Source organism: Engystomops pustulosus, chromosome 10, assembly GCF_040894005.1.
Source record: "Engystomops pustulosus chromosome 10, aEngPut4.maternal, whole genome shotgun sequence".
Classification (NCBI taxonomy): domain Eukaryota; kingdom Metazoa; phylum Chordata; class Amphibia; order Anura; family Leptodactylidae; genus Engystomops; species Engystomops pustulosus.
This window is the reverse complement of record NC_092420.1, coordinates 58,064,896-58,136,984: the sequence shown is the minus strand read 5'-3', so window position 1 is coordinate 58,136,984 and position 72,089 is coordinate 58,064,896. Positions and strand designations below refer to the sequence as shown.

The 72,089-nt window shown below is 41.5% G+C and overlaps 2 protein-coding genes across 3 annotated transcripts; one reads left to right on the top strand and one right to left on the bottom strand.

Annotated features, from left to right (window-relative positions):
- Positions 1 to 21,725: 21,725 nt before the first annotated feature.
- EXTL2 (exostosin like glycosyltransferase 2) lies at positions 21,726 to 37,257 on the bottom strand. Of its 2 annotated transcripts, none has more exons than XM_072127608.1 (5): positions 37,061 to 37,257; positions 30,684 to 30,736; positions 26,472 to 26,881; positions 26,144 to 26,214; positions 21,726 to 23,523 (listed from the first exon to the last, which is right to left on the bottom strand). In XM_072127608.1, exons 2-5 carry the CDS (start codon positions 30,686 to 30,688, stop codon positions 23,032 to 23,034), a joined length of 978 nt encoding a protein of 325 aa, XP_071983709.1. In that variant the 5' UTR covers positions 30,689 to 30,736; positions 37,061 to 37,257; the 3' UTR covers positions 21,726 to 23,031. The 2 variants fall into 2 exon arrangements, with proteins under 2 accessions (XP_071983709.1, XP_071983708.1); XM_072127607.1 differs by having other exon boundaries at positions 21,727 to 23,523; positions 37,074 to 37,256.
- A 1,990-nt stretch (positions 37,258 to 39,247) lies between these two features.
- SLC30A7 (solute carrier family 30 member 7) lies at positions 39,248 to 58,326 on the top strand. The gene is made up of 11 exons (XM_072128830.1): positions 39,248 to 39,668; positions 40,686 to 40,787; positions 42,949 to 43,062; positions 44,287 to 44,374; positions 46,513 to 46,642; positions 46,898 to 47,113; positions 49,170 to 49,217; positions 51,220 to 51,355; positions 54,833 to 54,923; positions 55,145 to 55,294; positions 56,055 to 58,326. Exons 1-11 carry the CDS (start codon positions 39,589 to 39,591, stop codon positions 56,100 to 56,102), a joined length of 1,203 nt encoding a protein of 400 aa, XP_071984931.1. The 5' UTR covers positions 39,248 to 39,588; the 3' UTR covers positions 56,103 to 58,326.
- Positions 58,327 to 72,089: the final 13,763 nt, after the last annotated feature.

Sequence of the window (72,089 nt, the reverse complement as noted above, 5' to 3'; positions counted from 1 at the left end):
TAAAATAATAATTAGTGAAATATATCAATACATTACCTATTAATATATATTAAAACACTATCTTAAAATATTTTAATTAGATTAGATTATTGTCTGCCATTTCATTTTTGTGTAGCATAAGATCATTTTCAGCATCAAAGTCTATGTAGTTTATGTAATAGAGAGCATAAGTCCTTGCAGGTGCACATAGTGTACTCAATGTCACTGTACACAAAGTCTTCTAAACCACAAATGTCATACTTACAAGGTTATCAAGTCAAAATCAGATAGAGGAAGACAGAAGTTTTCCTTGGTTACCCAAGCTAAACACAGACAGAAGGTTCACCATCCTCTCCACTTTTGTGGTTATGATGTGACGTAAGAAGTTATGTTTACAAACGTGGTTCTATGTGCTCTGTATGAAGAGAGAACATAGTGTGCTATTCCCATAGGGCTCAGCAGCTATACTTTCACATCTATCTAGCGGTTATGCAGTGGAAATTAACAAAATAAATTACATATTACATGCAGATATTCTATATTATGCATATGAAAGTGCTCATTGTCTCAGTAAATCGACTCAATCCTCTTGACCTGAGAAATCTCAATGCACATGTACAAATCAGTTAACCGTCATTGGTGTTTGTGCATCCTGTAATGGTGCAACTGGGCACTTCTGTAGAGCAATGGACCCATTTTTCAATCTAATGAACAAGGGTCCTCCATGGTCTATGCCAATCCCTACACAAATTGTACATTGGTTATCACAGCTGAACACCAGTACTAACGGCCAGGATCAGAAAAGCACCGATACTGAGTCTAAGGAGCTCCCTCTAGTCACATTGGCATAAAAGTCTACAACAGCAACGATCACAAGTTTCAGAGAGACCAAAGAGCTACCTGTAGCATATATCTACTAGGACTAATATAATTCCTGTATCTAACAGTATAACTACATAAATAATGTGTGTGATATATACGCGATCAAGTGAAGTCAGCATGTCAGTGGCCAACAAAGTCTTAAAAAACGCCAACACACAAATAAAAATAAGCCAACCAAAAAGACTGGGGGTTAGCATGGCTGTATATACTATCTATGTGGAGTATTGCAGTATATACCATCTATGAGGGGTACTGGCTGTATATACTATCTATGAGGGTGTCTGGCTGTATATACTATCTACTGGGGGTTGGCATGGCTGTATATGCTATCTAATGGGGGTATGGCTATATATACTATAAATAAGGGTCTGGCAGTAAATATTATCACCTGGGGGGCTGGCATCATAAACTATCTAATGTGGTTGTGGTAGTATATACAACCTATAAGGGGGACTAGCTGTATATACTTTCTACTGGGGATGTATGGCAGTATATACTATTTGCTGGGGGGTCTGGCTTTATATAGTATCTAAAGAGGAGTTCTGACTGTATATACTACCTTTATAATATATATAGTATCTACTTGAGGATCTGGTAATATACTATCTATGGGGGGGGGCTGTATATAATCAAATTAATGGGGGATCTGTATATAGGGGCTGGATTTTAATTAAACTGGGTGGCACTATCTGGAGTATTGTATCTAATTTAATTTGTGAGTTTGTACATGGGGGCCAATTTTAATAAATTACGGGATTAAAAAAAAGTCACGGCATCACATACATCAGCATAACCCTCTGAATTCCATCATGAAAGTCTTGTGACTCGGTGTACATTTAGCTCTTCCGTCTATGGTACATTTATGATGAGAACAGAAAGAAACATTTTTTTATTTAAAGAGAACCTGCCATGCAAATGAACTCAAATCAACCCATAATAAATAATTCATTAAAACCTTTGATTAAAAAGCAAAGCCCTTTTCCCTAAATGGTTCCTTTCCACGCCTGCAATGTTAAAAAATCAGTTTGAAACTCACCTGATGTGAGTCCAATGACACTAAGTGAGTCCAAGGAGGCCTTGCATATTCAGTGGTAAATTGATGGATCTCACTATGACATGCTGTTATGTGGAACATAGAGAAATAGCTCTGTTACATCATTGGGCACTTTATGTCATGTGACCAGAGTGATGTCATCTAATGTGCTGTTACATTTGCAACATCTATGCCATGTATGTATGTGATCACATGTAATAACAGCATGCCTCAAGGATGTGGAGGATGTGGAGGACTAAAAGTCCATGGAGGGTGGGAAGGAGTAGAAGTCCAAGTAGACATGCCATGATGTTATGTGCTCAGATACATACAAGTGGTAGACGTTGCAAATGTAACAGGAACTTAGATGACATCACCCTGGTCCCATGACATCCCATGAGGAGAGGCATGGGACTTGGGGAGGAGTATATGGGAGTGGCTGGCCAAGCAGGACATGCCTCCTCTGATGCCAGGTAATATAATAAAAAGTTGATTTGTCCATTAGTTAACCCCTTCACGCTCCGTGGCGGATATATCCGCCACGGAGCGCAGTGACTTAGCGCTCAGTGGCGGATATATCCGCCACGGCGCTTATGCCGGCTCGGCTCTGGATCAGAGCCGAACCGGCATCGGGAAACACGGGGTGCCGGCTGTAACTAATAGCCGGCACCCCAGTGTAACACCCGCGATCGGAGTTGTCTCCGATCGCGGGTGCTTAACCCGTTAAATGCCGCCGTCAGCGCGACCGCGGCATCTAACATGCATCTGGGGGGTCTTTCCCCCACGATCGCCCCCCCCGAACCGTTTTCGGGGGGCGCCGATCGTTGCTATAGCAACTCTGGGGTCCGATCTGGACCCCAGAGTTACTTGCAAGAATTGCCGGTAAGATGGCGTCTGTGACGTCATCTTACTGGCACAGTGCCAGCCTATGCAAGTGTATAGGCTGACACTGATAATACTCTGCAATACATCAGTATTGCAGAATATTATCATGAAGAAGCAATCAGAAGATTGCTTCTTCATGTCCCATGGTATAAAAGTGAAAAAGTTTAAAAAAAAAAGTTATTCAATAAAAAAATAAAGTCATAAATCACTAAAAATGCCCCAAACTCCCAAAACATATGAAGAGACATATAACTCAAAAAAAGTCTAAATCATAACACAAACCCCACATATATAGTATCACCGCATCCGTAACAACCCGTAGAATAAAAGTAAATCGTTATTGAACCCCCACGATAAACGCCTAAAAAAAAAACTGTTATAAACCCTCCAAAAATTATGATTTTTACCTTTTCAATCCCACAAAAAATGCTATAAAATGCGATCAAAAAACCATATGTACTCAGACATGATACTGGTGCAAAGAACAACATGTCCCGCAAAAAACAAGCCATCAACCAGCTCCGTAGCCAAAAAAGTAACAATGTTATGCCACTTGGAAGACGGCAATACATAAATGATAAATTTTTCCCCACATTAGGGTTTTGTTTGACAAATTTAGTAAAATGTAAGAAAATATATTCATGTCTGGTATCCCCGTAATCGTATCAACCCATAGAATAAAGATAACATGATTATTAGTCTATACGGTGAACACCAAAAAAAAAAAAAGTAAAAAATCCAGTACAGAATTGATGCTTTTCTACTCCTGCCCTCAAAAAAAGTTCCTAAATTTTCAACAATAGGTGATACCAACCCCAAAATGGTAACAATGGAAAAAGCATCTCATCCCGCAAAAAAAATGCCATCACATGGCCCCAATAACGAAAAAGCGAAAATTTTATAGCCTTTAAAAGGGGCCAATGAGGAAACTAAAATCCTGGCAGCTGCAGCGCCCTCCTTCCCTTCTGCACCTCGCTGTGCCCCCATAAAACAAGTAACGGCCACATGTGGGGGGTCTTTGTACTCAGGAGAAATTGCAGAACAAATTGTATGGTGGGTTTTCTCTTCTTATATTTTGGAAATGTGTAAATTTTAGTGCTAAATGAACGTATAAGGGAACAATATGACCATTCTAAATTTCACCTCCATTTTGATTCAATTACTATGAAGATCTCAAGGGGTTAAGAATCTTCGTAAAAGCGGTTTCTGATAGCTTGAGGGGTGCAGATTTGAAAATGGGTTGGTTATATAGGGGGTTTTGATGCTAAATATGTAAAATTTCATTCAAAACTGTATTTATCCCCAAAATAGTCAGTTCTGAAAATCTGGAAAAGCGATATTCTATTTGTAAGCCTCGTGACATCAAAATAAATTATCCAGACATTTCAGAAATTATGAAAATGTAAAGTAGACAAATGGGAAATGTTATTCAGCAACTTATTTAGGTGGTAAATCTATCTGCCTGAAAACGCAATGATTTAGAATTTCGAAAATGGCAAATTTTTCAAAAAATTTATCATATTTTCTTTTTTTTGCAAATAAACGCAAAACTTATCTGCCAAAATTTACCACTAAAATGAAGTACAACATGTGGGGAAAAACAGTCTCAGAATCGTTTTGATAAGTAACAGTGTTCAAAAGTTATAACCATACAAAGCGAAGCAAGTCCGAATCCAAAAAATCGGGCTGAGCCTTAAGCTACAAAATGGCTGCTTCCTTAAGGGGTTAATAGGGCTCTATAGGAACCTGTCACTAGTTGTGTTTGTATATGTGGTGACAGGTTTTCTGACATTCTTATAACTCTTCAAACTTTGAATTTCATGCTGAGTCATTGGCCCCAATCTCTCATATTTAACGATAGCACTTTTCATAAATGAGCACCTATTGCCTAGGTAGCCTGTGTGTAGTCGATTTGCAACGCACTTGTCAATAATTTTATCTCATGAATTCTTCACCTATGCCTTAACCTCTACTAATGCTAAATTATGGCGTTGGGGAAGCTGTAGTGATGCCTTCCTCTGGGTCTTATCAACAACAGATTTTATCTCAAACCAGGTCTAAATTATATTCTATTTTCTACCTGTAGCACAGATGTCAGGAACTCGAAATCACATGTCTGCGTTTCTATTTATACCCTTTTATAGGGGAATTTCCAGATGTAGGTTAAAGAATTCAAAGAGTGCAAAAGCGAGATAGCACTACCTTCTTGAGCAGTTACGGTAATAATAGATGTATAAGCTACTGTATGTTGTAAGCTTTTTGTTTAAAAGCACTGAGTATAATTTCCACCAAATTAAAACTCTTAATGCTACATGCAGTCATAGTACATCAAGGAGCTGATGTCAGTTTAGCTAATCACCGAAGCAGAATCAGCATCGGGAAAAACAGAGTATCTACTGTAGCTTACAGCTGATATCCCCATGGAACACACGTGACAAGAGGTATACATTTTTAAAAGCCACGGCCAACGCAACCATGACATTTAAATGCCTGAAGGGGGATTCCACCCATGTTCAGCACCTCCGGAAGTGTTATCGGGGGTGCTGATTGTTGCTATGGCTCATCTAAGACCCCAGGGCTGTGCATCGTAAATTCCTGCAAGATTCTGTTCCAGGCAGGACCTTACAGGCACTGTGTCAGCCTATTCTATAGGCTGACAGTGATAATCCACTGCAATACATCAGGTAAATGATTGCTTGTTCAAGTCCCATAGTGGTACAAATAAAAATGTTAAAAAAAAGTTTAAAAAATGTATTTAAAAAAGTTATAAAAATGCCCCTAAAGCCCCTATACATCACCTTACAAACTCTGCATGTATACTATCACCACGTCAGTAACAACCTGTACAATAAAACAAAATCATTATTGAACTTATACATTGAGCGCCACAAAAAAAACACCAAAAATTATAATTTATACCTATCTTGTCACACATAAAATGCAATAAAAATTGATCAAAAAAAGGATCTATACCAAAACTGTATGGTTGTAAAGTACATGTCCCACAAAAAAACAAGCTAACAACCGGCTCTATTGGACAAAAAATAAAAGTTATAGCACTTGGAAACTGGCAGAAAAATTATAAATTTTTTCGCCACATCAAGTTTCATGCTAAAAAATTAGTAAACCGTAAGAAAAAATATCGAAATTTGGTATCACCGTAAACATACTGACACACAGAATTAATATAACATATAACTTGATAAACACGATGCAAACACAATCTAACTTCAATAGGTGATCGCAGAAGGAGCCTGTGCATTGTGTTTTGAAACGCAAACGCCACATGTGAATACAGCCTCAGGAGTTAAGTCGCTAGAAACCCCAATATCTTTATATTTACAGAAACTGCAAAAAGGAAACAGTAAAAAAGAACAGAGGACCATGTTAATTTAATTAAGTATACTATTAATGTGTGCAATTTTGTTAAAAGTTTAGTTATGTTTTAAGAATGTGTATAGTATAGTGTACTGTACTATAAGTTTTTAATTTGTCGCATTAGGACATATCTAGTTCTGTATGCCACCATTGGGGAGATTTATTATGCCTTCTTCTCCTGCTTTCCACTGGCGAACGCACATAAATCTCCCCATCACTGCCAGTTTACAGCATTTTTAGACCGCACGCCACTTCGAGCAGAGCGCAGAAGCAGGGGGCTGGCAGGGGTGTGAATTACATGGCCCACCACATTTGCTATAGTAAAACCGGCAAAGACTATAGTAAAAATCTCTGCCATGTCAGACTTGGTCTAAACAGGTCCAACCTTGGGGAGATTGCATCCAGGTCTACTAAGAGGATGGAGGAAGAAGTGCCTGTACCACATTTGTGTCGCACATGACTGCTTTGTGGCGTGGCTGCACTATAGTTCTAATTTCGGCACTGAAGGGGGCGCCCCAGTGCTCAGTCTTTTTAGAAAGGCTTCCTAAATTTGCTATGAGACTGGTGTGACACAAAAGAGTTGTTAATGCTTTACAGTGAAAACCCAAGCATAGCCAGATGTTACAATGTTATGTGAGAAAAAAGAAATAACCTTACATATGCTGGATTCTATTCTTGCTGTTCTTGGAAGATTTCAAGAGAAAATGCTCTAGAAAATTCTAGATAAATAAACCCCCCAAAAATTCTACGAAAATGTTAAGCTGTAAAAGTATTTAGAAGAGAAACAATTTAAAGGAAATTAAAGAGAGGCCCTCTCAAAGGAAGGGGCTGATAACAGAATATCAAATATTTGTCAGATAACTGGGGGTTGCTCAAGCAGGTGACCTTTTACAGACTCACAATTGTGTAGAAATTTATGGCAGTGCAAATGTAAAACTTCAAAAAATCATTAGTGAAGAAAAAAAATAAAATAACATGAGAAAAAATCCTTCACTGAGAAGTGGGGCTGTTCCCCCAATAATAGAGGTACCAAAGGCAAATAGAAAGTATTGGTCTAAATGTGACAGAGCTCTCATGGTGTTGAATGGAGAGCGGTGTCCTGTGCATACTGAGAGACCAAGTATTGTATAATCCACAACTCTCTTTCTATTCATATGTAGATCAGCTTCTGCCATCTTTTTACTAATCCTTTCTCTGCCTCTCCCCCACCCCTGGAACTGCACAAGAGATTGGGCTTTACAAAGTACGGATTCATTAGACGTCAACCAAGGAATACAAATTGTTGAATTTCCTTTTTTCTCACAGTGGTCATAGGGTTTGGGTTCAAAGAATCTGAACTTTTTTTCATCACGTCATTATTTTAGGGATCACAAAAGGGAATATTAGTTGCAGTCGGTTGTGTGAGTGGTTTCAGAGGATGAAATAAAAAAGTAGAACAGAATTTGGTTATACAGAATGCTATAAACTTCCCGTCATGATAAGAAAACTGTTAAAAATGCAGCATGTCCTTGGTATAGTCTTTCTTTTCCCCATAGTAGCTGACCCTATGTAAGTTGATAGGGGTAGCTGCAGCCTCCTCAGTTACTTGCACCCTATACCTGTTCAGCCCCATAATCTTACACAGACACACACACCTAACTTCTTTTGTTCTAAACACAGGATCTAGGGTCGTGGCATGGTATGGCATGATGTTTTATCGAAAGACGTAGGCTTGTTACAGTCTAGTGCATTTGATCCTTCATATCCTTTGCCATCTCATTTGTACATGTTTAATCAAGAAGAAAAATAAAGCTGGAAGATTTGTATTTTTATGATCCCGTTTCCAAGCTGAAGTTCTTTTTTCGTTCCCCAGGTTCAGCCCAGGTTCTCTCGTGCTAGTGAAATGGCATCCATTGAAAACAGGTGAGCTGACCTTCAGTGTGTTTTGTGCATTACATATTCACATCAATACATTCATACACTTTTACAAACATGCATATACTCACTTTGAGGCAGAATTCTTATCCGGGGTGTCCTAGGCCACAGATCTGCCCCAGGAACTGCTCACCACATGGGGCAAGGAAGTAGAGATGAGATATTCCAGTCCTGTCCTTCTGCTGTCCCCTTCCCCAACTTTTTTGATCGGACATGCCAACTCAGTTGTGTATTGTAGAAGCTGTGCACTGTTACATACATACTATGCTGTACAATGTGCAGAATAACATATATATAATGCACACCCTCCATTCTTTACTGTGTCAGGTTGGATGCTGGGGTCCCCTGACACTGCCGGCCCCACAGCAGCTGCTATGGCTGATACCACTGTAGTTATGCCTCAGAATAAGCCCCAGTCTTTAAAGATACTTAATTCTCTTAAAACTTAATCATGTTTACCATTATACCTAAAGGTTGGTCTATTAAAGATAAGCCATTTCTTCCGAACTGTAACATGCAACATTTAATTTTGACATTCTCCTGATATTTCATTTTAGACTTGAAGGTGTTCCAAAAGGGACCAGCTACCTTTATTCTGTGAGCTAGCAGTGGCTCCACCGAGCATTAAGGATAGACAGTAATATTTGAAAGTAAAGGAGTTCAATTATGGTTTGCAATATTGTGCATCATAAAAGTCAATGACACCAGAAATGTTTTTAGGGGGAAATAAAAGTTTAAATCACCCACTTTCCTAGAAAAAAAATAAACTAAACTAATCAAAAACATGTCAGGTATTTCCCCGTCCCAAAATGTCTGAATGATCAAAATATAAAAACAATTATCCCATGCAGTGAAGGCTGTAATGGAAAATAGTGTCCAAATGTCTGAATCCATGCTTTTTCACCTTTATTCCGCCCATAAATATTATATAAAATAGTGATCAGATGGTCATATAGGTCCCAAATCATCTCATCCTGCAAAAAAAAAATATTAAAACATAATAAATCCTACATGCATTTGCTATCTCCATGATTATACTGACACAAACAATAAAGGGGTGGTGTCATTTGGAGCACACAGTGAAAGCCTTAACAACAGAGCCCACATGAATAAGTTGCAAATGCCTTTTATTGTCAAATGTACCTAATTTGGAATTTTATTCCAGCTTCCCTACACATTGCATGGAATATTACATGGCACCACTATAAAGTACTATTTGTTTCGCAGATTACAAGCCCTCATACATCTCTGTAAAAACTAAAAAAGTTACAGCTTCTGGAAAGAGAGGAGCAAGAATTAAAAGGCACCAAGTTCTGTACATGTTAAAATAGGGCAGAGTGTCACATATCCTGGGCTGCCTGGAACTTCATGGACGATGCCTTCAATTCTGTGCTAAGGCAACAGTCTACATGCCCACAGAGAGGGTCCTGGGGTCCACCTCTGGCACCAGTGCTATAGATTAATCCTCACTGCCCTACACTAAGATCACAAAATAAGAAACTGAGTGTCTCACCTATAGTAGACAAACTTTACACTTGAAGGGAACCTGAGACCCTTCTTTTAGCTAAAAATTGTTTCCCTCACTTCCCCATAAAATCAAATTTATGTTATCCTACCGGGCATCAGAGGAGGAGTGTCTTGTTTGGCCAGCCACTCCCAACTACTCCTCCCCATGCCATATGCCTCCTGACCATTCAGCACTTCATGTCATGTGACCAGGATGGTGTAATCTAAGGTCCTTTACCCTGCAACATTTCAAAGTCTATGCATGTATCTGATCACATGAAATCACAACATGCCTCTATAGACCCCTACTCCTTCCCATGCCTCCATGGAGGCATGCTGTGATTTCATGACATGAGATACATACATGAAGTAGATGTTATTGTTACTGGGTAAAGCAAATGCAACTGGGTAAAGGACCTCTGATAACATCACACTGGTCAGATGACCTGAAGTGCTCAATGATGTAACAGAGCTTTTCTACCTCTAATAATAAGTAAACAGAGCTGCAGTAGATTATTGGCAGAGGGTCCCTAAGTATTACTCCCATACAGCAGCATTTCCTAGCAGTGAGACCTAATCAGGTAATGCAGGGCAATGCAAATAAAATTCAATATGCAGGATTCCAATAATATAATTGGGCTCAGAGTTGCAAATACCGTATTTTCCGGAATATAGACAACTGCACGTATGAAGAAAATGAAGACGAAATGAAGAAAATGAAGAAAAAGTGGATTGGCCACTGCTTCTGTATTGTGAATTGATGTACTAGTACTATGTAAACATATAAGCTTCTGTAGAGGTATGAGAGGGTACTTTAACCCTAGGTTGTCTGATTGATCCTCCCATCTACTGGCACATTGTAACAAATGAACAGAAAACATACAGCCTACAGTCTTACAAAGACCCAAGTCTGTCAATGACGTCACAGGGAGCGACAATCTTAGCCAAGATGGTGGCGTCCATGCACTGCCAGCTTTTTATTGCCACCAGCAAAGTGGAGATTGAAGGGTTGATAGCAAACACCCACCTTGTATAGAGAGGGCTCAGCCTGTGAGCCCTCTCCGTACATCTACAGTCACAAGTCAGTAAGGGTATGAGGTAGGCATCCGGGATGCCAGGGGTATGGAAGAAGAGACTGATTCTGTTCCCGGATAAGCATGCCATACCCTGCCTGCATCTTGCTTTAATAATGTACCCCCTCACCTCCTCACCCAGCATATAAAACAACCCTCAACTTTTTAAATGATTTTCAGTGGTAAAAAAGTTGCTGAAATAATAAAGGAAGTTTACTAAATGAATTTTTTAACATTGCAGCCAGGGAAAGGAATCATTTAGGGATAAGAGCAATGCTATTCAATCATAGTTTTTTTTTATAAAGTATTTATTTTGGGTGGGTTCATTTAAATCACAGGTTCCCTTTAAAAATAACAAATACTGGACATCCAAAAGGTTAACAAAACCCCAAACTCTAACATAAAAAATACTGTGTGTAAACGAAAATGCAACAACCCTGGATATCCTGCTGCTTCCGTTAGAATATCTTTGCAAAAGTGAAACAGCAGCCATAAGTCAGAGTCAGACACTGCATGATACAATTTACTGGAATCTTTATTTCTTGGAATAACTGACAACAGTGAACTTGTTTTCTGAACAAACAAAAGAATCTGGAAAATTCGGTTCAATTGTTAGTGGAAACATCAGGGATTTCCTTACATTCACATACTCACCACAGACACAGATTATTGGAGTGAAAGTAGAAGTGGTTAGGTCGTGGTGGGACTTCCCATTATTTCATAACCTCCAAACTAACTAAGTAGTGAAAGACCAGGATGAGATTTGGCATTTTTCTGTTTCATGTAACATATGATAGATAGTCTATACCTCCATCTACTTCTAAATCAAGTACACATACACATACGCCACACATACATTTTGTGGTGTGTGTCCCGAAACAGGAACCAATCTTTTTTGGAACTAACCAAACAAATTAACATCTGTATCTACATTTCTCAGTATGGCTTGCAAGTGTTAGTGACTCACTGGTCTTTGGTTGCAGCTGCCACCTCAACAAACAAAATGCCCACTTACCTGGACTAGTCAGTGATCAGTAGATCGGGAAGAACCCAAAAGTGGCAGGGGGGCGAAGTGAGTAAGAAATTATAGATATTTAGTCTAGATTACAGAATAGTAAAGCAAGCATTTGTATACTTAAAAAGTTATAAAAGATTGAAAAAAATAACTTTTTTTTCCCCAGAAGATAGCCTGCACATTGGTTGTGCATGGTTTTCCAGCACAGCTCCTTTGCAGTGAGGCCACCAGAGCAGCGCTGGATTCAGCTTCCAGCCGGGCACGCCTACCCGTCCCTATTCACAGCATTGTGAATGCGGGCCGGTAGGTTGTCGGGTCCGGCCGGAAGCTGAGCTGGATACCAGATGGCAACGGAAGGTAAGTAGGACTTTATTTTTTTAAGCAGCCCCTCCCTGCCACCCTTAGTTTTTTTTCAGAACTCGGACAGCCCCTTTAAAGAACCTTTTTGAAGAATATGGCTTATGTGGCTACTAGGCAACTGAGTATTGGTAGGTCTGGCAGGTCCTTAATTTTTTTTGTATTGGGCACTTGAGGTAAAATAATGGCCAGCTCTTGCAATGTCTCATTCTGCACCAATATTTCAATATTACATACTTTTACATCAAGGTTTATATTATGGTACTAGAAATCTCAGGCTGATACACCTCCATAGAGCATTTGCTAGCATATTAACAAAACCATACAATAAGACTTGCAGGTATCAAAGATTGGAGGAAATTTAGCATCTAATACTATATCTATTAAATGTTATTGCTGGCTTTTAGATCTCTCCCCATATGTTTATATAGATATTGGCTGCACTACCTTACTTATAAAACAATGTTTTATATTTATGTAAATGTAGCAGAAGTGCCCCAGTGGGCATTACCAGAGCCCATACAGGCTCCAGTTTCTCTAGCTAATTCATACTCTTAATTCATTCATGTACAGGCAGTCCCCGGGTTACATACAAGATAGGGTCTGTAGGTTTGTTCTTAAGTTGAATTTGTATGTAAATCGGAACTGTATATTTTATCATTGTAATCCCAGCCAGAACTTTTTTGGTCTCTGTGACAATTGGATTTTAAAAATGTTGGGTTGTCATAAGAATCAATATTAACACTAAAGCTTCATTACAGACACCTGTGATAACTGTTACAGCTGTTTATTGTAGCCTAGGAATAAAGTACAATAAATTACCAATATCCAGAGGTCCGTTTGTAACTACGGGTCGTATGTAAGTCGAGTGTTCTTAAGTAGGGGACCGCCTGTATTAGGTTTTCTTTCTGTCCCAGTCTCCTCTCAAATCTCTACTTAATTAATGATACCCAAAAAAGGAGATCGGCAGGAGTGAGGTGATAGAAAAGTAAAGACCAAAGGAAACAAAAGCTGCTGCAGATTAAAGTAAGTTTTGTATATCATGGCAACTATTTTATTCACACTGCTATTTTCTATTACTTTACTACTGTCCCTCACAATACTGTTAATCTGATGGTGAGTTACTGACATATAGGGAGCAGAATCTGATCAGCTGGGTGTAACAGTGCCGACACTACACTACAAACAGAACTGTCTGTTCCCGGATCTGTGTTGCAATCCTATCACCTAAAAATGAACTAAACAATAGAGTATTACAGTAAGAACCTTTACTAATAATAATAATAACAAGTATTTTGCATGAGTAACATACACTGTATAACTGAAAATATAAAATGTAATATAGGAGGCCAGTAAGAACCATGCTCCCCAGTCTGGTTTTCATGTAGAACAACTCTGTATGATAATTCTCTCGTCACTCATTATGGAAATTGTGTCTGTTTGTATGTACCGTAAAAATGACTGATACGGTGAAGCAGGCCTGAAGGGAAGGGGGGATATCTGGCCGGATTCCCAGAAATGCAGCCTTTTCAGAGAACACTCGGAGCTTTATACATTCCATATACTTTAACCTTGAACGTTTTAGAGTGGATTCAACCTGTTCAAAACAACCTCCTGTACTCATATAATAATTTAATATACTGCTATAAAATAAAGATTAATATTTTATCATTTATGATAAAGACAGCCTGGTTTATGTGGTGGTAACAGTACAGTTATGGCAGCGATTCTTATGCTGCATTCCACCTTCCCATCTCATATGTTAAAAGCCACAAGATAAACCTGCAGCATAAATTCACATGCTGAGGGTTAAAAAGCTGCAGTGCAGGTCAGTTTGCTGCTAGTGGCTAACTACTTGGTTGTATGTCTGCTTGGAGGGCTTATACATGACTGTTTTTTAAAGGAAATCTACCATTTGCTTTTATGCATTTTGAACCAAACATACCTTGAAAATGCTGTCGCTACACTGATGCGGAAACATATCTTGTTTAATCCGTGAACTGAGTGGTTTTGCCGAGGCTTCTCCTCACCCTAATTATGCACTGCATCAGCCTTGTCCTGCCCAGCATAGGCCGAGAATACACCATCCCCCGCTGCTGTGTATGAGTCACCCAGCTCAGGTTGATTAGTCCTGTCTTGACAGTTCAGGCAGCCCTTTTATGTATGGAAGCCAGTCTGCACTCAGCTTTCCCAAGGTCCTGAATTTTATAAACAATTTTTGAGCACTCAGTTCATGGATTAAACAACATATGTTTCTGCATCAGTGTAGCTGCAGCATTCTCAAGGTATGTTTGGCTCACAGTGCATAAAAACAAATTTCCTTTTACGTAGCACACTGACATTTTATATTCAAAGAAATTTCAGCGTGAACTATTTTTTTCTCATTTGTGCAGCATGTACTCCCATGTCACACAGGTGCCAGGGTTGTATACATGACAGAGTAATCAGAGATCATAGTATCACAGTATCATAGTATATAAGGCTGGAAGGAGACGCAAGTCCATCAAGTCCAACCTTTAAGAATTTAATAAATGTTTTATCCCCATAACCCATGATATTTTTGCTCTCCAGAAAGGCATCCAGGCCTCTCTTGAACATGTACATAGAGTCCGCCATAACAACCTCCTGCGGCAGAGAGTTCCATAGTCTCACTGCTCGTACAGTAAAGAACCTTTGTCTATGGTGATGGTAAAATGTGATGTATTTTATAATGAGCTGTGACGTCACATAACATACACCGGAAATAAGTATAGAAGCTTTCTATAGAATGACAGCAAGCAGAGATCTCAAAAACTGTTGGGAAATGTTACAATAACATTAATTTGGTAAAACAGGAACACCCCTTTAATCCAAGGTCATTGGAATCCTACAAGGTGTCACCTCACATATGAGGCGACTTGTTCTGTAAACAATACACTATTGTTGAGGGGCCGGGCAAATATTTTGCACCAAGACTCGGCAGCTCCAATGTACCGTATTTTCCGGGCCATTAGGCGCACCGGAATATAGGGCGCATTAGCCCGATGCGCCTTATATATGTAATAATTCCATATATAAGGCGCACCGAACTATAAGGCGCGGGGTCCGGGGGCGTGTCGGAGGTCCGGGGGCGGAGCGGAGACGCGACGGGACGCGACGAAGAGACGCGACGCGACCCGAAGACGAGAAGCGGCGACGCGGGGAAGGTGAGTGGGGAAGGTGAGGGGGAGGTGGAGGATGGCAGCGGACCATACTTACATGGGTCCCCGCTACCGGAGACAGCAGATCTCCAGCGGGAACTGCAGGCCACGCGGCAGAAGTTGTTCGTGCCGCGTGGTCTGCAGTTCCCGCTGGAGATCTGCTGTCTCCGGTCTCCGGTAGCGGGGACCTATGTAAGTATGGTCCGCTGCCCAGCGCCATACATAGGGCGCACCGGACTATAAGGCGCACTTTGGATTTCCAAGGAAATCCAAGGCTTTTAAGTGCGCCTTATAGTCCGGAAAATACGGTATGTCTTCTATTAATCAGAGGTGTTTCACTGAAGTTGAAGCTCCAAAATTGCCTTTAATAATATGGTGAGATGTCTTAAATTTTTTTAAGTAGGCAGGTACCACACCAATGATGGCAATAGATATTTCCATATTTGATGAGATACTACTATCCAGGCTCTAGTATGCGGACCAGGGGCAGATTAAGACTACCATACGCCCTGGGTTGTGTAAATTTTACAAGTCTGGAATTCACTTCCTGCATATGGTACTAGAATCAAGCTTCTTGGAGAATGGAGGGTCCATGCCTTTTGCCTGCTTTTTAATCTGCAGCTTTTGTGTACGTGTATTAAGAGCATGAACAGATGTACAAGGATTTCATGGGTGAAGGGCATTCTCTGTATAAAATTTGGTATGTGGCCATGGGACCTTTAGAAGGGGACCCAAACCACCTATATTGTAATCCACTACTGATCCTGACTAATGATGAGCGGACCAATTGAAATTTGGGTTTAGCCAAATACAAATTTTAAAATACTGTTCAGGTCCCGCAATCGGTGCCAGGGTCTTAATGGTTTAAATGGCACTGACAAAGGCACCAGCAGCATATAAAGTACTGCAGACGAGCACACTCTGCCACTAACCTGCCGGCAGTGCTGTATGCAGCTATTTTGGGGTGAGTTGTTGCTCCCAATGATGTCATGGAGAGAACTTATCCTGCCCAGTTTAGTGCCGGCATGATGCTTCAGCCATTTAAATGCCGCTGGCAACTTTGCCATTACCAATTGTGGGCACTAACCACGCAGAGAAGTTGAGCCGGACCTTGCCGAACTTTGCAGTCAGCAGGATATTTGACTTAAAGAAGATTATTCCAATGTGCCATCATATTCTCATCTTGTTCACACTGAGATACCCAATTGTTTTGAATGACAATGTGTCATTCTTAAGGCCAGTTCCCGTCCCTATTTTGGCTTAAGTTATTTGCATCAGTGATTGTGAGCCAAAACAAGGAGAGGCAACTACAGGTAATATATAATGAAAAGACTTGTACCTGTTCTGTGTGTTCGACTACACCTGGTTTTGGCTCACAATAACGGAGGCAAAAAGCTGAAGACCTAACAGAGATGTGAACTGGCCCTTAACAATCAACTTTCATATTTGGGACTCCGAAAGGCTTTGACAGCAATCAAAGAACCAGCATACATCATTAGGCCTTCTCTGCTCATGAATCTCCCCCTCCCTGCTAGTTATTATCTTTCTTTGACCTGCACACCACTATGGACGTGTCAAGGTGGGGAGTGGGGTGGGCAGAGGTTGGACCTGGGTAGGAAAACCGGCCCACCACATAGCAAGAAACACCACTAGTTCAGATCTTATCTACAGATTCGAATTGGCAGAATTTGCACCCGCATTTACTAATAAGCCGGAGCCTCTTAGTGAATATGAGCGCAGGTCTTAACAACCCCCATTTTGTCTCAACTCCTCCTACACCATTTGGTAAGTGTTTTGTTTTGGCCCTATAAAAAGGATAGGAGCCTTTGCACCTTACATGTGCCTTTCTCTAGGAAACTATCAATGAAAATTAAGACACAAATGTGACTACTTAGCTGGTCAATGACCTATCTCAGCCAAAGTACAAACCTAGTTCACACAAGGCCATTCCAACAGATATTGATGAGAATGCTTGTACTCGATTTTTGACCATTAGTAAAGTACAATGTAAGGCTGCATTCACACACATGTATGTGGGACGTATATACGGCCGATATACACTCACCGGCCACTTTATTAGGTACACCATGCTAGTAACTGGTTGGACCCCCTTTTGCCTTCAGAACTGCCTCAATTCTTCGTGGCATAGATTCAACAAGGTGCTGGAAGCATTCCTCAGAGATTTTGGTCCATATTGACATGATGGCATCACACAGTTGCCGCAGATTTGTCGGCTGCACATCCATGATGCGAATCTCCCGTTCCACCACATCCAAAAGATGCTCTATTGGATTGAGATCTGGTGACTGTGGAGGCCATTTGAGTACAGTGAACTCATTGTCATGTTCAAGAAACCAGTCTGAGATGATTCCAGCTTTATGACACATTATCCTGCTGAAAGTAGCCATCAGATGTTGGGTACATTGTGGTCATAAAGGGATGGACATGGTCAGCAACAATACTCAGGTAGGCTGTGGCGTTGCAACGATGCTCAATTGGTACCAAGGGGCCCAAAGAGTGCCAAGAAAATATTCCCCACACCATGACACCACCACCAGCCTGAACCATTGATACAAGGCAGGATGGATCCATGCTTTCATGTTGTTGATGCCAAATTCTGACCCTACCATCCGAATGTCGCAGCAGAAATCGAGACTCATCAGACCAGGCAATGTTTTTCCAATCTTCTACTGTTCAATTTCGATGAGCTTGTGCAAATTGTAGCCTCAGTTTCCTGTTCTTAGCTGAAAGGAGTGGCACCCGGTGTGGTCTTCTGCTGCTGTAGCCCATCTGCCTCAAAGTTTGACGTACTGTGCATTCAGAGGTGCTCTTCTGCCTACCTTGGTTGTAACGGGTGGCGATTTGAGTCATTGTTGCCTTTCTATCAGCTCGAACCAGTCTGCCCATTCTCCTCTGACCTCTGGCATCAACAAGGCATTTCCGCCCACAGAACTGCCGCTCACTGGATATTTTTTCTTTTTCGGACCATTCTCTGTAAACCCTAGAGATGGTTGTGCGTGAAAATCCCAGTAGATCAGCAGTTTCTGAAATACTCAGACCAGCCCTTCTGGCACCAACAACCATGCCACGTTCTAAGGCACTCAAATCACCTTTCTTCCCCATACTGATGCTCGGTTTGAACTGCAAGAGATTGTCTTGACCATGTCTACATGCCTAAATGCACTGAGTTGCCGCCATGTGATTGGCTGATTAGAAATTAAGTGTTAACGAGCAGTTGGACAGGTGTACCTAATAAAGTGGCCGGTGAGTGTACGTCCCCCATACACTTCTATGGGCTCACGGCATCGTACGAGAGCGGTACAATGCAGCACATGTCCTATCTTTTCCAGTATTACGGCACCGTGGCCCATATGTTTCCATGGAGAGGGGCGGGGGTTAGCTGCGCTCACCTCCTCTCCCCGCACGCTGCCGTGTGCCCGCCGTGCTACGGTGTGGCGGGCCACGGCACTGTGCATGTAGCCTAGGAGTAAAGATCCACATGTTTTATCCCAACTGCTATATGTCCTCCCAAACCTAGAACCAATTAACTTGAATATTTTAAAGTGTTTTCTATATTTTCTTTATTGCCCGGGTAAGCCTTTTAAAAATAAAATAGAAAAAGGAAAAGAGTTTTCCCGTCCTCTGAGAGTAATAACATATAATGAAAGTCATGGATGACAACCCAGTTTCCTTCGGAGGGTCAGGCTAAACAAATAACTGCTGAGAACAGGGAACATAAGCTATTGGGAAAATAATTCTGAATCCTCTTGTCACTATATGAAGAGGAAAGTTCTGCCACTGTGTGGAAGTTTCTGCAGTCTATAAAAGCAAAGGGTTCCGTTTCCTCCAAGTGTCTCCTCAGGACTAGGTTTGACTTGGCACTGCCCTGAGGAGGGAGCAGATAAAAGTTTCCGGACACCTTGTTTTCTGCAGTCCATGATAGTGATGTGGTTTAACGGCAAAATAACTGTACAATAATTTTGAAAGTGTTTGGAAATCAACAGTTCTGCATAGGGATAAAACATTCATCTTACCACAAATTCATCAACAGAACATAGAACGTAAAATAGTTCAATAGTGCCCCCTAGAGGCTATAATACCTATAAGAACCAGCATTTCAGCATATAACTGTTAAGTTAAAACTGTAGAGTTAAAGGTTCAATAATTTAGCACATTTTATTATGACATCATAATCTGTAAATCATATTTATGAAACCATAATTCTAATAATGCCAGGTCAGCTACATCTGCACTGACGACATATAGTATAGCAGTGATGGCGAACCTTTTAGAGACAGAGTGCCCAAGCTACAACCAAAATCCACTAGTTTACTGTGAAGTGCCAACATGGCATTTTAAGCAGTAACGTATCGCTAACTGTTCTTCCACATCTTTCAATCGTATCTGCCACCTGAAGACACCAATACAGTTGAAAGAAAGAGTGCAAATTCAGACTCTCATTGTAGCTTCTCTACAGGGTCTCTGGAGGGTCCAGCAGGGGGACCTCAAAAAGATATTGCAGCCCTGTCCACACCTTCTCACTGTTCCCGCAGTTCCAAACAGCCAATGAAGTGTCACTTAAAATAGCGCTGAGAGCAGCATCTCTTAAGTTGCCAGGGACTGCAGAAAGATTTGGTGGATTTGTTCCTTTCTGGTGAACTCTGTCCTAGGGTGATAACCTGAGTGCCCACGGAAATGGCTCTGAGTGCCACCTCTGGCACCCGTGCCATAGGTTCGCCACCACTGTAGTATAGTAATATATGTATGAGTTGATCATTGATTGATAAAGTAATGCCGAGTCATCAACAAAATTTCTTATAATGGAAAACTTCCGCTAATATGCCTATTGCATCTGACTAAAACGTCTAAAGTACACTTTCGAATATTGTGACATTGGGCCACATTTATCAATAGTCATGCAAACTGGATGCAAACCTTGCACCTGCCGATTTTTAAACTGAGCGAACCAGTTTTGCTGCGTGGTCCGACGGTACCGGAACGCACCTTCATGTGCAGAATTTTGAGGGGTGGTGGGCACAGTGCTGCCATGCCAAAAACTGGCTCAGGCACTTCATAAATACACGTGCAAGCAGTTTGCATCTTCTTTCTAGTGCAAAGTCAGTTTAACAGATCTGACCAATTGGGTGTTCATTTTAATGCAGTTTTTGAAGTTTTGCAAGAAGTAGAATATAAAGCAGAGGAATATTATGGAAAACATTCTACTTTTCCTTTCTTTATTCACTACTAGAGTTCTATAGAGACCTTGAGAGAATTAAATAGAGACCTTGTGTCTGGGGAAGCCCAGGGAGATCATATATGGACAGATAGTGATAGCTCTCTGATGACGTGGGCCCTGCTCTGCGCTAATCCGACTCATCTCTTAAAAAGGACTCCCTGCCTAATGTCTGCTCTGGGGAAGCCCTAGGACAGTGGTGGCAAACCTATGGCACGGGTGCCAGAGGTGGCACTCAGAGCCCTTTCTGCAGGCACTCAGGCCATCACCCCAGGACAGAGTTCACCAAACACTGAATCTTCCTGCAGTCCCAGGCAACTAGAGATGCTGCTCTCAGTGCTATTTTAAAGTGACACTTCATTGGCTGTTTTGAACTGTGGGAACTGACAGAAGTGCATTATCTTCGGATGTCATCCTGCTGGACCTGACCATTCTTTCTGTACAGAGAGACCCTGGAGAGAAGTTACATTAATAATCTGAATTTGCCCTTCTCCTTTCAACTGTATTGGTGGCCTCAGGGGGCCGATCCGATTGAAATATGTGGAGGTAGCAATAAGTTGTAATTCCGTGAAGGCACTTCACGGTAAATAAGTGGATTTTGGTTGTAGTTTCGGCACTCATTCTCTAAAAGGTTCGCCATCACTGCCCTAGGAGATGTAGACACCATACATGGACACATGATGACACTACCCTGATGACTTGGTCCCTGCTCTGTGCTACACCAATACATCTCTCAAAAGGATTCCTGGTCCAATGTCTGCAGATGCAAGGAGACTGTGGGAGTCATTCAGTACCGCACGTAACTGAAACCTGGTATTGAACCGTTCTGGCTTTGAAAGTATCGTATAAGTACTGATATTTTGATGCAACCCTACACACATATGTACTATATATACACTCACTCTCAGACAGACACTCTTCTTTTTCCAGGGCAGTGTCAGAAGGACATGTCCTATTTTTCTACGGGCTACGGAGTGGTACGGTGCCGCACGGTGCTGTGAGCCCATAGAAGTGTATGGGGGACGTATATCGGCCATATATACGCCCCCCATACATGTGTGTGAATGTAGCCTTACTATGATAGGCTACGTATGTAGCAGCGGAATGTCTACACATATTGGCAAGTTCTATTAGGAGTGCACGACTGCTCTTTGCGATGGCTCCCAGATCATCACACCAGCAATATATATTTTATAAGCATGTGAATAACATGAAAAAAAAGGTTAAACTGCAGGTGCTCTACGGTTACATGAATGAAACAATCATCAGCAACTATTATTTATTTAACAAGTGCTCTCAAAATTCCAGAATAAGAAAATCCCTTTGGATTTATCACACACTAATTAAGTTCGTGACTGCATTAATTATTTTCACTTGGCAAACAAGAGACCGACTTAGATGCCTGGAAATATTCCAACATTCTCTGATTTTGGGAATTTACCATTAATTAATGTTTAGCTAAAGTATAAGTCCCACGTTTGACCTTCACCAGTAGCTGTATAAATACTAGGGAAAGAATGGAAAAGATATTAATGTAGAATTCCCCTCAATCAGAGCTAGGAAGCATCGACAGCAGGTAAACCCCAGTGCAAGTTGTACAACCTCCTTAAATGATCTAGCACAATTATTCTGGTGCCATGTGGGGATTAGGAAGGAACTATAGTGGCAGAGGATCATTTATGTAAGGATCGCTTATTTGTTTTATTTTTAACATATTCTGCCCCTTACTTTTTCCACATTTAATTATATTACTACCACCATTGCTCATTGGGCATTAATATATTATCAAACCGGAGCTGTAGAAACACATATGCACAGAGCTCCCTCTAGTGGCTGCAGGTCGTAGAAGAAAGTTCATCAGTAACTATTGATGTTTGAAGGAAAAGGATTAGAAAGTATATAACAAAACTAGAGTGCTACAACGAACTTAAAAAGAATCGGTCATCACAAATTCACCAACACGAATTCACAATTACATTGCCCCGTACAGAAATATTTTCATTGCATTTTTATGGCATTTTGTTTTTAAAATACAAGTGTTTAAGTGCAACTGTGGTGTTAATACACCCTAGAACTAATACTTCTCAATTTTAATGCGGACCATCCATTGAACCATCCATGTTCAAAGAATCCTAGAACAGAACCACTAAGCAAAAGCAACACATATAATGGATATAAATATTAACTACTTAGACCGCTATTAGGTTTTAACGGCTTCACCATTAAACTTACCATTAAGCGCTATCTTCACCACATACAAATAAGTTTTTCTTTAAATAGAAAGTCTGTTCATTTTTCCTGTCATAGGCATCAACAAAAAAAATCTGCACACTCATATTTAGGAAAAATATGTACAAAAAAACGTATGCACAATTATTTTATTTTTTTTAAAAAAAGGTCAGTATCAAATTATTTTAGCTAAGATAATATTCTATTAAATCAAGTATATTCACTAGTTTTGGACCAGAGAAACAGGGTTTTAAATGCAAATTTCAATCCAAAGACAAAATTCTTCCACTAAATAAAACATATCAATGCACTTTTCAATAACTTGCAATAAGAAGGCTGTAGGTTTCCTGAAACATTAAATGTAAAGTCTAGATCTTAGATTTGTGATTGGCGTAATTTGGAAAACCAAATTGTGAGATCATTATACTGGAATATACCAAAGGCATCTTTCCATAAATACCAGTTAACTTGTTAAGACAATATGATCTTTGCAACAGATGTTCTGCCCGATGCCACATCCCTGTGTATCCACTTTCAGCATCCTTCTCCAAATTTCTCATATCTATAGGTTTTACCAGTACACCAGAGGACATTCCTGTGTGATTTGATACCAAAAAGTTCATGGCGATATCATCACAATTCTGCGTCTGGTCGATCATCTCATGGATTGAGCGGGGTAATTCGTGGAAAAGTCTCAGGTAATCTCTATGAAAAAATGCTGCTCCAATGAGTATCATTGAATACTTGTCACCACGTCCAGTGTCTGGAGCTTGTAACTCAAAACTACCATAGCTGAATATTCCTGAAGGGGAGGCAACATGCTTCCTAGGTACAAAACCCACTATTTGATTTGGAAATAGCTGTGGAATAAAAATGGATTTTAAAAATTAAGAATTAACATAGAATCAAAAGAATGATAACTTAGCATAAACCTAACACATACAGTATGTAGGGCAGATAACAATGTCTTCTTTGACAGCAAGCGCAGCTGTTAAGTTTATAAAGTTTTTTTGTATTGCTGGAATAGCTGAAAACTAACATTTTTCCAATAAACATTCAGCACCTCATTGCAGTGATTTCTTTGCTAATCTGGTCTCTGCTCAGTAATAACAGGAAGCAGCTCCTTCATGTCTGCTCTGTCCTGTCTACAGTCTGAGCTCATGTCCTCCTGCACACATTGCACCTCCTCCCCCTGGCACTGCTCAGTTTAATAAAGTATCTATTATCATCCATAAGCTTTCCCAACACACAACCAACTACTCTGCAGGCTTTAAAAACTTTAGTTGGGTTAAGAAAGAGAAGGGGGTAGGATCGGCACAGAAGTCTGATACCATATGTATCATACTCAAAAAGCTGTATTTGATTTAGGTCTATTTGTGTAATAATGCATAGGTGTATATGTATGTATAGTAATCTGTTTGCTAGAACTTCTAGTGCTAGAGAGGAGAGCTTAGCATGGGAAGAGAGTGTAGCTGCTCTGGCCACAGTGCCCTTAGCTGATGTCACTACCAGAAAGTGCCCACCTTCTTCAGGAGAACTGAAGAACAAGGGCTGAAAGATATAGCAGAATTGATCTAATGCTAGGAAGAAGCCAGCAGCATGATATTGGTATAATTAGAATTGTTGTCAAAGGCTCTCTCCTGCTGTGCTAAAACTGTTCTTGGCCAGCTAACTTCGGGTTATGCTTTAAAGGAGTTTCCTGTATTAACACTTTTCTCAATGGAAATTTCAAACACCACTTATCCATTATTTGGGTGTGTATGTTGTTATTACAGCAACCATCCCAGTAATGAAATGTATCAAGATAGTCAGAACCTGAAAGTGGGTTGACCATGTCGGGCATATTATGGAGTATACATTTAGAGCATTTCTCCAAATGTAAAAATGAGATGCAGGAACCTGGATAACATATGATTATATTGAAATAAATTCTGCCAAACTGCAAACAAATCCTTGCTACATATTTTTATGTAATATTTAGAATAAACCTTCTGTTTTACAGTGAACTCCCACTCTTTTAGTTTCCTTAACAGAACAATGTTATCTTGCTTGTTCATGAATCATTACAGACCTGACAGAAGCAATCTACACTTGACTAAAGTTATTCTTTGCGCACAAATTAGTGAATATAGAGATTATATAAACAGAACAATTTTTTTAAAGCCGGGTAAAAACTGACTGATTTGGAGCCAAATTATAGTAAAAGAGCTCTGTTAAAACATATTTATTTCAATTTTAAACAGAGGTGGGGGTCATAACCTTTGTGCAGAATTCTTTTAAACCAGGATGAATGAGGTAACATGGGATTGAACGTCAATATCACTGCTATAGGATGTGTGAAAACCATAAATATATTCGTTTTCATTTAAAGACACAAACATGTTGTATGGAGTGGCACATTTTGGTTTCTTTAAAACCTTAAAGGGAACCTGTCACCAGTAGACTCATTTTTAGCACTGCCCCGGCCCCCACAGAGCATAGTATAAACACTGCCAAAGAGTTTTTGTATAAAAAAAAAAATAGGTTTTACAGAAAAAAAAGATATGTTATGTAGTACCTTTCAATTCCATGTGCTCTGTGACTAGGCACTGGTCACATGGGAGTGGCTGGTGAGGAGCAGTCTCCCCCCCACCCTTGGGAAACCGCTCCTCCATGTGTACTTCTCAAATATATGAAAAAGCCCATTACTTGGCTTAGCGACGCCCCCTGCTGCTCTATAGCCACTCCCGAATGATGGGAGTTATTAATTTATTTGAAAAGGACACATGGAGGAGCGGTTTCCCAATGGTCAGGGGGGGGGGGGACTGCTCCTTTCCAGCCACTCCCAGGTGACGAGTGCCTAGTCACACAGCACATGGTATTGAAAGGTACTACATAACATATCTGTTTTTCTGTAAAACCTATTTTCTATACAAAAACTCTTTGTATGCACTATTCTCTGTGCTGAGTGCTAAAAATGGGTCTCCTGGTGACAGGTTCCCTTTAAAGGGGCAGCATTTGGGGGAAATGGAATACTATATAATTACTCTTTAAAAGGTCGTGCTTGGGTCCCACAGACAACCCCCATTCCCTAGTGCTTTGCTTTCTATGATGATGACACGTTCATTGAGAGCACTGCATTTGGACCAACACCTAGCCAACATCTACCCCTTCCATCAATTACCTTTCTGCAGAAGTGTCTATGGCCAGCACTTATGGTGGAGCTGAAAATATAGGTCATCAATATAGTTAACCTGGAAAACCCCTGTAAATCTGCACAAAGATTTCTGCTAAGAAAAATCTGACAACATTTTGTACTCTCCTGTTTAAATGGCGGCTTGCTGGGTTTTTGTCAGGTTGTCCATTTTATTTTAAACAACAAATTAGCAGAGCTAGCGAAGGGAAATGATGCAGCATGCTTCCATTTTTGAGATATGCAGAAAATCTCTGGATGTAGTGATATATGGAAAGTATCACTCTACATTGTGTAATCATATTTACCTGCCATACGGAGAAGGCAAAGGAGATATCATAAGCACTAACAAGGGTGTCATCATCCATCATCAGAACGGCTGGAAAACAGAATTTTAGGCAAACACATATTATATAGCACTTGGAAGATGTATTAAACTCCAATGAATATGTTTTATTATTTACCATAGCTTATTCACATGGGAGAATTTTAGTTTTTCTGTTATTTTGTTACTGGCTTTTGTGTAATGTTATAAAGGGATACGTCACCTAAATACGTTTTAGTCAATGTTTTGGTCCAGATTAATGTTATCTCCCAGATCACAGCATACATATATGTAGGATGTACATGACTTACCCGTGGTTTGAATCTCTGGAAAGTTTTGTAGTCTGTTCCTCATAAGATTCACAGTCTGTTTCTTGAAGAAGACGGGCACAGGATGGGGTCCAAAGCTCTCCCACAATTCCTGGGGAGGCTCCTGTCCCACATTATTCCATACTACAATCACACAGTGAAGTTGAGGAATGGCCTGGTAATGGTTCAACATTTTAAGCAACAAATCAGTCCGGTTGTAGGTCTGCATTATAAGTGTGAAAGAGTCTTGTTGAGATGTACTGGAGCGGGACACTCCCCGTTGGATGCCCCGTATGAGATCGTCATGTGCAGAGGGAAGCAGAGCAGCGAGGGCCCCAAGGAGAAAGAGGAGAAATATAAGGAAAGCACAGGAGAGCCGCAACATCTTGATCCTCAATACTTTTCCCAAAAATCTATTTAACGGAAACAGAATAATTTGGTTAAAAAGCAAAGGAAAAAGTCCTATTCTAAAAATGCACTCAAAGAGAGTAAAGACTATCCCCTGTTCCTAGGCAAAGTGGCATTTAATTTAAGCTGCATTCATACAGCCAACAGAAAAGAAATTTCCGGATCCAGCCTTTATGCAGAATAAAACCGCCTTTATTGGTTAGTTTATGGCATCCAACAGGTAAAATACAGGGAGATCGGTCAGACTTGTCAACGCGTTTCTAGCACTCATGCGCTCTTACTTATGACTACAGAGTGTGATCAGCCTCCGGTGTTGTGCTCCCGTCATATTCACCAATACAAATCAATCATGATACAACACAATAATATATCATTTTATATACATAAAAGCCAGCTTTCTAAACAAAACATCCAATAATATCCAAAAAATATTGCACAAATTCATGTTGGGTACTAAGTAATAATATTTGTATTACAATCAATGCTACATCGTGAGGAATTGACAGGAAGAGGGCTACTGCATAACAGCTAACCCACGTATATTCCTGGGGCCAGATCTTATTACGCATAGTCTTGAGTACATCCCCACTGTCCTTTAAAAAGCCCGGAATTCTCTGTACTAGCGGTTGCAAATGATGGTCTAACCATCCGCACAGATTCTCGCTTATTGACCCAATACTCGAGACAATAGGTCTCATAGCTGGTAGGCTTATACCTTTGTGCACCTTAAGGACATTAAAAATCCAGAAGGAAAGAATTTATCAGGTGTGTCAAAGCATTTTGTGACTGTACATGGCAGTAGAACCACCAGCCTGAGAGCATGTGCATTTGAGAAAATTCAGGTTCCCAAATGAGGTGGGAACATTGGTTCACTGTTGAAGAACAGCCTATTGGCAATTTACATTGAGACCGGTTTTTCCACAGGCAATGAACTACAAGAGTGTGAGACTAATGTATCAATATTGATTGTTTGAGCTAGTTGGATCATAGAATATTTTATTGTTATACCTATACAGTAAATTTGTGTACATTCATTGAATGTTCAGCCATGATGTGAAGTCACATCACGGATTGCCTCAGTGACTCGTGTGTGTATATACTTGTACGATTCATAGCATATATAATAATAATTTCTTGTCTTATTTATGTATATATTATTGGTTTTTATTATATTTACTCATTTTTATATTTTTACCATTTGTGTCTAGTTTTCTGGCAAAGCGGTTTCCATCAATAGACCAACCGGAGATGTCCTCCAACAAGATATTATTCAAGGAAATTAGAAACTTACCGAGGATTCAATGGAAGCATGGTGCTGGTTGGTCCCGGATGGACCCGTACTTGCTATCCACAAAGGAGCTTATGTATGGAGGAATCAGAGTTTCTCTTTGTTTACGAAACCTGGGATCATGTGATAGCCCACATGACTTGGAACCCAGGATTTGCGTCGGGTTCCCATGGAAACGGATGACAAGTTCCGTCCCGCGAATACAAATATTATTACTTAGTACCCAACATTAATTTGTGCAATATTTTGTGGAAATTATTTGATGTTTTGTTTATAAAATTAAAGAATTATTGTACCATGATTAATTTGTACTAGGGAATATGACGGGAAGGGAAGGTCTGGTCAGCACAATGGGGGTATTTAACACGGAGGCTGATCACAGCCCCTAGTAATGAGTAAGAGCACATGAGAGTGCTAGAAACGCGTTGACAAGTTTGACCGATCTACCTGTATTTTACGTGTATTTTACTAATAAAGGCAATTTATTCAGCAAAAAAGCTGGATCAAGAAATTTATTTCTTGGATCCGTGCATGCGGAAAAATTTACCGTGGATCTAGGCGAGCTGGAGGAAACTCTGTGTGCTCGCCTGAACCAGATCGTGGTCATGCACATGGGAGGGAGGAGAAGGGGAAGGAGCACTCCTGACCTCTCCTCCCTCCATAGGAAGACAAGCGGCCGTCCGACTCTATCATGATGTAGTGACACACCGTGTGCTCCCCGCATTGTAACCTGGAGACACAGAAGTCTAAGGGGGCCATGACCTGGTTGCAAATCATGTGGCCTTGTAAATAAGCCCTTATTATGTATGGGTGAATATGCTCAAACACAAAACACAACGTAACTCGTCAAAGCTTTTTCTAATGCAGGGGTTACTTTTTGTAGCACAGTGATTACATGTTGTATATTACAATTATGTTTTATAGTGATGCGGTCATAAAGTGCCATGTGGGATGAATGGATGGCTGGCACTTGCCTAGGTAGAACAAACTAACCTGGCATTTATGTACTAGCATCACGTATACATACCTCCCAACATTTGTGAAAGGGAAAGAGGGACAAAATGGCGGCACGTGCGGCGATCCCCCTAAGCCACACCCCCAATCACTCCCTGGCCACGCCCTAAATTTTAGCCATATTATAATAATAAAAATCATCTCAATAAAAAAACAAAAAATAATTATCCTCTATGGGATTTGAACCCAGAACCTGCAGTGTCCATGTATATGCTATAACCTCTGTGATTATCTAGGTGTAGAATTATCTAGATGTAGAATTTTGGTAACTAAGAACTATGACTACTGTTACACTGTGACACAGATTGAATGCCTTGGTATATAGGGAGGAATCTTCTCAGAAATTATTGTAATTATTGAGACTATTATTATTATTATTATTATTGAGATGATTATTATTATTATTATTCAGATGATTATTATTATTTTTACTATTATTAATAATCATCTCCATAATAAAAATAATAAAATTTATAATACTAATAATAGTCTCAATAATTACAATAATATTCTCTGAGAAGTTTCCTCTCTATATATCAGTGCAGTAAGTCTGTGTCACAGTGTAACACTGGCAGATAACACTTCTTAGTTACCAGAAATCCTCAGACATGTATCACTGGGCTTATAGCTCAGTTGGTTAAGGCTCCTGTCTGCAGTGCAGAGGGTCCCAGGTTCGAATCTCAGCCTGGGCAAAACTTTATTTAATTTAATTAAATAAAGAGCTTGTGTCTGGGGAAGCCCTGGAGACCATATAAGGACAGATGCTGATCTGAAGCTGATGACGTGGTCCCTGCTCTCCGGCTAAGCCGACACTTCTCTGAAAAGGATTCCCTGCCCGATGTCTGCTCTGGGGAACCCTAGGAGAATCAGTGACCATATATGGATAGAGATCTGAAGCTGATGATGTGGTCCCTGCTCTCCGCTAAGCCGACACTTCTCTGAAAAGGATTCCCTCCCGATGTCTGTAGAAGCCATTCTGTAGTATCAGTTCTGGCTTTCAAAGTATTTACTATGCGGACACAGCGCCGGGACATAGCGGGACCTGGGGAGAAAATCCGTGACAATCTCATAGCTGCCCGTGACGCGGGGCAGAGGTAAGAAAAACTGGACTTTCCCGGCAAAATCAGGATGGTTGGGAGCTATGCGTATATGCCAATAACATAACAATTCTGGAGCATCTTCATAGAACTATTCCCTTTGCTCTTCCTAGAAATCTATAAATTAACTGACGACATAACTGATAACATAATACGTTTTTTTTATGTTGCTTTTTTGGATTCTGAAGCTCTTATATTTAAACACAACACAGACATCTGCAGATACCCAACAGAATTAAAGGAAATCTACCACTAAAGTTAAGCTAAATTAAACTAAAGATAGTCACCTATACTCCACTGTTTAGTTTAGTTTAATTTGATATTTAGTGGTAGATTTCCTTTGAATTTAATAGTCCGACTATTTCATAACCCCTAGTACATACAGCTGTATAAGAACCAAAATTGTACCTCATGTCCGTGATAGAGTTCCCTTTGCTGTAAAAGATCTCATGAAGGCCCAACTAAAATTGACAAACAGAAAATGCTATAGATTAATATTCTACAAACAGAAGCTGATAAGTGTACAATAACTACCACACACTTAAGGCTCTATAATCCTGATGTTAGAATGAAAAAAAAAGTATCATTCATACAAAGGAGTCTTGCATCAAATCAAACTTTTGGCAAAATAACCTTTGCAATGTCAAGTAGTGGAAGAGATATATGCATCATCTACAAATAGGAGGAGTACACTGCCCTCATGTGGTCAGAGTAACAATGGCAGGGAGGCAGCTAAATCCCACACAATTCACTCTGTTCAATTTCATTTAAAATTTTAATGTAGCACATTTCCCATAAAATATAGAACAAAAAGCAGGAGTGAATTGAAATTCTCCAGCATAAACAGGCATGGGATTTTAACTAGTCTGTATTGGACAGGAGAAATATTCGGACATATCTAGAGCATTCTTGAGTGAAGCAACCATAATCTGTTGTAAAAATGTGTTTACATTTTTGTTTAAACATGAAACTGCATTAACATTATGGTGATTTTCACACCACTTTTTCAGTATATGCTGAGTGTACATGCCAGGAAGGCTCACGACGTATATGTCCTGCGCAAAGAGCAGATAGCAGGCAGCTTCATTTTTCCCTCCCGCTGCCTTCTGATGAGCAATGTGTACACTCAGCGGAGGCCATTGAACCCCTGGCCTCCACTGAACAATACCTTGCTCAGCAGGAGGGAGGAACCCCAGTGATGTCACTGTCCAGAAATGGATAGTGACATCAATGGGGAAAACACACCAAACATCGTCAGCTGCCAATCACTGGCTGCTGCCGATGTTCACTCCTGGTATTCAGGAAGGGGGGTGGGGGGGAGGCACCAGGTGATGTATCCCACTGAATAAGCTTACAGTGGGACATGAATATGCCATATGTTGTAAGACACACGTCACAAATACTCCCAACATATCTTTTCCAGTATGGCAAAAACATGATGTGAGCCCTGCCTAAAATTGACAAAAGGTTTCATCTATCACGGAGTACACTACTCATGAAGCAGTAACAAAATATACAATAATGTCTGTTCAGGGCCGGTGTTAGGGGGCATTTGCCCAGGGCCCCATGAAAAAGGAGAATCTCTTCTTTCAAATTAATCTAAAATTGTGTCAGGAAACCAGAGATATTTACCTTTAAAGTGAGAATTTAAGGTACAATTTGTATATATAAAAATCACTCATACGGCAGTTTAACAATTAATATCTCAGTTTCCTGACACCTAGAGACTCTCCTCTTACATAGAAAAAAGAAGTGAGATTCTAGATGTCACAGAGCCAAAGATATAGCCCTCTGAATTGTGCCCTCTTCCAAATTCTTAGCCGACAGGCTAAAGGGAGAATTTGGGCCATGCTGCACACAGGATCTGCTGCCCCTCACAGATAATGGAAATATCAAAATTTTGTAACATATAAAATCAATAAGGGATAATATCAACTAATGTTCATGTTTTTAACCCTCTCCTATCCAAAACAATCTAAGAACCACTTGCTCTGATTGTTTTTTATTTCATGATCGTTTTTACATGAAAATTGACGGATACGATGAACATTCAATCCTCTTTGCCTTATGTGGCTACACATTAACACCGCGTCACAGAACATGTCCATAAAGTAATATGGAACACCAAATTCTTATGAAGCGCGGAGGGTTCTGTTATTGCGCAGCTAATACAATGGCGCACATCTAAAAGTGACTTTTGTTATCTCTTTAGCTTGGTTCATAGATATATAGTTATTTATTTGTGTTACCATTGTGTAAGGTTGTGACTGTCTTAAAATTTCTAGCTGAAAAGCAGATAGTTATTTCAGTATAAGTGATTTTATGATGATTTATTCATATGAACATATGACTATTAGCTATCTGTGAACTCTACACATGTTCGTCTATTACATTTAGGAGACATGAAGATAAATATTTTCTGTTTGGTGCACATTTTCGCCATCAAAATCTCCGATCTTCTCTCACCTACTCTATTTATCTCTCATATTTATCTTATATCAACTATATACTTTGTATAGATTTCAAAATGCTTAAATATAATCTTTCATATTTATCATTTATCTACCTATCATCTGTCTCCTATAAGATTCTCCTACAGTCCCATATTACAGATTGTAGTTACACACAGTAGTATGGTAAGGCAAAGTGTTATTATTGTGCAGGGCTATAGGAGCCTCTTACTGACTGTGACTGTAAATAAATAGTTTTATTTTGAGGCCCCACTTTTAGTTTTGCCCAGGGCCCCACTTTGTCTAAAACCGTCCCTGTGTCTGTCCCTGCATTTTTCTATCATTCAGATGGCTATGAATAGTCTGGGACATACAGCCTATGTCAGTGGTGGAGAACCTATGGCACAGGTGCCAGAGGTGGCATTCAGAGCCCTCTCTGTGGGCATGTGAGCCATCGCCCCAGCACAGAGTTTGTCAGACAGGACTCAAGGCATTCTCCACTATCCAAGCGACTGGTACTCGGTGCTATTTGAAGGAGGGCTGTGAAGTCAGAGTTGTAATAAAATGGACCGATTCAGCAAACATAAATTATAGAAATTTCCTTTAAATGTCTGTTCTATTCCTGATCTCCGGCTTTAGGCCATGGGTGAACAACATTTATTGGTCGAAAGGCCACATTGTCATAATGCTCAACCTTAAGGGGCCAGCAACCAGCCCCCTAAATGCTCCAACAACCACAGTACAGCACAAAACGCCACCCCAGAAGCCAAATACTGCATTCAGAGAAGACAATAATAGTACTGGAGAGCAGTAGAGCAGGCTTAAAATAGTGGAGACCCAGAGCATAAAACTACTAATACTGGAGCCCCCAGACTAACATTACTGGAGCAGACAATTACTAATACTATAGACAGCCGGAGGCGACAATAATACCAAAGAACCCATAAAAGACAATACTGGAGTATAAAACTAATAATACTGGAGAGCTACAGTGCACACAAATATTGGGTACCCCATAGCAGCCAATAATACCAAAGGCCCCATAGAAGATAATACTGGAGACCCACAGAGCAGACAAAAAAAAAATCTCTTCTCCTTCCTGCACCACATTGCAGCATTATGTGCTGCTCGGTGTCCCTCACTGGTTGTATGCACCAGCATCAGGACCCGGAGCAGAACAGCGCCAGAAGCAGGACAGGATCACAGAGGAGTACAGTACAGCTGACAAGTACTTTCCACTCCTGGGTCCTCTAATCTGTGCACCCATGATCCCCCTTTTAGTTGAGCTGAATATGTGTTGCAATTTATGTACATGCTCAAAAGTGCAGCTCCTCTGCTACAGAGGAACTAGGAAGCAATTCCCACATTTACCGTACATACTGAAAATTAGGGGTTTCGGCTTATACTTAACACAAAAAAACTGGGAAAACCTATTGACTCTAGTGTAAGCCAAGGGTGGGAAATGCATTGGTCACAGGCCCCCAGTATATAGCCTGCCAGCCCCTGTAGTATGTAGCCAGCTCCCTGTATCGTATAGCCTGCCAGCCCCTGTAGTATATAGCCTGCTGGTTTTTTATGTTGATAGATTAGGACTTTGGGGACATGGCAATATCCAATATGTTTCTAATTTTATTTATTTTTATATAAGTTCTATGGAAAGGGGCAAGGGGTTTGAATTTTTATTTAATTTTTTAACTACTTTTTGGACCCCCAAGGGTTGGAGCGTAGTGTCATTTCAGTTTAGTTTGCATTGCGGCTCCTATTGGTTAGCTACACTCACCGGCCACTTTATTAGGTACACCTGTCCAACTGCTCGTTAACACTTAATTTCTAATCAGCCAATCACATGGCGGCAACTCAGTGCATTTAGGCATGTAGACATGGTCAAGGCAATCTCCTGCAGTTCAAACCGAGCATCAGTATGGGGAAGAAAGGTGATTTGAGTGCCTTTGAACGTGGCATGGTTGTTGATGCCAGAAGGGCTGGTCTGAGTATTTCAGAAACTGCTGATCTACTGGGATTTTCACGCACAACCATCTCTAGGGTTTACAAAGAATGGTCCGAAAAAGAAAAAACATCCAGTGAGCGGCAGTTCTGTGGGCGGAAATGCCTTGTTGATGCCAGAGGTCAGAGGAGAATGGGCAGACTGGTTCGAGCTGATAGAAAGGCAACAGTGACTCAAATCGCCACCCGTTACAACCAAGGTAGTCAGAAGAGCATCTCTGAACGCACAGTACGTCGAACTTTGAGGCAGATGGGCTACAGCAGCAGAAGACCACACCGGGTGCCACTCCTTTCAGCTAAGAACAGGAAACTGAGGCTACAATTTGCACAAGCTCATCGAAATTGGACAGTAGAAGATTGGAAAAACGTTGCCTGGTCTGATGAGTCTCTATTTCTGCTGTGACATTCGGATGGTAGGGTCAGAATTTGGCGTCAACAACATGAAAGCATGGATCCATCCTGCCTTGTATCAACGGTTCAGGCTGGTGGTGGTGGTGTCATGGTGTGGGGAATATTTTCTTGACACTCTTTGGGCCCCTTGGTACCAATTAAGCATCGTTGCAACGCCACAGCCTACCTGAGTATTGTTGCTGACCATGTCCATCCCTTTATGACCACAATGTTCCCAACATCTGATGGCTACTTTCAGCAGGATAAGCCATGTCATAAAGCTGGAATCATCTCAGACTGGTTTCTTGAACATGACAATGAGTTCACTGTACTCAAATGGCCTCCGCAGTCACCAGATCTCAATCCAATAGAGCATCTTTGGGATGTGGTGGAACAGGAGATTCGCATCATGGATGTGCAGCCAACAAATCTGCGGCAACTGTGTGATGCCATCATGTCAATATGGACCAAAATCTCTGAGGAATGCTTCCAGCACCTTGTTGAATCTATGAGACGAAGAATTGAGGCAGTTCTAAAGGCAAAAGGGGGTCCAACCCGTTACTAGCATGGTGTACCTAATAAAGTGGCCAGTGAGTGTATATAGTGCGGCTGCATTGTGCAGATATGTCATTTTAAACCCTTTGGACTACAGTTGCACGATGCATCCAAACCTTGTTCCTCGTACTTGTTTGATACTTTCAAACACGGAACAGTTCAATACTGGGTTTTGGTCATCTTCTGTACTGAATCATTTATGGTGTTGCATAGACTCCTAGTATCTGTCTGCATGGGAATCTAAGCCCTCACCCCCAGACTTTTGCTAACGGCCCCTGTCACCACACCCCACACACTGAATTCAGAAAATACTTCTACCGGTATCAAGTATTGTGATACTGCTCCGGGTATGGTATCGCACTCATAATTCTAGTATTGGTGCAACCCTACTTTGGGCTAGTCATGTTCATGTATACCCCAGGCAGCTGTTTCTATACTCTCACTAGGGAAGATTTATCAGGGCTTGTACGCCATTTATTCTCACCTTCACTCCACCTCTACAAGTGAACATGGGCAGTGGTGGAGTGTGAACTGCGCACTCGCTATAGCCTGCATTTATTCTTTCCTTTACACCCCCTCCAAGCCAAGTATCTGCGGGTAGCGGCACAATGCGAAGTGACACTCACTACAGCCTGCAACTGCAGGCAGGACCTGGCGGGGTATTGTAGGCCAGCATGGACTGACTGCCGCCGTTTCCATTAGGAGGGGCTTTTATCATACAGCACATGATGCACGAACGTACAAGAAACGTCGCCCATTGACATGAATCAAGAGCATCACTCCCATTCAAGCAGAGAGTGAGGTAGAGGTGAATAGACTTCCCTTCCTGTGCAGAAATACAGGAGATGGGAAAACTGCTTTACTAACATTCTGGATCATATCCACTGCAGAGAATTGACAATTTAGAAGAAAAAAAAAAAATCACAACATATACATTAATTTTTTTTTCCAACTCTCATTGACTTTTATGTAATTGTGTTATGCAGCAGAATTTCTGTGTGGAAATAATTGTTGTAAAGATGCCATGTTCAAAAAGGCTTGTACATTGTAGTCCATTGTTATGGAGACTTTTATAGATAATATTTAAAATCACATAAAGTAAGCATTCAAAGCACAGAGGATGAAGTCTGCAACATTCTTTGTAGCCGATCCCCATATCCATGCAGATATATGTATCATGTGAACGCCATTAACTTATACTATAGTGGATATTTGTAAACTTGCTGTATATGAACGTGTCTAAGCTTTCACATGAACATTGATCAGGCCAACTGCAATATATCCCATATAGACAGAGATATATCTGATGGAGCAGAGATAGGAAAATTGGATTGTAGTAGGTACTATGTGGCAGTATTACCTATTTCATACATAGTAAACACACACCTGATATTCTTACCCATTGCCAAAGTGTATAGCAGAATGATCCTTCTTGAGAAATCACATGAATCTTCACATCTGTGAAAGTAGCTGAGTTTCTGCACTCAGACACAGCAGAGATTTCCTGCTGCAGAGACTTTCCCAGAATGCTGTGCGGTGTGCATGTGCCCTCCTAGGGCTCAGCTCAGGTTACAGCAACTCTATGACGCCTCTAGTGGACAAAGTGGCTTCCAAGTTTACTGTGGATCTACAGCATTGCACTATACATGACCACTGCTATCATTGTATAATACTTCTGCTGTTGTTTTATAGAAACTTTCTATTTAGAAGAATAACTCTTTTTTTTATCTTTGTGTTAACCATTTGTAACTTTTTTTTATTAAACTTCAAACAGCATTTCATTTCTGGTATATTAACCCCTTCCTGACACAGCTGTCAACACCTGTAAGAGCTGTGCATTGGAGTTTTCTGTATATAAACGCCATGATGAATGGTCTCACTCCATACCCTCTGAATTACACATTAGACGTCTGCCAAGACTGATGAGATGGGCACCATGTTTGTCAGATCAATCCCATTTGGAAATTTTGTAGCTAGCTTTCCATTATACTGTATACCATAGGGGTTGTACCAAGTTAGGAAATTATCCCCTAGATTATTCCCAGATGATCAGTTAGGGGACAACAGCTGAGACCCTACCAAACACAAGGGCCCCCAAAAATCCAGAGTATGAGGGGGTCTCTTTCTCTTTAATAGATGGAGCAGGACCAGCATGCATTGTTGCGCTCCATTCAATACTATAGGAGCGGTGAGAAACTGCACAGCGCTCGGTTATCTCCACCACTCCCATTCACTGTCAATGAGAGTGCTGGAGATAAACGACCGCTTTGCTCAGCAATTTCTATTGAATCAAGACCCCAGGTTCTCTGGATTGCTGGGGTCCGCTCTTGTGATTGATGAGTACCCACACTGATTACTTCCTAACTTGTTACATTCTCTTTAAACGGTGTCAATCTTTTTATGTAAATGGCGATACTTCCTTCAGGAAATCTACCATCAAAATCAAGCATGATAAACCAGGGACACTTAGGTGGTTTCACATTGGCGTGTGTGCTTTTCTTTTGTCTCTGTGAAGCTTCCTGTTTGTCTCCATGTCTAAAAAAAAAAAAACAAGGTTTAATATTGCTTTGAAAACAACACACTATTTCTCAGCTTCATCAGTGAAACAAAAATCCGGACCCATAGACTTCTAATGGCTTTGGTGATCCGTATCAGTGACAACCAACGGACATGTTTCAAAACAGATCAGTGAAAAAATAAGCCTATGTGAAAACACCCATTGAAAACAATGGTTCTGTGTGGCATCCGTGTAAATCACTGAACCCCAGATGTGAAAAACAACACCAATGTGAAAGAGCCCTTACTCATAGATTCAGGAACAGTGACTGGGGTAATCATCTAAAATGTGCTACCCATGGCCTCCATTCTTCTAAAAGCAACTTTTAAAATTATGCTAATGAGCCTGAGGGCTATATAGGCTTTTCCACTTTCTCACCCTCTCTCCTGCAGTGTAACAGTCTGTAAAGCCAAATCACAGACTGGGTAGGGTAAAGGGGGTGTGGTGAGCCTTTTGGGGCAGGGTTAAGTGAGCTATTGAGCCAACTCCCTTCGTTCACGCCCTTTGATCCCTGTTGAATGATTTTTAAAATTGGATGTAGTTGGCATGGAAGGGCAACATGGCTGTCATATGGTTAAAATACTTTCTCCTGTTTTAGTTTACTTTTGTGTTATGCTTTATACCCTTTTATAATGTAACCTTTGTATATACGTTACTGGAGCTGAGACTTGTCGTGTATGTTGTGTTCTGTTATAGAATTTTATTAAATGAAAAAAAGGGACAATATCACCCGACAAAATTTAATACTACAACGGCCTCCTATAGAATTAGTATTTTTAATGTAAAATATTAGTAGTTCCTACTTCATTGAAAACGTCAAAAAACATAATTTAGTGAAGCATTTCCAAAGCAGATTAAATATCTTCCAGAAAACTCCTAAAGTCGTTAAGTGTCTTTGAAGGCCGAGTTACAGCAGAAAATGAATCCCCAGTAAAAGAGTGTAGTGTACATTACTTATACATTCTGCTGTGGGGGCAGGAGCTGGTGACGTAATCCCCTTACAGCACGCAGAGCAGACAGCCCTCACTACGTCCTGACGTCGCGACGCCGAACACCAATTCCGCCATCTTGGTCGCTGGCGCTGCCGCCTTCCCTGAATGCTCCGTCAGCGCTGCTCCCTGTGCGGTTCTCCTCAGGAAGTCGGCATCCGCTCATTCAGCTGATTGGTGGACAAGTGCCTGTGTGTCAGGCCGCCTGCAACTCCCCCGGAAGAAGGAAGCGGCTCCCGGAGCTCGGCACCGAACCTACAGCGGAGGAGTCATCTGCTTCCCGGTGCCCACAGAACACAGAGCCGCAGGGGCATAGAGCACTCTAGGGTTACCGAGACAGCGGGTGTCACAGGGCACCGGGGGTCAGGATGTTACCCTTATCTATAAAGGATGATGAGTATAAGCCGCCCAAATTCAACCTCCTGCGGAAAGTGTCCGGCTGGATCAGGTAAGTCCTAAAGATGTGTCACCTGCAGCTCAGCCTGCACTGTATGAGGTAGGATGTGTATACAGCGGAAATACACGTGTACCGTACTGGTGTATGAGCCTGTACATACACCACGTATACATGTACACACCACCGGTGTATGAGCCTGTACAGACAGCACGTATACATGTACACACCACGGGTGTATGAGCCTGTACAGACGGCACGTATACATGTACACACCACGATGTATGAGCCTGTACATACGGCACGTACACATGTACACACCACCGGTGTATGAGCCTGTACATACAGCACGTATACATGTACATACAGCACGTATTCGTGTACACACCACTGGTGTATGAGCCTGTACAGACGGTGTGTATACATGTACACACCACGGGTGTATGAGCCTGTACAGACGGCGTGTATACATGTACACACCACGGGTGTATGAGCCTGTACAGACGGCGTGTATACATGTACACACCACGGGTGTATGAGCCTGTACAGACGGCGTGTATACATGTACACACCACGGGTGTATGAGCCTGTACAGACGGCACGTATACATGTACACACCACGGGTGTATGAGCCTGTACAGACGGCACGTATACATGTACACACCACGGGTGTATGAGCCTGTACAGACGGCACGTATACATGTACACACCACGGGTGTATGAGCCTGTACAGACGGCACGTACACATGTACACACCACGATGTATGAGCCTGTACATACGGCACGTACACATGTACACACCACCGGTGTATGAGCCTGTACATACAGCACGTATACATGTACATACAGCACGTATTCGTGTACACACCACTGGTGTATGAGCCTGTACAGACGGCGTGTATACATGTACACCGCACCCAGACAACCCCTTAAACCAGAGGAGATGAGTGCATCCTCTGCTTCTTCTGAAACCTCCCAGGCAGGAAATGCTCCTATAGTCACAGCTGAGTCGCCCACGTAGCAGGGGCTGTCATGTTATGGGGAACCTTATATGTCCTTCTCTGATTTCAGGTCAATCTTCTCAGACTCTACATCTAGAAACCTCTTCTGCTTCCTCTGCTTGAATCTCTCCTTTGCATTTGTGGAGCTGTTTTATGGGATATGGAGCAACAGGTAAGACAGGACTGTGGGTGACATGAGGGTTAGTAATTCCTTCCTGTGTCTGACCAGGGATATGCAGTATTTATTTACCCCTCTGATTACATAAGAGGTATTCAGATGATATCCAGTTATTAAACTATAACAGATTAGGAGGAGTCTGTTGTGTATCGCTTCTACATACAACATTATGGGACAGGATAGCACCCAGGCCTGTCCAGCCCTCCCATGGAGTTGGATATAGCAGCTGTGCGCACGCACCATTGCTGCTCCATTGTCCTCTTCCTGGCAGCATTGTTACTGTGGTAATAAAGATATAGGAGTCCTATTCTTACAATTATGGAACTCCGAATAGTTGGACCCCACAGATCTAAAAGTTATCGGTGCAGAGGGCGGTGATGGGGATCCTTTTAGAGGCTGAGCACCAAAATTGCAACCCAAAACTCACACACTGCAATTTTATCAGTAACTTATTTTTATTATTTCTCCCTGCTATGCAATGCCTTTCCTAAGCACAATAATACCATTGAAAGAAGGATTAGCTTATGATAATATAGTTATAACCAATTATACTCTGTCTGCATCTTCTAACTCTTCCTGCAGTCCCAGGCAGCCTAAAGCAGGACTATATATTGGTTTAAATAGCGCGGAGTACAGCATGCCCTGAGTCCTGTGTGAGTGACAAACTCTGTGCTGGGGCCAACAGAGAGGCCTCTGAGTGCCACCCCTGGCACCCATGATGTAGGTTCACCACCACTGGCATAGGGAATAACTTTGTTACATGAGTACGCCTTTGATTCTAAAAGTGAGTGTCACTGTTTTTGGAAGAAAGCAGCCATACATTTTATCCTCCAGAAAACTTTAAGTTGAAATACAAACAAACCACATTGGATTCAAATATCTATGGGATGTGTTCTATTCGGATTGATCAGTGTGGCTCAAAGAAGTAACGTACCATAAGTCAGGTTTTGAGCTGTAAGACACGCGTGGCTGTGAACCAGAGGCATGCTGTATGGCAGGGAAGCAGGGACTCCTTGCATCATATATCACTATGATACTAGGAGTCCTGCCAATGTGGTCAGTCCGTGAAACAGTCACTGCATGATTCGTGTTACACAGACTGACCATGGCAGTATGTGAGAGCACTGAAGGTCATCCAACCCCTTTAAGAAGACTAAAATTATATGATTGCGAAATACCTCTTCCCTCCTGCGTGTTTTATCTGGCTGTCGCTGTCAGATTATTCGTGGTGACATTTGAAATGAACATTCCCTCCTTTGTTCTGCTGTACACGTCTCACTAGGTGTGATATTACGTTTCACCCACACCATGTATCTCCTTTTAGTGATTAGGGCATTTAGTGCTTTGAAGAATGATTTGAGCATGGCAGCATGAAGCCCCTGCCAAATCCATAAGAATAATAACAATATACTAGGAAGGTAACCATTAAGCACTGGCTCCTGGCTGCATTGTCTCTTATATCTCCATACTCCATGTATATAACACTCGCATCACCTCACCCCTAGTCACAGTCTCCTGATGTACACACTAAACACATCAATCTAAGGCTACATTCACACGATGTATGCTGCGCCGTGCGCCCATTGCGTGTAAGGGGGACGTATATAGGCTGGCCATTTATATGTCCCCCATACGTTCTTGTGAATGTAGCCTAAAACAGTTTCTGACTTCCACCTGGTCGGTAAACTACTACTGCTGGAAAGACAGGGTGGAATAGCAGAGTCGGAGCCAGTTCTCATCTCCCTTAGATCTTTAGTTATTTTGAGTTAAAACCAAGGAAGATTAAACACACGGAACAGGTTGTAAGTCCTTACAGAGGTAAACGTATAATGAAAAGAATTGCTCCACTCTTGGTTTTGGCTCAAAATAACTGAAGACCTAATGGAGATGTGAACTGACCCCAAGCGGCTTCATCCTAGCAGCTGCGATGTATCCCTATAGCAGACATGATAGTAGCCTATACAATGGGATACTTTGCAGCCTTCCATTGTAAGTGTAGGTAAGGAATCCTGATGTATATGTGAATGGGGAGTCACCATCATTTTTTGTTATTTCGTGCGATTTCCATGGGTTTGGATACTGGATGGGGGGAACAATGTATTAAATCTGTTTTATAGAAAAAAAAACTGATAAGATTTCAATGTCGCTCTTCCAGCTTGGGCTTGATCTCCGATTCCTTCCACATGTTTTTCGATTGCACAGCCTTGTTAGCCGGCCTGGCCGCCTCTGTCATTTCACGGTGGAAGACAAATGAAGCCTTCTCATATGGGTAAGGAGTGCGTGTGCCTGAGTGAGTGATGATGTGGATACATTATTTATTTATTTTTAAATCAAACATTAACTGCCCCTTTTACAATCCCAACAAATATGGCAGGAAAAGAAGTATATAATAGTTCGCTGCAAGCGGTATCATTATACAGTACAATCGTTGTGTTCCATATACATAGACCAGTGATGGCGAACCTATGACACGCGTGTCAGCACTGACACGCGTAGTCATTTTTGATGACACGCGGCCGCCTAGCGCCCGCTGTCCGCCCCCCCTCCCTGTGTAATGTGCTGCCCCAGTGTAATGTGCTGCCCCTGTGTTAATGTACCGCCCCTGTCCGGTATTTTAGTAGTAAAGGGAGGCCGCTAGGGGTATTTTAGTAGTAAAGGGAGGCCGCTAGGGGTATTTTAGTAGTAAAGGGAGGCCGCTAGGGGTATTTTAGTAGTAAAGGGAGGCCGCTGCTGGACATGTTATTACAAAATTAGGTTTTTCCTAAAGGTGACACAGCACCCGAGTTATGCTCGTTTTTTTGGCGAATTTTGACACACTAGGCTCAAAAGGTTGCCCATCACTGACATAGACTCATTACAAAATAGTTACATTGGAAGCATTATTTTTAACATTTTCCACATTTTAAACAATCATTTCCTTATTACTTCTTACCTTACCCCCCCCCCCCCCTTTACCTTGTGAGCCAGCTCCCTTAGTACAATCAGTACCCATTCTCACCCTTCTAAAAAAACAAGAAAGATATGGCAGCATTTATTTTACCAGTGATAATTGATATTCTAGACTTGCCCTTAGTCTTGTAAGAGAAGCCGAAGGCAGACCAGGAGTATCAAGCCATAATGATGTGGCTACATTATTACCATGCAATAAGACAGTAGATGAGTATTTAACTCTTCATCTATTATGTGGATGGCTGATAAGTTGTTAAAAGTTTCTGATTGTTTGGAAATTGAAGGGAGCCATGAAGGGCTGTTATTCCCAATACAAGAAAACCTGCTCCAGAGGAAATTATCCAGTTAATTATGTTTATTTGCATTTTACTGTAATGTATTATAACTATAGCTATATTTGACACTTTGTTTGCACGATAAATACAGAATAGTTGTGGGGAGTGCTGTTCATATACTGTACGTAATATTGTGGGGCACATTGTTGCAGGATCCATCACAAATGCAAAAAATGAACAGTTTTCATGTGAATTCTGTACCCTTCCAGGTATGTGCGAGCAGAGGTCCTGGCAGGTTTTGTGAATGGTCTCTTCCTGATCTTCACAGCATTTTTCATCTTCTCGGAAGGAGTGGAGGTATGCGATAGAGTGCACAGAAACATGGTTTATACAAAAATATTTAAACACCCATGACAAACAACTGTGGTTGTAACATTGTGGTGGCCCAGATTTACTTTGGATTGTGGTATTGACAATGACAACCAGACAATGTATTATATTATATATAATACCATTAAAGAATTTAATTGGCAGTTAAAAATTGTTCTATGCAGAGGTTGTGTGAACGCCTCTACTAGTATCTATAATGCTTGTACAGGCAATTTTACTCCTGGATCAATCCACATCAGACTATTCCCCCCTCTACCTATGCCAGACCGCGGGCTGCAGCCTCTTCCTGTTCCTTCATTGCTGCAGCTTGCAGCCCAATAGAAGGTTATGCAATATGAACTTAGGGCTATTTCACACAAAAGTGCGCAGCCTGTGTATACATTCCGTATGGTGGCACTTATTCAGTATAAGCAGCTGCTCTTTGGTGACATGACCCTCTCCAGTGGCTGGGAGTGAGCTTTGCTGCACACATTGCCAACGGCTGGATCGAGCTGTCATTGTGCCAAACGAATCTTGTACTGATATAATTAGTCCCCTGTCAGAGCAGCCCCCTGGAAACAAGGCTCAGTAAAGATCACTGTGATCTGTTTAAAACAACAGAGAACACATATAATCTGGAGCCCCAGTTCAATAACTGGAGTTGAAAAAATTAACTTACTTTTTTAATTGAATTTTTTTGTTATCCTTCCACTCCCAAGTAATAAATTTAAAAAAAATTCTTAATCGTTAACCATAGTCTGGTCTGGGGCCATCGTCGGCCACAGTCATGTCTGGGGCAGGAGTTATAGTCTGATCTGGGGCTGCTGTATACCATACCAGTCTGGACAGTAGGGTCTGGGGCGTCTGCCATAGTCCACACTGTAGGTTGAAGTTTCTGATCAGACAAAAAAAAGGTTGTGTGTGTGCACCCTTTATTTAATGCATGCTGTGAGATTACTATTTGTGTAACTGAAAATGTCATACTACTCCTCGGGTAATTGCAGACAGGAGTATTATTACCCTTCTGGAAAAATGTTAGTGTGACCTCTGGTTTTATGTTTCTCAGGTTTCTATACAATTTTGCACAAATCTTTACGTCCAACCACACCCTTGTCTCACTTTCCAACCAGATAAGCCTGTCTGGGATTTACCTATGATAAAGGAACAGAACCAGCATCATTTCTAAGTGGCTTCTGATTGTTGTCTCTTATTCTGCCTTGAATAGTCCATTTGCACTTTTATCTCTTGTTACACTGACGCACACAGTAGTGTTAGATCCTGTTCAAATAGGATCTCCCAGAGCAGATACAGGCACAACCTGTTTGGTTTGAGGTGTTTCACGATCTCCTTTCACAGCTTGGTGATGCTGCTCGGACATATTTCACGACAATAGGTGTATATAGATGGTCAGTGTATATGTGACCTTCATATGATTATATGCAGTCTGTCTCTTGTGAGAGAGATGGAAGCAATACTGGCATATACTGGTTATAGCTAAGCTGATGTACTCAATCTCAAGCAGCTGCTGCAAAAGCAGGCAATATTGAAGGGTGTACTTATAATAACTATTGCTGTCTCATACAGTGGGACAAGCATGGTCCAATTGTATGGGAGTGTCAAATTGTGAGACCCCAGCGCTGTGCTCGCCAGTTTCCAACATTCCTATAGTATTGAGAGGAGCAGGAGGCCATATGCTCAACCTGCTGCTTCACCCATTACTGAGAATATTCTCCAGATTGCTTGGGGTCCTGTTCTTGTGATTGGTGGTCCCACCTGTCCAACCTTTGTTCTGTGGATAGGGGTTACTTGAATAGTTGCTACAACACCTTAAAAGGCCCTTAATCCACATTAATTCCCTACATGAATAAGAAGTTGTTAGATTAATAGATGTAATTTGGGGTGAAAAGCTGTATCTGTAGCCAAGCTTTTGTTCATTCGGGGCGATGCAAGGTCTTGGAAACTCTGTTTACGTTAAATTTTTCAGCATCTATGTTCTCATCGGTGTCCTAGAGTTACATCTAATAGAAGATTATCCACAAGGTTGAACAAATGTGTCTTCATGGTAGACTTTTCATGCGACTTGCACACTCTAAGGTGTATGTTCTTTTAAAATTTTTTTATTTCAGAGAGCGCTGGACACACCTGAGGTCCATCATGAAAGGCTGCTTCCAGTTTCTGTTCTGGGATTCCTTGTCAACCTCATTGGGATATTTGTGTTTCAGCACGGTGGAAATCATGGGCACTCACATGATGGCGGTATGTTAGTGGCTTTGGACAAAAGTCTGTTTTTTTTATTTTAACTTTTTATCTGAACTTTTTATAGTTCAGTTTTCCCTATTCAAGAACTTTATTATTACATGTTCTGTCCTAATAGATAGTACTGCATACCAACAGGTAGAATTTGAGTCCATGCATCAGAATGTTATACTTCCTGAATTGTATAGACGAGATGAAGTTATGGGGTAATGGAAATGTATCTTTAGTTTTTAATTTTTATAATCTTATTTTAAGGTCATGGGCATAGCCATTCTTTATTTAATGGTTCTGTGAGCCATGGTCATAGTCACAGCGGAGGTCACGGGCACAGCCACGGAGGAGATCATGGACACAGCCACAGTGGAGATCATGGACACGGCCATGGTGGTGGTCATCATGGGCACAGCCACGGAGGAGATCATGGACACGGCCACGGAGGAAGTCACAAACATGGCCTTGGTTTTGGTTCAGGTATGATCTGACAGTGATATTATCAATTTCATCATTTTTTGTTATTTGGTATAGATGGTGTTTGCTTCGGAGCAGTAATGAATGAACAGATCTAGATTGGTCTGTAGGCCCAGAAGCAGGAGACCGCTTCTATTATCCTCTACCAGGATAAGATGCTGGTGCAGGCTCCCCCTTCCACAATGTGCACAGTCTCTGGAACAGCTTGGGCAGCCTACTACACATGGTGGGTGATCAATCATCCGACACCTTCCCCCAGGATGGAGTACAACACACAATCTGCCTGATCTATTTTCCCTAGAAGCAGCAGGCTCTCCTTAATCATGGAATACCAACAAAGAGCATATGAGACCATGTATCATACTGCAAGTACCAATAAATTCAAAATATAAATCTTTATTAATGCATATAGACAATCAACAATTGGACATTAAAAACATACACATTAAAACCACAAGAACAAACAGCATGGTGGTGGTCAATGCATTAGCCATAGTAAAGAATAATACGTCATAACAATCTGCAAAATCAATCCATAAGTATAGAGATAAGGGCTGTACCGAGCACAGAAAATATAAACTACATCACAGTTAAATCACAAGTGTCAGAGTATTATACCTGTGCCTCAGGTCAAATTAACCCCAGACCACCACCACAGCACCCAGACGCGCGTTTCGCCGTCGCTTCCTCAAGGGGGTGCTCTCTCCTTAATCATGGCACAGGTTACCTCTTCTCCTTCAAGTTTTTCATGCAGGTTTTTTCTTCATGGACTGGTCATTAGAGGCTATCCCATAGATGTAGACGCACGCGATTGTGATCAGTCTGTTAAACCCCATCACAGTGATGCAAACAGTGGTCACACACAAAATTTTCAGGCAGAGTAAATAAACTCCTAATGGTATTTTTGAGAAGTTATAGACGTGAAATATTTGGTAATACTAAAAAATGTACGTATTAGGCATACTTAAAGTCATGCGACCAACTGCAGGAAAACCTTAACTATCAGCGTCTTTCATGCAGTTCCAAATTCAAGTAACATGAAACCCTAAACATATGTATTATAATACTGGTTAGGTCGCGTTCACACACAGAGTTTGAACTGTGTTTAGGAAAGCAAATCAAGCACAGCATGGAGGAGCTTCTCCCAATTGCAGATGTGTTTTAACATAAATGCTTGTAATGGGGAACGACTAACTTGTTTTGAATTGTTTACCGGCAAAATGCGTAGAATGCAGCATGTGAACGCGGGCTTAGGCTTCGTGCCCAGGTGCATATGAAGCCTGAGAAAATTTTTTCTCTGTAATGGACTGAACCAGAGATCACTGTACTGATCGTAGCATGTCAGTTGAGTCCAGAGATACAAGGCCAACTCCGGGAAATAAACAGTCTGCGGGCTGTAGTTTGGGGACCCCTGAGCTAAGGTTTCCCCCCGGGTTCCAGGAGAATGATCTTTAGTTCCACATCCTCTCACTTCGGTACACTATCACACTCCTTAAAAGAAAAGAAAACAGTCTAACTTAAATCATCTCCACTTGAAAGAATTTCATTAACATCACAGTGGTCCGCAAATCCAGACTGTACATGGTAAGTGATTGAAGGACCATGGTTGTATGTCTCGGCTTTATTCCCTGTTCCATGCTCATCAGAATTATAGGCACTTCTGTTTTTCTTGGAATGTTCCTGAAAATCCTTAAAATCTAGTTTATATCAGCAACATTTGAATAAAAATACAATTAACGCACTTTGTGTTGCCCTAATTTTATTATTTAATTTTTTTTAAATTTCATTTACAATCTTTATTTCGTTCCATTAGGTCTGGTTATGGGTTTTCCATCTTTTATCTTTTAAAGACCTATAATATAGATAATTCAGGTCTGTTATTTATATAGTTCTTGAAAATATCTTTAGTTATACCCCAATCAGTGGATGATTCATAAATCCCAATGTTGGTTTTGCCGTAATTTGATATATTCTGATTCATGTGTATAAGAATGATGATGGCCTAATGATCACATAAGATCACATTATTCCTTAGACCGATCATCTTTTTTACTTCTAGACGGACCGCCGGAGGAAACAAGAGGGTCTAGCCAACAGATTTTAGAAGGTAAGTGCATGGTGCATATTTTATAGATGGTTATACTGTTTCTGCTTGTTTTCTTACATATCTGTAGTAATGTGACCCCCTGCCCTGATCTTGCTGCCCTAATGACCTTCCACACAAGCATTGATATTGTGCATTTACCGTTGTCTTTACTGCAACTTTTATGCTAAAAGTAGAAAAGTGGGTTGTAGTCTCCAGGAATATGAACCTTTAATTGTGTCACAAATAACTGCAGCTCCTCCATCATTTACTAACACGAAAAAAGTCTTGATCACTTGAAGCCAAATTTTGTGTGAATGATGTAGTGCAGGGGTTACTGTTCTTCCATATTGATATTAAGGGGGTTTTCCCACGAAGAAAAGTGCTAAGACCCGCACAGATCGCGATAACGAGGGGTCCGTAGGAGCTACGTCAGAGTAATGAAGCAGACGGCCGCATATGACCATTCTGCTCCATTAATCTCTATGCCGAGTGCTGCGCCCACTGAGCTCCAATTTCTGTCAGCTCCATGGATATTAATGGAGCAGAAAGGTCAGCAGCGGTCTGCTCCAGTAGTCTGATGGAGCAACGAGCGGTCCAACGGAGCTATGTGGGAACCCATCGGACCCCTCGTTTTTGTGATCTGTGGGGTTCTCGGCACTGAGACCCCCACTGATCAGCAAGATGGGCCCTATGCCGTGGATAGGGTCTAACTTTTCTTCGAGGGAAAACCCCTTTAATAAGTCTGTTGCAATGTTGCACATTTCCAGCAGGGGGCAGCATTACACTAGAGCACCACAATGGCTATGGCTTCTATCTTGAGCACTTTCAACAATAAAAAACAAATGTTTTAATAAATGCTTCTATTCTAAAATTCTGTATATAGCACTGTTCTATAACTCACCATCATCTTTAGACTAAGTAAAGCTTTTATCAGTACCTGCTATGACTGGACCAGTTATGCAGCAGTATAATATATGTAATATACTGAAAGTTTCCCAGCTAAATCTAGCAAAATACATTGATCTTCGTAAGATCACCCGTGTATTCTGACCACTTCAATGCTGGAGAGAGCAGAAACACGAAAAATAAGAAACCCCCTAAAAATAAGACCTAGCAATTTTTTTCAAGCTTAGAAATACAAGTCCTCCCCTGAAAATAAGACCTAGCGACAGTCATAGGATAGAATCACTGGGGGGAATTTATCATTGCGGTTTTTGGCGTTGTTTTGGCGCAGTTCTGGTACAACTGCTGTTTTGCCACTTTACATTGTACCAAATGAACATAGGACAGAGCAAAGTTACTTTAAATCATGCCAAATTCATTATTTTCATAGACTAGTTTTCACATTACTTAACTAATTGCATGATTTGCGATTTGGCACAAATTTTCTTTGACTCCACGGTGTAGAAATGGGGGAAAAAACACTCTTATTTATCAAATGCAAAAAAAAAAAAATAGAATTGAACATAGGCAACCAAGAGAGAGACAAATTGTAATAATAAATTCCCCCACTGAGTTGTATGTTTTTGAATTTTTTTTTTTTTTGTGCTAACCATGATAAATTGGAAATGGTCATTAAATAAAAAAGACGGTGATGGTTAAATGTAACATAGATTGTTGTACTCTATTCAGATGTTTATATTGATGTATGTGATGACCCAAGTGTGTGTGTATGTGTGTATGTGTATGTATGTGTATATATTATTATTACTATTTATTGTTGAACAAAAAAAACTAATATGAATTCTTTGTCCTGGAAAAATAAGACCTCCCCTAAAAATAAGACCTATTTCCTCTTTAAGAGCAAAAATTTATATAAGACTCTGTTTGTTTTATTTTCGGGGCAACATAATCTCCTCAGTGAGACTGTATTTTTGTGGTCTTCTAGATGTCTTATGTTATGATTTTGTGTGACTTGACACCTCTTGATGCATTTAAGATTATAATAAAATACTGCGTTAAGATGCAAACGATACAATACTGAATGTTTTATATCCCCCCCCCCCCATCCTCTTCTTTAAAGGGGTATTTTTGCACATTGTTGCGGACACTCTGGGGAGTATCGGTGTGATTATCTCCACTCTCCTGATGCAGTGGTATGGATGGATGATCGCTGATCCAATTTGCTCCATGCTTATCGCTTTACTTATCTTTGTCAGGTGAGTGCTGCAAAATCATGTTCATTATATGATGGTCCAAAGTTTGTGCATATCCTAGTATACTTGTAGCAGAGTATATATACAGGCATTCAGGGCAGGTATGACACAATACAGCCCTGCTTTCATGTGGCTCCTGATAATATTGAGGTTTTGGTTATCTCTCTACTTTGTCTGCAGTATAACTTTTCAAGATTCAAAAGATGTGTCCAATAATCTAGTATATTTTGTTTTGCACACTCAGCCAATAAGAGGCACCTTGATTTTTAGCTTTTCCTGGCTTTATTTTCATTTTTAGTTTGCTATTAAACCCATGATGCCTCAGTAGAGCATTGTATGACCATTTAGAGACCTCTCACATTGTCATACTGCACCAACTACCATAGTACAGCACAAAATACCACCCCAGAAAGCAAATCCTATATTCGGACAATAACTAATACAGACTCGACTGTAAATAATAGAAACCCGAGACCAGATAATGATAATGGAGACTCAAGAGCAGACAACCTGACCTGTACGTACAGGTAGTCACCACTCCTGGCGTCTCTCCTGCACACTTCTTTGGATCCAGTGCAGTGAAGCAGGACATGACCGAGCAGCTGCAAGCACCTTTCAGCTGTACCTACCTCTATGTGGGCTCCTGCACTAATCAGCACTGCAAAATAATAATAATTCCTTTATCTATATAGCACACACAGATTACCCAGCGCTGCACAGAGCTTGCCAGATCAGTCCCTGTCCCCAATGGGGCTCACAATCTAATCAACCTAGCAGTATGTTTTGGAGCCGGTGGTGGAAGTGCTTATTGGCTTCTTATTTGGGCTGCAGGTTGTGAACCCCCTTGCTCTATACCATAAGTTAGGGAGGCTGCAATTGTAAATGTGATAGGAGTTTTCTGACTCTTCCTCCCCTGGGAAAAACCTTTGATGGGTGACTGAAGTTCTGAAACTGACGCATCGGTACTTCTGCTAGGCAACCATCCCAATCTTTTATAAAGAGATATCAATGGCAAAAGTGGACAAGTGACAGCCTGACCTGGAATACCAGAATGGAGCATGCAAAGTTTTTGCAAAATTCCTTTATAAGACCACTCCACCAGTGTTGTACGAGCTAGAACACTGCAATCTATGACCCCTCTCGTGCTTGTGTTTACATGCTTCATTACTTCTCTCCCATCTCATTTTGGGCATTACTTGATCTCGTGGCTTTTTAAGAAACAGAAAGTGACACCTGCCTGCATCTAGTCAAATATTTGGGTATTGCATGAATAGTTCCCCAGAACTAGTTCTCTAGCTGTGATGCATGAATGGGGAACCTTCCAGAAACACCTGCAAGTCTTCCGGCCTTGTGATAGGATGGTACAGGAGGGCGAGGAGAAAAGAAAGTCCATCAGCCGGCACTGCTCACACCAAAATTAACAAACACCTTCTGCAGACCAAGGGCAGGAGACTGGGCATTAGGGAAATCAAAGCAGTCCAGGGTGCACGTCCAACATATGCAGACAAATGAGGCGAAAAGAGGAAAATGCGGCACTCGCCGGAATGATGATAAAAACGCTTTTTTAATTTGGTAGAGGTGACAGGACAGTGTGAGGAGCTGCCTCGCTAAGGCGACGGGCCGTTTTGCGTGTACACCCGCTTTCTCAAGCCTTCATAGGATGGTACAGGGAACAGCCCGCGTTACTACTACAGTGTGTCAAGTACTGAGATAATTGTCACAAATAAATGTCACAAATAAATTTCCTTCTCTTTTACCAACCACAGACTTTGTCTTTAGCAACTGCGTTGTATTGTGAAATGTCCTGTACCAGCTGCTGCAGAACATCATAGTACACCTTACAGGTGTTCTTGAACTTCATTATAAAAATGATGGGGGTACATGTCATGAAAAGGACAAACTCCTATTATAAGAGCTATTTCAGCAGAGAAAATAAAGGCAAAAACATAACAAAAACAAAGTCGCTGTAAAGCCAAGCGCTCTTATTGCTGTAATATTCTAAGACGGGATGGGTGCAGGGGTCTATGTTATGTTATATATATCTATCTTCAAGGGCAGTGGTGGCGAACCTATGGCATGGGTGGCACTCAAAGCCCTCTCTGTGGACAGCCAGGTTATCACACCTCTGATTTTCCAGACAGGACTCAAAGTCTCCGATGTGGCGCGTTTTAGTGTATTTGTACACTGGCACATCCTTGGTTTTTGGCTCCAGGAGAAGCGAGAAGGTGTGGACAGAGCTAGATTTTATTTGGCCCTCTTTCCCGGTGCCCACAATTCTTCCTCTTCAGGGGACCCTTAAGATGCACTGAATTTCTCCACTTTCTACTGTATTGGTGTTCTCCGGACGCCATGACCATTGAAAGATGTGACGGAGCTGGGAGCAATAAGTTACTGCTTAAACTTTCAGTTTCGCACTTTGTTATAAATAAGTGGCTATTGTCGTACCTAGTCCTGGTGGTTATCACTGTCCTAGGGGTTCTGTGTTCTGAATTTATATCATCAGAATAGTGGGGTTTTTATTTTTTGAGGGGTGGTTTTAGATTTCTAAGTAATTCCCCAGAAGACCTTTGAAGAGTAAGAATGTGAATGCACGAGGGAAACGGTATATTAAATGAGGAACTAGAAATAAAAAGAATAGGTCAATATCATTCTTTACCTGCCAGCCAAGGCTTTGTCCTCCATCTTAAAGTGGTTTTTGAGGATATTCTCAAAGCTGCATATAGCATACCCAACCCTTCAATTGATTATGCAGGAATCAGTATTTCAGTATGTGACTTGTAATCCTTATTGTCCGGCAGCTGCTGTGTATTTAGCACCTTGGTGAGATCCCGTCTTATTGCCAGTAATGTAGAATTCACAGCCCCATACGCTGCTGCAGAACAGATGGGCGCTGGATTGATAAGCATTTATTTATCATGAGGTTCTGGGACCTCCACTGCTTTTACATTCTGCACTGGATTTTGCTTATTGTACAGGGGTTACATTTCAGGCTTTATTTGAATGACACCTAAACATCATGCAAATTTTGATGTGAATGTAGAATTATCTGATGGTGTGAATTAACAAACTATAACTGCGTCTGCAAATCGCCCCTTCCCCCGACGCCAGGTACCATGGGATGTTTATAACCAGTATAATGGCAGCAGGTCGGCGATGCCTCTGTGGAGTCCAAGATGTAGCCACAAAGTGTGATGGTGAAAATGTAGATTACAATCTGCTCTGTGCAGATCTATATGAAGGGAGTATTTTGAGACCGCCACGTCCAATGTCCCACAACTCAACGCTGGGCTTGTACTGGCAACGTCCTCTTGATGCCAAGTGGGCAGTGATGGGCTTGAATATTGTTGTTATATAATCTCTTAAGTTGGTTATTGACAACAGATTGCTCTAAGTTGTCAGCTGTATAGAGTATTGAGGCAATGTTTATATAATGTTTTCTTTTATTTGGCTTCAGCTAATAGTGTGTCATTTTCTTTCCAGTGTTATTCCTCTGTTAAAGCAATCCATCGGGATCCTGATGCAGAGAACTCCCCCAACCTTGGATAATTTGCTTCCTGAATGTTACCAGCGGGTATGTAGGTCTACCTACTTGTCATATTACACAGCCCTGGTTTATCCCAGTGATATCTCACCCCTTTAACTGGTTTGAATCTTAGCTCCTGACCCACTTACAGGATGATAAGTGTAGTCTATGAAACAGTATATACAGTGGTGATAATGTCTGTGTGGATCAGCCTGTATGACTGGTATATAGACTTTGGTTGTGACACATTTGCTTTCCCCCTTTTACAGGTGCAGCAGTTACAGGGCGTCTATCACCTGCATGACCCGCACTTCTGGACTCTCTGTACGGATGTATATGTTGGGACCCTGAAACTGGTGGTAGGACCTGAGGCAGACTCCCGCTGGATTCTCAGTCAGACTCATAACATATTCACACAGGTATGGCATAATTCACACAGACCTTCTACTTGGTAACATTCGTGTAATTGTAAGTCGGTATTCCCCAGATCTGCAGTACAACGGCCTCTGTTACAGTATAGTCTCAGGCCAGTAGTCAGTGCCACGGCTGAAAATAGCTATTCAGGCCTAACATCCAACTGGGCAGTCTCCTTATAGAGATGTCCAGAGTCCAAGGTGTATATTTGCTAGCTAAACAAGCAGTGTGTTCAGACCTTCAAGTATTCCTAAGGACCATGATATTCGTGCATGCTCTGCTTGGCTAGGCATGCATGTGTACTGAGTGGGGAGAGGGAAGTACACCAGATCATAGACCTTCAGCAGTTTCTCTCTATGAGAATATAGGGATTTAGGATGCTTAATTCTATTTTCCCTATTCTTTTTCTGACATTGAGTGAGAGACACACATGTGGTTGAATGGCCAGTAAACAGTTTTCCACTGGATGGAGAGTTGGTGGGGGGGGATAATCCGTCTCCATAGGAAGATACACCCCCATGCTGGAAATCAAGGCAGGAATGGGACCTGCCATACCTATTGCAACGTGGCAATACAATTTCAGGCATGGTGCGGTGAGACATGGCGTGTTTGACAAAATACGGCCGTGACTAGCTGCCATTTTTGTGTCTGGCTCACTGCCACCATATGCGGACATGTAAATATAACCCAACACTGTCTCTTCCGTCTTTAACAAATAGACCGAAACCATCTAAAAGCTGATAATTTCCTCTGCTTCTCCCTCAGGCGGGTGTCCGGCAGCTGTATGTTCAGATAGACACTGCGGCCATGTAACCCTTCATCGGACCTTACCTCTCGGACCAAAGCACCAACATGAACACTAGGACCTGAGCTCATGCTCTGAACAAGCCACTGCAGGGATGCACCCATAGGGACCAAGTATCTCCACGTGATGATCATGTCTGGAGAGGGGCTCCCACTTGTGCCACATTTCCTTCAAATACAAGTCTAATTTTTATACAGAATATGGACCGCATGTCAGACGTTGCCTTCTCTTATCATCTTGTTGGGTCACTGTCCAGGATACCCGTTGCCTTGTTTGAGCTTCTATCACATTGTAATGCCATTGTCTCAACCATAACATCTAAGCTCCCTAGGCACATCAATGATGGCGTTACTTGTACTGTGAAAACACATCTGGACCCTGCAGAGGGCAGCACTAGCGTTATTTCAAGTGTAACGTCCAGGTACGAATGGTTTATAATCCGGCCGTCCTTCATATTATCCAGGGTTGGCTGCGGTCTCTTTCTTGGCAGGGAATACCGTGTAATCGCTTACAGCCCTCTGGTATGGAATCTGTACAAAAAGATTTATTTAATTTTTTTTTTTATATGGCTACATGTAGATATCTGTGACCAGTGTTAAAAATAGCCGAACTAGCGACACTGCCCCTAAGGAAAGTGACCATGGACTACGTAGTTATCTCCTCCCCCGGATAGAAAGCTTACCTAAGTGCCTTCCCCAACCCTAACGTTGGGAAATTCGACGTCCCCACAGCACAAGGGAATGAGGTGAGACCACTCCACCTGCGCACTTGGTCACCTGCTTGTGACTTACTCTTCTACATATCGAGCTTGGGACATGGTTGGGACTGGACTTGCACCCTCCAGTGCTGCTATCATTCAGTACCTGATGTCCGGCTGTTTATCTTGCACAGACTCTTCTGCCTTTCATGTGAAGTTCAGAACATGGGATGACTCTATCCTTCCCCTTCCAGAATGTCCAGCATTCTCAACGGAAAAAAAATCAAGTTTAACACAAGGGCTAAAGGATATGTCCTGGAACAAGAACGTGGAGGTGGAAACGCCTTCTGCTTTTATCCTCCACCACTGTTATTCTATTTTAACCTTTTTTCTTTATTTGAAGGATTTTTAATGACTGAGTAAAGGCATACGAGTCTACCTGCAGTCACTCAGATTGGCAAATGTACTGTGAATCACTCATGTCAATGGATCCCAGTAAATCGATTGGCTCAGACATTAAATATCTATTCTGGAACGTCTTTTCTTCTAACTCTGGATAGCACCATTATTCCTCCTAGACATTTGAATACATTGGCAAATGGGTGTTGCCTCTTTTGTCAAAGAGGAGTGTCCCACACATTCCCCAACTAGTGACTCCATTTTGTCAGATTATTCGACTAAGGAGAAGTGAGAATCAACAGAACAGAGTTTTTAGAAAAGATGTTTCCGACTTGTTGTTTTATGGTAAAAACAGGAATTTACTTGTCAGTGCTGTCCGGAGCGCTGACACGTCCAATGTAAGTTTTCTTCAGCTCCCTCAGTTTCCCAATTTGCTGGAGAAAGTGTATTATCGGTATTATTGATCAGTGCCAAATTTTAACCCTTAAATCAATCTATATCTCACACACTGGAGAGATCCTGACAGTACTGGTGACACTTTCCAAACTAAGGGCTTTTTTACACATTGATAGTTATTTCTGTGCCCCCCCTTTTATTTATTTGTGCTATATAAAGAGCTCAGTTATGAACTGAGACCTAAAATCTACTAGATCCACAATAAATATAACCCAAAGTGAATTTTTTCATCTCCAGGCATCGGGTATCCCCAAGCAGATAATGGATTCAGGACATGGAGAGAATACCTGTGCACTCCTGACCTAGTGGGGGGTTACTTAAAGCAAGGAGTTGAGGGACGCTGCCCTAAAACATTGATTGTTTAAGAGTCGATCTGCACCACGCTACAGGGACCCATTGTTACTAGCCGCCTGCACAAAGATGACAATAGGACTAGACTAGTAAAATCCAACATGGCAGGCACAGGTTCTCTTAAAGCTGGTTCCTGTAGGTGTCAGGCAGATACATAATTGCATTACATTGATTGGTCTTTCAAAAAGTGTTTGGGTTCATCTCCTATGAAAAATTTGGTATTTATCAGTCACAGCCCAAGGACAGTACTGAGTCCCCTACACAATGGAGCCAGATAGACTGTATTTCTTTGACTTCATGATGAAATAAAGAGCTGGATTTCTGTTTTAGATGTGAATGTGTTTTAATCGGGAGGTTAATCTGGGAGGAAAGAGAACCTGGCATGGCACCTGGTCTGGGCGTCTCACTGCACCACAGTCCTATATTTTTTCCATAGTATGCCGCTGGCCGCACTGCTTTCAATAAAGAGAGGGCTCTACACCTCCCTTCTCCTGCACCCAGCTGTATGCCCACCCAGGCGAGCATACAGTAGTGTGCATGAGGCCTTCTGAAGAGTATCTTTCTTTTCCAGGAGGGTGTCATTGTATTTTCCTGCATTTTAGATGTTGTGTAGGTGGCCATCCCTATTTGCTAACTAGGGTTGCACCGACACCAGAATTTTGAGTGCAATACAATCCTGAAAAAAGTATTGTGATACTCGATACCGATACGATACTTGCAAGAAATGTATTATCTGAATGTTTAGTGTGAGGTCACATTGGGCGTTTACATTGTGTTTAGAAATGCAATTCAAAAGTCTGGGGGCGGGGCTCAGTCTAATTGCATTTGCATTTTCTTTGAAACACATGTGATCAGTATTGGTCAACCATGTGATTTGCCAGGAGAAGCTTTAGTGCTTTATGACAGTGTAGTATATGAGTCGTAAAGGTGATCCTGGTAATAATTGCAGCATGCAGACCACGGACATCCATAGAAGTCAATGGATCAGCAAAAAGACGTGCGGTACATGCATGATATCCATATGCAGAGTGTTATTTCTTCAAATAACCAACCAACTGGGCAGGACAAGAAGTACCTCACTTCCGCATATTTTGCAGATGAGCAGCGGACACACCTGTCTGCATGCCCCCTTATTTTTTTTGTCTTTTTGTTATTTAACTGTATTATGCTTAAAATTTTATAATCTCCATAAGGCTGCATTCACACGACTGTATGAAATGGCCGTATGCTACCCGTACCGTTTTTTTAAAGGTTACATACGGCCACATTCATTTCAATGGACACTACGTCCAACTATTTATATTGCCGTTATTAACACCATTTCGTACAGTAACGTATACTAGCCGTATAAAAATATAGAGCATGTCCTATTTTCTCCCGGCTCTGTACCTCTATGGCAGGTGGAGTGTGGAGGTTGTGGGTTCAAATCCCACAATGCTGGGCAAAAAAAATATTTAATAGAATTAAATGGAGACCTTGTGTCTGTGAATTCTCTGGGAGATGTAAATACCATATATGGACAGATGGTGATATCTCCCTGATGGTCCCTGCCGCTAACCCGACACATGTACACAAAGGATTTTGTGGATGTCACTCAGTACTGCACGTTACAGAGACCTGGTATTAAACCGTTCTGTCTATGAAAGTATTGTATAAGTTCTGAGATTTTGATGCATCGTGCAACCCAACTGCTAAGCCATAACGCTTGTAGTCAGTATGACATTTTCCCATCCCTACTAAATTAATTGTATCTTTTATTTTGTCGCTCCGGTCCATAGTGTTATTTTGGCAGTTGTAGGATTTTCTGTAGAAACTTCAGAAACCTACCTCCAACAAACTGCTGTGGTCGGTCCGTGAATTGCAACTGTTCATTGTCCTTTTTCACAGAACGACCTCAGGGTCAAGAACCCCCAACATCTTAGTGTTATGATACATGTAGGCCCTTCTTCCCTGGGGACCAGCAGTGCTGACACTGTTATCATGATTACAGTTTGATGCTGCTATTTGTCAGGAATCACTATGATGCAAGGATTCCCAGCCTGGACCCTGCGGTCAGTCTGTGAAACAGGACACCTCAACCAACCACAGCCTTGTTGGCCATCTTGGCTCAAGATCTAAGGTCCTTCCCCAATACTTTTTGAAGTGACGGATACACTCGGCCCACCTTTTCGACCTCTAATGGACTAATATGAAATCCTTCCACCCCTGAGGTGCAGCCTTTCTATAATGTGTGTTTTGTGGTCTTTTTAGCAACTTGATATCGTAATGTGAAGACTACCTCCATCCAATTCCAACAAACAAAAGACCAAAGGTAGCACAACAATCCTGACTGTACATACACACAAAAAGCAATGGCACCAAAGAAGTAGATGAGATACCCCAAAAAACACTCTAAATATGACAAAATACTAATCCTCAAACAAGCTTACTGCAGCTGTATTTGGAATTTTAACACAACGTGTAACAGTGACTCAGCAGAAGGAAAAGGAAGATCTAGAATACAGGGATTTTTAATGCAGTGAGTGGGATTTAGTACTTGCTGATGTATTATATGCCAGAGCTTGATGTCCTCCCCACCCCTTTGGTTCTGGGATATTGATATTTCCCTCCATTCCCACTTTATGTAAGTGGGTAAACAGGCCAGGCTTTGATGCATGAACCCCAGTATGTGCCTTGTTCTATATGTACTTTACATTTGACTAAATACTACAAATAACCATTAAACACGTGCTTACCGCAGCTTTACTCAGAACAGTGACTCAGCAGGTGGAAAAGGAACATCTAAAATACAGGAATTTATGATTTGCAGCATGTGCAGTATTCTACACTCACCGGCCACTTTATTAGGTACACCATGCTAGTAACTGGTTGGACCCCCTTTTGCCTTCAGAACTGCCTCAATTCTTCGTGGCATAGATTCAACAAGGTGCTGGAAGCATTCCTCAGAGATTTTGGTCCATATTGACATGATGGCATCACACAGTTGCCGCAGATTTGTCGGCTGCACATCCATGATGCGAATCTCCCGTTCCACCACATCCAAAAGATGCTCTATTGGATTGAGATCTGGTGACTGTGGAGGCCATTTGAGTCCAGTTACCTCATTGTCATGTTCAAGAAACCAGTCTGAGATGATTACAGCTTTATGACATGGCGCATTATCCTGCTGAAAGTAGCCATCAGGTGTTGGGTACATTGTGGTCATAAAGGGATGGACATGGTCAGCAACAATACTCAGGTAGGCTGTGGCGTTGCAACGATGCTCAATTGGTACCAAGGGGCCCAAAGAGTGCCAAGAAAATATTCCCCACACCATGACACCACCACCACCAGCCTGAACCGTTGATACAAGGCAGGATGGATCCATGCTTTCATGTTGTTGAAGCCAAATTCTGACCCTACCATCCGAATGTCGCAGCAGAAATCGAGACTCATCAGACCAGGCAACGTTTTTCCAATCTTCTACTGTCCAATTTCGATGAGCTTGTGCAAATTGTAGCCTCAGTTTCCTGTTCTTAGCTGAAAGGAGTGGCACCCGGTGTGGTCTTCTGCTGCTGTAGCCCATCTGCCTCAAAGTTTGACGTACTGTGCATTCAGAGATGCTCTTCTGCCTACCTTGGTTGTAACGGGTGGCGATTTAAGTCACTGTTGCCTTTCTATCAGCTCCAACCAGTCTGCCCATTCTCCTCTGACCTCTGGCATCAACAAGGCATTTCCGCCCACAGAACTGCCGCTCACTGGATATTTTTTCTTTTTTGGACCATTCTCTGTAAACCCTAGAGATGGTTGTGCGTGAAAATCCCAGTAGATCAGCAGTTTCTGAAATACTCAGACCAGCCCTTCTGGCACCAACAACCATGCCACGTTCAAAGGCCTCAAATCACCTTTCTTCCCCATACTGATGCTCGGTTTGAACTGCAGGAGATTGTCTTGACCATGTCTACATGCCTAAATGCACTGAGTTGCCGCCATGTGATTGGCTGATTAGAAATTAAATGTTAACGAGCAGTTGGACAGGTGTACCTAATAAAGTGGCCGGTGAGTGTATATATCTATACAATACTCAAGTTAGGGATATTTGGCTTGTGTGGGAAATTTCAGGATGAATCTTAAATGCAGTCTAACCTTTACACATGAGCTTAATGTGTCCAACTGTATAGTAAGAAAAGGCAAAAAAAAACAACAAAACACAATGGAAGTATAAACAAAGGTCCCCACCATAAGCCAACTTGGCTGTTGAGCATGTAACCCTTTGGAGGGTAGCAGTTCCAGGGTAGATCAAAGTCCGGACATGGTCTGCAGCCCCTATAGCCCAAAAAATTCTGGTTCTCAAGTGGTGGGCCGGTTGTGTGCAATATAAATAAATATATGGGCATCGACCACCGGTTAGGAGTATCAAAGACAGTAGGCACGGACTCCACTCCAATGTAATTTATTTACAGGAAAAGAATATGCTATAAAAAGCATAAAATCAAGATGCATAAAGCAGATTAAAATCCTCTAACGCGTTTTCGGCCGGACGACCCTTTTTCAAAGCTAGGAGGTGTTTGACCCATGATTCGCCCACTAAATTTCTTGGTTCAATTAGAATTGGTATTTACACAGTCCTCCTCATCATTCTGATGGTGAAACCAAGACAAAACTCAAAAATTAATCAACAACCCCTCATCATTGTGTGGCTTCAAGCAGGATGTTATTAGATGGAAGAGGCCACTGAGTGTCATCATCAGATTGTAAAAGAGATACAGAAAGACTGGAAGAGTCATAGAAAGGGATAGAAGTGGATGTCCTTTGTCCACATCTGACACTGATGACCACTTCACTAGGAACAGTGCCATGTGGAACTGGATCATGAATGCTATACAACTTCAGGCACATTTAAAGGAAACCAACCACTTGATCCCGGCCGAAATGACATCCTCACATCACCCTCTTGGCTCTGTACCACTGACCCCAGGACATATTTTGTTTAGGGAAAAAAAACCATAGTTGAGGCAAAAAAGGATTCTATAATCTATAGAAATGACGCTTCGGCGCTTCACTTACGTGAAGCGATTCCGTGCACCTCCGGTACTTAATTATGCATGCACCATCTTTGTTGCGTTCCTCATCCTTGAACCGAGAGCCGGTGACATCACTCGGCTCTCGGCACTTCTCGTGCATGTACAGGTAGTGAATCTCGCACAGCTGCAATGTGTCACAACCGCCTGTGCAAGATTCACTGACTGCACATGCACGAGAAGTGCCGAGTGACATCACCGGCTCTCAGTCCACGGAGGAGGAACACAACAAAGATGGGGTGTGCATAATTAAATATCGGAGGTGCACGGAATTGCCAGAGTGACTTAAGTGAAGCTCCGAAGCCTCATTTCTATCGTTTTTTGTCCCTAAACAAAATATGTCCTTGGATCAGAGCCCAGAGGGTGGTGTGAGGAGGTCATTTTGTCCGGGATTAAGTGATAGTGCCTCTCACCTTCCTTAAAGGAAATCTATCAGTCATATCTGACAATTCTTAACCATTACATTAGCATGGTCTGAGTGGTAGACAACCTGCAAGGGTGCCTGACTACACCACAGACACGTGTCATTGTCTTGCATGGGCAAGAGAGCATCTACATTGGGACATGGGACTAGGGTTCCTCAGTCCTCTACACTGATGAAAGTCTATGCCAGCCAAGCATAAATGATGGCCGCCATGATGTTAGAGGTATTAAGGAGAGTGATATGCATCATTTACTGTTGTCACTCAATAAGTTTTCGGGTGTAGGGTATAGTGGTACAATGTCGGCAAGTGTGTCTAGGTGTCTAGTCAGTACTTCCCTACACTTTGTGAATGGCGTCTATGTTTGAGCAAAACAGCCCTAATTTCATCTTCATGGACGGCAATACACCAGCTCATAAAGACAGGGATAACTCAATTGGACTGGACTGCGCTTTCTCCGTCTAAATTCCATTGATTTATGGGGTCAGCTGAATCACTGTGTAGCGGCTCATAACGCTGTACCCGAGAATCTCAATGACCTGGGCCCCCCCTCAGTAGACCATTAGTCTGTTACTTGTGAACAGCATGAGACATTGTTGTCAAGGTGTAATTGATGCTTAACGTGACAAGTTATCAAGAGTGACTTTTTCAGTGGGGGTAAAGCCACCACTGTTTTTGACTTTTGTTTCAAAAATTTGTTTAGATGAGAAAATCACCATTGCATGCTTCTACTTAAATTTTCTACTTTAATGATATAAGTGTTGCCTGAACCTTTTGTTTTTCCCATAAATTTCAATCAAAGGGGAATTATATATTATGTCGAATGCACTACAAAAAATTGGCAAAGAATTGCTGAACAAAAAAGAACAGGCAACAGTATTTGGATAACTGGGCATTATGGGTAAAGACATTGGCCCATTTATCCACATTTTATTTTCCAGCAATTGAGTAAGACGCTTATTGGAAAGTATTCAGACCCCTTTAATTTTTTCACTTTTTGTTTCAGTGCAGCCAATTGGTTAGATGAAAAAGTTTATTATTTTGCTCATTGATGTACACTCTGCACCCCATCTTGACATAAAAAACAGAAATGTCGATTTTTAAAAAAATGTATTAAATATCACATGGACATAAGTATTCAGACCCTCTGCTGTGATACTCATTTTTAACTCACATTCTGACCATTTCCTTCTGATCCTCCTCAAGATGATTCTATCATTGAAGTCCAGCTGGGTTTAATAAAACTGTTTGAACTTCATTAGAAAAGGCACACGCCTGTCTATATATGACCTTACAGCTCACAGTAGATGTCAGAGCACATGAGAATCATGAGGTATAAGGAACTGCCCAAGGAGCTCAGAGACAGAATTGTGGCAAGTCTTAGATCTTGCCAAGTGTACAAAAGAATTTCTGCAGCACTCAAGGTTCCCAAGAGCACAGTGCCCTTTATAATCCTTAAATGGAAGAAGTTTGGATGGACCACAACTCTTCCTTGACCTGGCTGCCCAGCCAAACTAAGCATTCATGGGAGAAAAGCCTTGGGAGGAGAGGTAAATAAGAAACCTACACTAGTATGGTCCTTATGGTAGAGTTTACTGTTGGAAGCATCTCTTCAGTGCAAAACATATGAAAGCTGCATACAGTTTACAAAAAAAACCATGAAGGATTCCCAGACTATGAGAAATAAGATTCTCTGCTCTGATAAGACAAAGATGGAACTTTTTAGTGTTAAATCTAAACGTTATGTGGAGAAAACCAGACGCTGCTCATCACCTGTCAAATACAATCCCAACAGTGATACATGGTGGTGGCAGCATCACACTATGGGATCGGGACAGGACAAGTGGTTGCAATTGAAGGAAAGATAAATACAGCCAAGTTCAGAGATATCATGGATGAAAACCTCTTCCAGAGTGCTCTGGACCTTAGTTGGGGTCAAAGGTTCACCTTCCAACAAGACAATGACTAAGCACACAGCTAAAATAACAAAGCAGTGGCTTTAGAACAACTCTGTGACCATTCCTGACTGGCCCAATCCCAAATGAGCATTTCTGGAAAGACTTGAAAATAGCTTCCACCAACGTTCACCATCTAACCTGAGGGAACTGAAGAGGATCTGCAAGGAAGGATGGCAGAGGATCCCCAAATCCAGGTGTGAAAAACTTGTTGCATCTTTCCTAAGAAGATTCATGGCTGTAGTCGAGGTGGATAAAGAACCCTGACTAACATCCAAACAAGTTCAAGCTGCTCTGCAGTCCGATGGTGTCAACTCGTACTATCCCTTAGCATCTTAATGAAAAGGCACTGTATGGTAGGATACCCCACTTCTTACACAGAAACATAAAAAGCCAGGCTGGAGTTTGCCAAAACTTACCTGAGAGCCTAAAACTTTTTGGGAGAATGTTCTCTGGTCAGATGAGACAAAAGTAGAGCTTTTTGGGAAAAAGTCATCAACATTGAGTTTACAGGAAAAAAAAGAGGCCTTCAAAGAAAGTAACAGGGTCCCTACAGTCAAACATGGCGGAGGTTTCTTGATGTTTTTGGGGTTGCTTTGCTGCCTCTGGCACTGGACTGCTTGACCTTGTGCATGGAATAATGAAGTCTGAAGACTACCAACAAATTTTGCAACATACAGGCAGTCCCCGGGTTACATACAAGATAGGGTCTGTAGGTTTGTTCTTAAGTTGAATTTGTATGTAAGTCGAAACTGTATATTTTATCATTGTAATCCCAGCCAGAACTTTTTTTGGCCTCTGTGACAATTGGGTTTTAAAAATGTTGGGTTGTCATAAGAATCAATATTAACACTAAAGCTTCATTACAGACACCAGTGATAACTGTTATAGCTGATCATTGTAGCCTAAGACTAAAGTACAATAAATTACCAATATCCAGAGGTCCGTTTGTAACTAGGGGTCGTCTGTAAGTCAAGTGTTCTTAAGTAGGGGACCGCCTGTAATGTAGGGCGCAGTGTGAGAAAGCTGGGTCTCCCTCAGAGGTCATGGGTCTTCCAGCAGGACAATGACCCAAAACACACTTCAAAAAGCACTAGAAAATGGTTTGAGAGAAGGCACTGGAGACTTCTAAAGTGGGCAGCAATGAGACCAGACCTGAATCCCATAGAACACCTGTGGAGAGATCTCATAATGGCAGTTTGGAGAAGGCGCCTTCAAATATCAGGCACCTGGAGCAGTTTGCCAAAGAAGAATGGTCTAAAATTCCAGCAGAGCCTTGTAAGAAACTCATTGATGGTTATCGGAAGCAGTTGTTCACTGTTATTTTGTCTAAAGTTTGTGCTACCAAGAATTAGGCTAAAGATGCCAATACTTTTTTCCATCCCATTTCTTGTGTAAAATGTTCAATGATTTGACTTTTTTTTCATTCTCTTTTGTGTTTTTTCATTGCAAGCAAAATAAATGAAGATAATAATACAAGAATTTGTGATTGCAATCATTATCTGGAAGAAAACGAGTATTATCTGACAGAATTGCAGGGGTGCCAATACTTTTTGGCCACCACTGTATTTAATTTGTAAAGCGCTGTTGAATATGATGGCTCTATGTAAAGAGTATTCTTATTATTTATGTGTTGTTATAGGAGATCTGGGAAAGCTGTAGACATATCCCTCTAAAAATAGATTAGATTTTTTTGGTATTGGCGCTTTTTATTTTAAAGGATTTATACAATAGGAATTATTTTTTTATTTAAAACATGTATTTTTATGGAGGACGGATACATCAGATACATTGTTACATGTTAAAATAAAACCTATTTTTGTTGCTTCTAAAAATATTTGCACCATCTCGTAACCCCATAGTAGAGGCAAAAGTGAAAATATCACATGAGAAACTATAGAATAAAAAAAGAATTAGATCATTGAAGTTGAAAATTTATTTCACCAGATTAGGGTTAAGAAAGTATTCAGATCCAAATAGGGGGAGGGGGAAACTCTATACATCTATACCACAATTTACCTTAATCTCAGTCATAGCATCTGTCTTTTCGAAGCTGTGATTAGACCTGTTGTTTTCTTTCTTTGTATTGCAAAAGCTGTCAAAGTTTATGTTGTAAAAGCTTTTGTAATCTGTACATAAAGGAAGGAATATGTAAAAGTGCAATGCACTTCCCTGCGCCCTATCAGTTTGTTGGTTTTTGCAGCATTTTCTTCTGAAGAACAACTTTAATCTAGGGTGTTTTTTTACATTGTGAATAGGGTAGATGAGAAATAAAAAACTTTGGCCTAATATACCACCATACATGGCAGACCTGGAGGTCATTACCAGAGCCCTTCCGTGTAGTAGCTTCATAGGCTGTTACACTGTGTAATATCTGCCCCTGCTTCTTTGGCACTTCCCCCACTGGAGTTCTAGAGGAGGAAAGAGGTGTCTAGGAAGTGTTTAGCCATTGCATCATGTGTGACGGGCATACATCATGTGAATGTAGCCTTAAACTGTCCCTGGTCACAGTCACCGTATAAATGGTGGGTACAAAATACATAACTTTGTATTCATCTTCTATGGAGACAATCTTTTAGACAATCTTACCTTTTGACATAGTTAAGATACATTTCAGAAGTATTATTTTATCCCATGAACATCGTCCAAAGAACAAAGGTCACCACGAATAGCAACTAGACACTACAGGACTCCTCTCCTTCTTTTATCCCTCAGAATGTCCTGCCGCTCCATTCACATGGGGGATACAGGATCCCTGTTCTTGTGATCAGTGCTGTGACTACAATGTGACTTTTGTGATCTATTGTGTATAAATTTGGTCCAAACTCTTTACCTATGTCAGATGTCTTAGAAGGCTGGATTTTTGCCATCAGTGGGGGAGCCCCATCTTTCCATTTATAAAAAAAGAATTCTTTAACTCTTCAATAAAAACTCCCCTAATCACTGAATCGTGATGCAGGAAGCAATACCATCACACGAAAATTTTTGACAGCCCACATGTCAATGACTCAGTTTACTGTTCATTGACTATTTAAGAACATGTGTAACTACTCACATAAGTGACTAGTTTGCTATATTTCCTTTCAAAGGCTGTACAAATTGAGGCAGTATGAAAGCCCCCATAAAGGTCTATGGCACCCGTTCACAATGCGGTCAGCACACGGTGTCTCACCAAAACATTACCGAGCCAAACGGCTGTGGTGCGAAATATAGGACATGTCTTATATTTGCCGGGAGATGGGAGGGGCTCATCACTCCTCCTCTCAGCTGCGGCGAGCAGTCATTCGTGTGCACGAGGCCTTAGTTAATATTTGAGTTTTTAGACATATTTCTCATCCTAGTATACACCAAACAGTATTAGACATAACTTAGACATAACTCCTAGTGCTATGAGCAAAGTGGTTGTTCTTGGTTCTTCTCTTGTGGCAAGTCATGATGTTCAGATGTTCATTTCGGACACCTCAGAGACAGGTCTAGTTTTTTAAAATTTCCTATCAAGAGACAGGTTGTATGTCCTGCTCTAGGAGTTTGCATGGTGTTCAGTGGATCATCCCTGGAATCCCCAGGGATTTCACCAAGTTTTACTGCCCATGCAGCAGAGCTAGTTCGGCTCCTCTACGAAAAGGACATTGATTCCAGCCACACTAATTACTGGTCTGGGCTGAGAATATACTACTATTACAGCCAGCCAACTGTTTGCTCTTAAAGAGAACCCGTCATGCAAAATAACCCCCCTAAACTAAATATATTTTCATAAACTGCCATTAGAGAGCATTGCCTCTATCCCTTCATTGTCCCTCTACATGCCTGTAAACCTAAGCAATGAGGTCCTAAAGCTGTATGCAAATGACCTGTGAAATGTCCAATGAAGCATTAGCATATTCAAGCTGTCCACTCTATTCATGAGTGGGAGGCACAGCCACACCCCCAGTGCATGACTGACAGCCTGTATAATGGTGTGAGGCTGTATAATGATGTGCTTCCTGGTGCTGGTGGCCACGCCCCCTGCAGCCTGTGTGTGCATGTGTGTGTATATAGGAGAGATACAGAAGCTCCAGGCAGCCATGTTACAGCAGAACATGTCAGATTCATGTGTAGCTGATGTCTGTGTCACACACGTGTATTAGGAGGATGCAGCATGTCAGCAGATGCAGCACACACACTAGCCATGCTTTACTATACATTACACACAGACATGAGCAGGGGGGGGGGAGGAGAGGGGAGGGGTGACATCACTGCCTCTGACCTTGTGACCAGCCTCATTTACATGATAAAGAATAGATGATTTTACAATGAATAATGTATGAATTGACTAGATAAAGGCTGGGATGGGATCCTTGTGAGCTGCTCCAACAGGTAGAGGTGACAGGACTAGTGACACAGACCTGATGACAGGTGTCCTTTAAGGATTTTGTTGCCAGTCTGTTACCTTGTTGCTGCTGTTCTTGAGTTCTTATTTAACAAACTCTCTTCTTTTTCTTGCTTGACCCTGCTGGCTCATGACAGGAGTGGATGAGGCCTACCCTAGGATATAAAGGTACCATCACACGTGCTTTAGGCCACAATAAAGCCAGCCACTTCAGCCCTAGCTGCCCTCCACTTGCACACATCTACATACTTGCTTCTGTGCATATTACATAGGGCACTTTGGCTGTTTCTAATTTTTCATGCATCCTGCGTGCTTTGTAGTATACCCACACCCTTCCATTCCGCAGCTCCCAGAGCCAGTGACGTCATGCACATCACACAAAAACATAAACTACAACATTTCTACTGCATTTATACTGTCTGCTGCAAAGGCAAGTAAATGGAGTAAGCAGAGTAGCAGGGTTTGGGTCCCTAAACTCAGTAATAGCTAAAAATTCGGGCTATGTTGCAAGGCAAGTAGTATAAAAAGATATGAAGCTATTCTTCAGAAAGGAAAAAGTATGTACATTTTCACACGAGAACACTTGAGAAATACATCAGATTAGAATCTTTTATCTTTAGTTCCTTCAAGTTTGTTTAAATTCTACTGTACATGATAATGGACAAAGCCACTTGTGAAACCACTGGCTGTGGCTTATCGTCTATGGCAGTGGCTGGCAAGCCTATGGCACTCACAGTCCAGGACTTGCAGCGCTCATTGCTATTTTAAAGCGATGGCGCTACTTGATTTGGTATTGTAGCTCCTGCTCCGGGCCCGACAAGTCTTCTCTGTTAAGGGGGCCCGAAATTTGTCCTCATTCTTTCTACTTTAACTGTAAGTTACTGCTTAAATAGCCATGTTAGCACTTAGTGATGAATAAGTGGGTTTTGGTTGTAGTTTTGCAGTTTATTTTACTAATCTAATATCCTCTCTCTCTAACAATTCCAAAATGCTTTTCCATACTCTTCACTCATGGCCACCAGCTTTAGAGGTAAAATTGACTGCATTCGCCAGGAAATAATTTCTTAATCCACTCACCACACTAATCCCCTTGCCTCTGTTACCATACCTTGTTCACTCTCTTCCTTTGAGCCAGTCACAGAGGAAGAAGTGTCCAGGCTCCTTTCCTCTGCTCACCCCACTACCTATATCAGTGACCCCATCCCCTCACATCTGGCATAGTCTCTCTCCTCAGCAGTCACTTCTCACCTCACTAAAATCTTCAACCTATAATCTCCCTTTTCATTTCCAAACTCATGGAATAACTGGTCTATTCTTGACTAACCGGCTATCTTTTGGCTAACTCCCTCCTTGACCCCCTACCCTCTGGTTTTCGTGCTATGCACTCCACTGAAACTGCTCTTTGTAAAAGCTCCAATGATCTCCTGAAAGCTAAATCCAAATGTGACTATTCTCTCCTCATTCCTCTAGATCTGCTGGCAGCATTTGATACTGTGGACCACCAGCTCCTCCTCAGGATGCCTTACTCCATTGGCCTAAAGGACACTGTACTTTCTTGGTTTGCAGTCTCTGACCGCACTTTAAGTGTCTCCTTTTCTGGATCTCTTTCTTCTCACTGTTGGGGTTCCTCAGAGCTCAGTCCTAGGTCCTCTTCTCTTCTCCCTCTATACTGCCCCCATTGGACAAACCATCAGCAGATTTGCTTCCAGTTTCCAGTATAATTTCTATGCTGATGATACGCATCTATATACTTCTGCATGTAACGTCCCCCCTACCTTACTCCAGAACACTAGTGACTGTCTCTATGTTGTCTCTAACATCATGTCCTCTCTCTTCTTGAAACTTAATCTTTCTAAGACTAAACTTCTTGTCTTTCCACCATCTACTGACCAAACCAACCCTGACCTCTCCATCTCGATCTGTGGGATCACTATAGCACCGAGGCAGCAGGCCCGCTGTCTTGGGGTTGTGCTGGACCTCTCCATGGCACCACATACGCAATCTCTTGCTTGTTCTTGCCACATTTGCATTATATAAACATCTCCAGAATCTGACCATTTCTCAAAATTGAAATCTCTAAAATGCTTATTGTTGCTCTGATCCACTCTCGACTAGACTACTGTAACTCCCTACTAATTGGCCTTCCACTCACTAAACTCTCTCCTCTCCAGTCCATTCTTAGTGCAGCAACCAGGCTTGTCTCTCAGACCAAACGCTACACTGATGCCTCCAGTTTGTGCCGATCACTGCACTGGCTGCCTGTCTCCTTCCAAATGCAGTTTAAAA

Excerpts from the sequence above, each read along its gene's own strand:
- SLC30A7 (XM_072128830.1), top strand. The coding sequence starts at position 39,589 with ATGTTACCCTTATCTATAAAGGATGATGAGTATAAGCCGCCCAAATTC. Across the intron at positions 39,669-40,685 it reads AAAGTGTCCGGCTGGATCAG|GTCAATCTTCTCAGACTCTA; the intron begins GTAAGTCCTAAA and ends CTCTGATTTCAG. Across the intron at positions 49,218-51,219 it reads TAGCCAACAGATTTTAGAAG|GGGTATTTTTGCACATTGTT; the intron begins GTAAGTGCATGG and ends TCTTCTTTAAAG.
- EXTL2 (XM_072127608.1), bottom strand. Across the intron at positions 26,215-26,471 it reads TCCAGAGATTCAAACCACGG|CCGTTCTGATGATGGATGAT; the intron begins GTAAGTCATGTA and ends TCTGTTTTCCAG. Across the intron at positions 23,524-26,143 it reads TTGCCTTCTCCGTATGGCAG|CTATTTCCAAATCAAATAGT; the intron begins GTAAATATGATT and ends TTTATTCCACAG.